This window comes from Meleagris gallopavo, chromosome 1 (assembly GCF_905368555.1).
Source record: "Meleagris gallopavo chromosome 1, MGAL_WU_HG_1.1, whole genome shotgun sequence".
NCBI lineage: Eukaryota > Metazoa > Chordata > Aves > Galliformes > Phasianidae > Meleagris > Meleagris gallopavo.
In genome coordinates this window covers 14074549-14136609 of record NC_139404.1, presented here as the reverse complement: position 1 = coordinate 14136609, position 62061 = coordinate 14074549, and the positions used below count along the sequence as shown (strand labels likewise).

The following is a 62061-nucleotide window of genomic DNA, read 5'->3' as shown; positions in this document are numbered from 1 at the left end:
GTCTTGTGGCTTGCTTTCTCTCTGTGGGAAAAGCCAGTATGGAGCACTTACTCAAAATGAAGTTCACAGCTATTTAGCACTGCTCAGCCTGAGAGAGATCTCCATAACCACACTAAGTCCTGAAGACAGGCCATGAACACACTCTACACTGCAGAAGGCTGCTCCTCCACTAGGCTCTGGGAATGCTGGTGGCCAGGAGCCCTGGTTTCAGCCAAGGCACAGTGCCAACATCACATCAGTGCTGTAGTTGCTGCAGTAGGAGCTTCCTGGGACCCTTTATGGGTGCCAGCAGGAGGTGAGCAGAGCCCAGACAGGTGACATAAATCAGGCTGAGGGTTATTCCATACCTATGTGATTGTAGGTCGTTGGCTTAGGGCTGACTGCTGCAAGATGGGATGGGATGGGATGGGATGGGATGGGATGGGATGGGATGGGATGGGATGGGATGGGATGGGATGGGATGGGATGGGATGGGATGGGATGGGATGGTCTTACACTGCTGGTGGGCTGCAGGCTTGCTGGCCAGCAAGCAGTTAAATTGTTAATTAGGCATTGATCAGCGAGTAATTGCATTGTGGAGATTACATATATATAGCTATCATCACATTTTTTATTATTATATTTCCTTTTATCAGTCTTAATATATAGTTTTCATCTCAGCCTACTGGCATGTCTCAATCATATCTGTCCCTACAAAGTACTGCCATCGTGCTATGTAGCCACATACATTGCTATCGCCAAGAATCATGTGCAGCAGGACGGCTGACACCTGTATGTTATGGACAGGTACATATCGTGGTCATTCCAAAAGGAGCTTTAGCTAGAAATGCCAAACTGGCTCATTTACAAGTCTAGAAGCTCAAAGCCCTCTAACAGTGAGCTCTCCTGTTCGTGATTGGGTTGAGAGAATGCGTCCCATTCTCCCAGACATCATTAGAGAGAGAGAAGATTCCTCCTTTGGGGACATCCTCAAGAGCCAGTCTTTGATGTTTGTAGGCAAAATTGGCATTGTTTGAATAAGAGGTTCCTAATTAGTGGCACTCTAAAGAATTACTCTAATTTTATATTTTTGAAACACCCTAAAATGTGTGCCTAGGAAGGCAACTTGAGATTTGATGTATCTCAAAGAATGGCAGTGAACTTTGCAGTTCAAGTAGATGTCTTCCCTTTTCCTTCCTGTTCCAAGGAACTTGACTTCAAATTGCTTTTAAATCCTTCTAAGGGGAATAGCTGTCCCAGAATGTGTTACACTCTACCAGAGGGAACTGTTAGGTAATGAGAGGATCAGTTCACACCTCTTTGATGAGTTTTATTCGTTTGTACTAATTTCCATGTGTCATTCAGCAGTAAGTGTCATCTTGACATGAAAGAAAATATAAAACTTCAAAAATCTTTCTGTATTGAAAAAGGACTGGGGACAACACTACCCTGACAACTACCAAGAAAATTAAGTAAGGACTCCTGTTATCTCCTTTCCTCCTTGCTGGTAGATGCCCTCCTCTTTACACTGCTTACCAGCTCTGCATGCCAATCTATTGCTTCATCTGGTTTGAGATGGTGCTAAAACTATGAGAATACAGGTAGCAACTAAAATTGCGAGTGCCACATCTCCTACATGACAGCTCTAACCAGCATATTTTGGAAACAGGTTGGGACTGCTGCTGTCAGAAATCAGAGGCAGTGCATTTCTGAGCACACAGAGGATACTGAATAGAGTGCAGAAGGGAGTGCAGAACTCTAAAGGCTTACTTTTACTAGGGTGAATGAAGACTTAGTAAGTTTGATAAACTTGAGCTAAATATGTCAATCCAACGGCCTTCTTCTTGCTAGCTTTCAACCATTTGCCTGATAGGAACATCTTTCTCCAGTGCTCCCAAAGATGTTCTCAACACCCATCTTCTTATTAACCCTGGCTGAGCTCTGCAATGCAATACACACAGAGGGGCAGAAGTATGCTTTTCTCTAAGTGGAAAGTAAGCACATTCCTTGAATACAGTACTTTTAAAAGCCTTTGTCACCTTCTTGGAGGTAAGAGAGACTGTTGTGACCAGCTGCACAGCTAGCCCTGAAATAAGAGACCCTGATCTCTTCATCCATAGTAGTATCTGTCCTACATCGGTAACCTGAGCTCCCAGCAGTGGTACTCTATGGAAAGAGTTTGTATTGTACTACAGAAGACTACAGCACAAAAACTGGCCCTAAACCTATTGCAGCATATAGGAGAAGACTGACATGTGGGACTATTTCCTGTTTGTTTGTTTGTTTATTAATTTTTTGCTTTGTGCTGACTTAAATCTTTTGTCTTGACTTCTGAAATTGTAAATTCAGACACACTTTGAATTTGGCATGATTAAAAGCTGCTGCTGACAAGCAACTTGAAAATGCCTTTGTGTTTTATGTGTATTTCAAAATCTCTTCAGCTGTATGCCTTTGCAGGCTCTTGATCTTCCAATAGCTGATTTGTACATTTTGAGCAACCAGTTAGTAAGAATCACACACAATTTCTGATCTTCCCAAATACCTTTAAGATGTCACATAAATCGATCTTTTTTTTCTTCTCAGTTTACAAGGCAGCTCATGCTGTCTTGCTTGGCAAATCTTATTTACTGAATTCTCTTGTTCACAGATTTCAGTGGTAGTCATTCAACCTTAGATTCTTTCAGCAATAACAAAACATGCAGCTGTGCAGGTTCATAGTTTCTTTTTTTTTTTTCCATCAGATTAGAATGATATATCACTATTATTATTGTGCCAAATCTTTTGCCAAAATATAACCTGTTTGTCAGAAGAATGTTCAGTTCTATCATCAACATAATAAACTAGTGCCTGTAATTCAAGGATCAAGTAAACGCATTCCTCATGACTCCCCCTCAACTTGGTTCTCCAGTTCTTCTCGTACCTTTTGTTCTGGCTGTTCTTACTGTTCTATTCTTGCTGTGGATTTGAAGCATCTAACTCTTCCTGTGTCTAACATATATCCAGAGGGAGCAAGTATCTACTTACATACTCAAGTAAAATTCTTACTTATGTCTCTTTGCTTTTCTGCTCAGCCTAGCTCTTCTCATCCCAAAATTGGGCATTCCAGAAAGTAATAGGTTCATGTCTTATTGTGAACACTACTTACAGTGGTCTATTCTGTGAATGAACAGTTGTAGATTTGCTTTGAAATCCATTGGTTTGTAGTCCTTAGTATTCAGAAACTGCTGGATACCCTCTTTTAGACAATCAGTCCACTTTATGTGCCTCGATTTGGGCACTGACAGGCAATCACTTGTAACTTCACAAAAAAAAAAAAAAAAAAAAGGAGTCAAATCTTTAAAGTCAGTGTAATGAATGCTGAATTTGCCACTAAAAGTAAAACTTTCTTCTCATTTTGATGTAATGAGATAAAATGACAGTGTAGCTGTAGTAGATGATGCATCTTATGCTCATACAGTGTCCTGTTCACAAAAAATGGCATTCTACACTGCCAACACAACATGTTAAATGGCTAACTCAAATAGCATCTCTCAAACTACCTGATAACAGAAAATGATCATCAAATGGAGGTGTTGTTCCCCAAGGACTGACAGTAGGCTGTTCCTGTTCAACATCTCCCACAGTCGCTTAGAAGTAAATATAAATGTTGCTGATGCAATATCCAGCTGACATAGAACCCAGTTACAATGGTGGAATCAGTGAGCTCAGCTAAGCACAAAGCGGTCTGGATAACTTGTCCATTTAAATGAAATCTTTCTTTACACACCTACATTTTAAGTGATTGACTTCAGAACAAAGAGTGCGAGATGTTTCTACAGAGTGGGAGGATTTTATCTTGGAAAGCAGTGCTTCTGAAAGAGTTTAGGAATGAAAATGGAGAGACAGCTCAACTTGAACTCCCAATATAAATTTGTAGCAAAATGGGCTAATGAGATTCTTGGGTGTTTCAGGAGGAAAAAGTAAATGGGAAAGGGGGATTTTCACTTTGTGAAGCGCTCTTGAGACCAGTACAGTGTACGGCCTATAATTTTGGTGTTCGTGTGTTCAAAAGAATATTGAAAAATAAGAGCTGTGTAGGAAAGATACAGGAATTATTCATAAGCTGAAGAAAATGCCTTATGGTGAAAAGACTGGGAGAGCTCAGTATTTTTATCAAAAAGAAGATTGAAATTTGACCAAATTATAAATGCTTCCAGAGGAGAAAAACACAAGGTAAAGAAGATTTTTTAAAGTAACCAAGGAATACGACAAGGAAACCATGGATGGAAACTGAAGTATAGCCTTCCAACCATAGTCAGTAATTAATATGTATTTAACAGCAAAGATTAAACAATTGGAATGCAAGGTTGAAGAGAAGTGGTACATTTCCTGCCCCTTGACGTCATCTCTGTATTCCTGCTTGGATAACAGCCTTTATCAAAAAAATAGTCATTATGCATAGTAAAAGAGGCTTATACCAAATGATCTGAATGTTTAAAGCTGTTTTGAATAGTCTAGATAGTTTATTATGAATATGAGTACAGTCTAGATAGTCTGGTAGTTCCTTGTAGTCCCTTTAAAGTAAAGAATAGAATAGGTCTTGTATATCGGAAATGGCTCAACATCTTCTCTTGGAATGTAAAACTCTTCAACATCTCTAGGTTCATACTCAAAGTAACCAATAATTTAATGAAGATTATGGTTGTGGTCTTAAAAAATTAGTGTAACAAACTTTTCCACTATTAATGCAAATAAAAATGGTGCAGTGATTGATATAAGTTATGACACAGAAACTGTTGTACCATACCTCGATTTATCGATATCTCTGAGATGAAATGAAACACAAATATCCTAAAATAGTACGGTATTTCTTAGCTTTCATGAAATATGAAGCAATACTGGGAAATTTATAGTAAAAAAAAATATGCTTTTAAAAACTTTCAGTCGCTACTGTGGTTGCTTGAGTATTATTTAAATGTAAAAGAGCTGTAATGAATGGATAGTTTTGCTTTTTACTTCCTGTAGATACCTGGAGAATCTAATGATTTGTGAAAAAAGAGAAATTTGATTGCTACAAAACCTTTTCTCCTTTTGCTTGTCCTGGGCTTGGCTCTAAAATCTTCAAATTATCTGCTGTGTAGAGAAACCAGGCTTCAGAGGAGTAGAAATGGCTGTTGGATTGGCAAAAAAAACCACCCTACAATTCCTTTCCTTGCATTGCTCATTACCTGCCAACTTTCCTCCCACAAAAAAATCTATTGTAAGTATTATTATACATTTCTTGGGACTTAACTTCAAAAAGGAGTGACTTATAGCTGCAGTCTGTGATTCTATATCCTGTCTTGTGGAAGAGGCAGCCTTTTCAGTGGGTATTAAATGCAATTGTTTTGTTTTGCTTTTCTGATGGATTTAATGGCTTTTTTTTTTTTTAATTTTTCTCTCAGAAATTACTATTTACTATCTGCAGAAAGATTAAAGCATCTACATAAGTGTTGGTTCAGAAGGACACATACACACCAACTGCAATGTTTTCCTGAGTTTGAACCTTAATCTAGTAGTAATATTCCTGCAAACATTCATCCTGTGAAAACTAAGAATAGTATTATTCTGACCCTAGTCAAGGATATGTTTCTTTCTATCTTTGAGTGTCTCTGCAGATCTACAGCCAACTTGAATTGAGTGGATGCACCAGGCTGTATGACCGGCAGCTTTGTGCATTAGTGGGCATCAGACCAGAGTTCAGGTACTGCCGAGTCTGTGAAGGAAGGTGTGTGAGTGGAGTTGGAAACACTAGATATGAGAGAATAACCTTAACTCAAACCAGTGGGCTTTAAAGGACAAATGTGGACACTTCAGAGCTGTGTGCTGGAGTGCCAAGTCTTCAGCTTTGTCTCAGAATGGTTTATTTATAAGAACTGGTAAATGTGCTTTTGATTAGAGAAAAACATCCAAATGCACTGACTTTTACAGATTCTGGAACAGAAGGCCTCTCACTCTCATTTATGTGTGCACACATGCATAAATATATGTCTATATCTGACAATACTATTCTTATTTTGGTAGAACCTAGGGACCCCATCACATTAATCATTCTACAAATGCAAACTAAGTATCTTAACTTAGTTGGTTTTCAGTAAGTTAAGACTTGCTATTTAGTGTAGACTTACGGATCTTATTGTCCCATCTTAAGGATGAGATTATTTTTTATATTTTTATCTTGAAAAAGAAATATTTACATTTTTAAGTAAAATTTGTAATCGTACCACCCTTTCAATACTCCAACTTTAGTCCCAGGAATACAACACAAACAGTGCCAGACATGCATTCCCTTGTGTTTTTTATCGTTGATTTTGGTATGCTCTATTTTTATTCAATTCTATGGGAAATGCACACACTTTGTGCAGCTGCCAGAATGTGATTCCCCAATGCCCCCTCTTTATTTCCAAGTGTTCTTTTTTCAGATTCAAGTCCTTTTGTGACAGCACTTTTTCTTGTTTGCTCAAGTAATCCTTCCTCATACTGAACCCATTTGCTGAGGACAACAGTTATGTATGCAGAGCTGAAAGGACAGACATGTGAGTTAAGGAAAGTCTCCCACCCTGACAGTAATGGTTGGTTTTACTTTCTTTTTCGGGGTCTGCCATTATTTGTGCTCACTCCACCTAAGCTCTGTATGTGCACAGCTCTATTGGCAGCCAACAGGGCAGAATCCTTGCTTTGTTCCAATTCAGCTGAGTGTAGCAGAGCTGGGCTGTTGTTGGGGTGATGGTCAAGTTCTGCTGAAATCCCTCTCTCTGGGCCTACCTTGCAGGGCTGTCTGGAGGCTGCCCAAGTTTTAGCAGATTAATCTGTAGGCACCATCCATGTTTTGGGGCTAGCCAGAACACATCAGGCTTCAGACTGATTTACAAGGTTGCAGTTGCATAAGGAGCTACAGAGGAGCTAGAGCTGATAATGCATTTGTAGAACAGGAGAGCAGATTGAGCTGTGTAACCCCAAAAGGACAACTTGCTGAAATAAGGACGTGGTCCTGAGTCAACATATCTACTCACTTTATCATGGTGCTTTTCAGGTCAGCATCGTTTTCTGCCCTAAGATCACTTCCATTCGGTGACTTTTTTCTCCTTTACATTATGGGTTTATTTGTTAAATATTGTGTTAATATTGTGTTTATTGTATTAAAATCAATCTGGCAGTGCCCTTACAGCTATAAAATCCACGCTGTTATATCATTACCATAAAGCCTACAGAAGGTCTCTTGTGTTTGAAAACACAGTTGCAGTCCCAACTCAGTCCTTCACCAAGTGCCCCAGGCGTGTACTGATAGCAAAGAAACAGAACACCACTGGAGATGATATCTCTGAAGTCCACCTGCACTATGCCTTGTAAAAGTACTGACTCACTTGCATCATGATATCCTGCATAAATATCCTTCTCTTTTCTCACAGAATTACCCAGCAGAGCCTTCAAGCAAATGGGAAAAGGAAATGTGGTCTCGAGGACAGATAGGTAGTCTGGTAGTCTTTTGTATTTCTTTGTCCTGCCTTGAGTTATATCTCATAGCTCAGGCGTGTGCTTGTTCCTAGAGGTTTGGTGTACATGGCTGCTTGAAGAGAGGGTTATACACATTTCCCCATAACATGCATAGCAAGGATCTAAGTCCAGGGTACTCCTCTTGCTCTGTGGATTTCTCCATCTGCTGTCTAAATAATGTAAGAGCATCTTTGTCCATTTGGGACTTGGACCAGAAACATCTGGGTTTGGCAGGAAGATAAATTCATGAAGAAAGGAGAAGAAATGTTTTGAAGACTGTCAGCATTGTGGAGATGGATCTCCATGAACTGAAACAGAAGTGGAGACTCAAACTGGCAACATCGAGAGGAATCTCCCAGGCCAGGACCTTCCACAGAATTCATGGTGCCAGAAGTACCTTTCTCTGAAAGCCAATTTTTCCCACCAAGGAAAGGTATGGTCCTATCCTTCCAGGTCAGACTCCAAAATAGATGTTTTCAGAAACGGTCTATTAGGTCTTTTGGCTGAGGGAAAAGGGAAACCTACGTCAGAGTTTCACTTCAGAGGGTTTCCTTCCTCCTAGAAGAGCAAAAAGAAAGAAAACATTCAATGTGTCCAAGAGCCTCAAGGGCCTGTAGGCTTGTCCGTGGTAACATCTCTGGCCTGTCAGATATTTCTAAGCTCTGGGCCCTGAATGCTTCAAATGTTGCTATCCATAAAAGACCTGGCTTTGAGAATAAGACTTTTCTCACAGGATTTATAGACCACAATGAGCAATCTGCTAATGCATCCTAGAATTTCTGAGTGGGAAATGGGTCTTGGCAGACAGCACAGCTTCCAAAGTCCTTATGACTTCTGAAAATCATGTCACTTGCTCCAGCTACGCACAGTTTTCTGGAAGATCCAAATCTCTTCTTGTAGCAACTCTCTGAAGGGTCCTAGGAGAGGCCACTGAGGTGGAAACACCCATAGAGATTGCAAAACATAGCCTGGTTCCCTGAATAGGAAGAAGATGAGGAAGTAAGTAGATACCCAGTTTTACCACTATTCGTCTGCCAGATAGTTCTGTGGGAGCTGGCAGCAAGGTCCAACTAGTCTCATTCTTATAATAGAAGGGGGATAATGACTGCTGAGAGGACAGAAGGATTCTCAGTGTGTGATCAGTGCCCATACTGCTGCCTTGGCCACCTTCCAGTATGATACTCACCAGGCTGAGACTTTTTTCCTTAATCCAGAAAGTGCTAGCCTAGTTCTGTGGGCCTCCCATGGGAGTCTGCATTGCATGGCTTGAGATATGGAAGGAACTAGGATCACACTGCTCTCCTCACCTGTCCTGGGTCCCAGTCAGACACATCTGCAGATCTGATGTGTGCTTCCAAAGGGAGACTGCTTTCTGTGAGTCTCTACTGTTTTTTCCCCTCTCTCTTACCCTTTCAAGATGCAGAGGAATATCTATTATCTTAAAATATTTATTACTTAGTAAAGATTAAACATTATTTCATTTTAAACATGATAACTATTTAATATTTTAACTTTTAAAACAAATAAACATTTGCAAATTATTCTATTGTATAAACAAATCCTTGTTTTGAAAAAGGCTTCTACAAAAAAAATTGACATATTTTAATTGATGGCTTTAATTTTCTATTTTGTGTCTCAACCATTGGCATACTTCAGTTTAGATGTTTTATGCCTGGAAGCTGGGGAATAAAAATAGTTACACTCTAAAAAGAGGCAGTTCTGAGGGTGAGAGGTCCTGATCTTGCAAGTTCTTGCTCAAATGGAAACTCAATGGGACTACTAGGGTGAAGAGGAATTACCCAGCAGACATTACAAAATGAGGCTGAGCTCCTCTACTAAAATGGTAATAGCTCAAACATGGAAAATCTTATTCACTCTGCTGAAATAGGGTGTAAAAATCTGTGCTTTTTGAAGAAGTGGTCACAGCTGAAAGGCAGTGGATATCTGTTTTGAAAGCAGATCAAAACCTCCTGCTAAGTGGTTAGGCTGTAATGTTGTCTTAACATTCACTGTGTGGTTTGATTTTTTTGTTTTTTGTTTTTTTGTTTTTTTTTAGTTTTTATATTTAATATAGATGAGCTGCAGTGATTGCAGGATGGTTTGGAAGCCAAGTATGTATTCGTGCGAATATTAACAAGGCCTTGGGCTAGTGAGAAAGCTTGAAAACTTTGTATTAACTTAAATAAAAATCAGTGCATGTTTGGAATTACTTAATTATGTGACCTTAAAAACAGTTTTCTTGGTACAAATAAGATGACCTTATCCTCGAAAAAATGTGCTACATGACAGAAATGTACTATATGGCAAAAATATCTTTATTTCCATCACAAAAGAGTCCTGAAACAGGACAGAAAACCTAACTTTATTCCAAGCAATCCAGCTGGTATATATGAAATTCAGAAAGAATGAACACATCACGACACCACCATACCAACTGTCTGACTCTCAAGATAAGGGTAAGTGCCTAATAGCTGCTTTCCAGAAAAAGACTACTCTGCTAAGAACCAGGGTACATGTCAAGGAGGTTTTAAAGTGGGAGCATTACTCACAGCTCAACAGTGATTAAAGAATATTAAAACAAGCCACAGAACCCTCTCTCTTCTTTTAGTATTCCAAGTGAATGGAAAAATATCCTCAAACGCTTTTCTCCACTGGCCCTTTCTTACCTGATGCTCTGTTTCTGAGTACCTCTATGCTGAAAGTCACCTTAGGTTTGCTAAGAGCAACCCCATTTTCAGGATTCAGTGTCTGTGCATATCCTGGGCTCCACCACACATGACCAGCTTCAAAGCCATTTGTAGCAAAATGAGTTTTACAACAGGAGGAGACCCATAGTTCTGATCCTTCAAAACACCACAGTTAATATATTAGCATCTTGTTCTCAGCCTGTGAAAGGCCACCTAACCTTTCCAATTGCTGGTCTTTTTGCTCCTTTTGTGACGTTGCTGAATTTCCTTCTGAAAGACGACGATTGCATGAATGATTAAGTGCTTTGTAATTTGCTTGTTGTCTGCAGTTTGTGGTAGTACTCCCTCGCTGTAAGTTAGAAATGAAAGATTTCCCCAGTATGAAACTTCTGACTCCCTACTTAGTGCATCTTGGTGGTTCCTTCATGGACAAGTTTATGGGCAATAGAAAACTCCTTTCCAGTGCAACTGATTCTCCTTCTCCTCAGCTGGAAAAAAAAAAAAAAAGGTTAATGCTGACTTTTTTCCTTCTTTCTGATTATGTTCAAACGTGTTTGTGTATTTGGAATTACAAAGCAATTACCTTCCCCAGATGTCAGTAGTTTCCTCTGTTGTTCTAGGTTTTGATATTGCAAGTAGATATGTGCGTATGGGTCTTTGTGTCTGGCCAGCTTGCACCGTTGGATCAAAGTCTAACATCTTATTTCTCAGAATTATTTTTGTAAACAATTCATTTCCAATGTACGACCACACAGCTTATTAGTTTTCTGGGGGAATGATCAGGGATGCTGGAAAAACATGGAAATTTCATATTTTTGTGTCAGTTTAAAGTTTGGTCTTGGAACATGTCCAAGTTATTAGTGGCTGGGACAGCTTGACTCAGTGCTGGGGGATATGATCTGTTAGAAGAAATTCGTGAAGAAGTTGATTCTTTTCCCATAATTAGCTCATTTCCTGAGCAAAGTTACCCCACATATAGCATTAAGTAGATCTTCTATAGTTTGTTAATTATTTGCAGGCCTGCTTTTTTGCAGGTTAAGTCAATTCCCTTTTAAATGCTGCTCATTTTCTTGTTGCCCACTGTGACAACTGCGACAATCTGTCATGGAGCTTAGTACATCTGAATTTGTATATAAAAGTAGCAGGAAGTGGAGCATCCTTACTTGTGGGTTTAGGACCTTAAAACACAGCGTGAAGATTTACCAGATCACTCCTTGCTTTTTAAAATGATGTGTTAAGAAGTTACTTCTTAACTTTGCGTTTTATGAATTCTCTTACAAGAGTGGCTCTACTTTGGAAATTCATGATTATTCTCCGTGTTATAGGTGTGATGACATGGCAGTATGGTAATACAGCAGGCCAAAGCAGGTAGCAGGCAGTTTGCCATCCTGGGGTGAATTGTTTCTGGCTTTGGTACCATACGCCTGATGATGGCATGTGTCTTCTCAGGAAGGACAAATTGCTCTCCTTCATGTTTGGCAAGCTCCTGCTGGAAGGCCAAAGAGGTTTATATTTAGTACTGATGCTGTTTAGCCAACAAGCTGGAAAAATTGTCATGATGATGCAACTAGAGATTTACTGAGGCTGTTTTTGAGAGCTGAGGGTGACATGGTGAAATGGGCTTTGAATTTCCAGACCTGAATCATGGTGTTCCTATTTTCTTGGGGTATGGTATATCTGGCTCCCACACCCAGCCTGAAGCCAGAACTAGAGATCATTCCAATACTGTATTGGTAGGATTCCTACAAAGCTGCCGTCATTTTGTACTTCCCTTCTGGTGACTCATGGCTCCCTGTCTGCCTAAGCATGTGGGCTCCCAGATGTGCTGAGAGCAGAGATCCACAAAGCATCAGCTATTTTCCTATCAAAACCCTCTTTGCCTCCTGTGGTGTGTCTCCTATGTACTACTCAAAATATTGGTGGGATCGAAAGCAATGCAAGCTTTGGCGCTCCCTGGGGAAATATCACCTCATCTGTTCTTTTCCTTTGTGAAACAGCAACATTGGGAACTTCCCAAAGACAGGGAGAGATGCTATGGACTTATCTTAAATCTTATTTATCTTATTTACACCTACAACTGGCCACAGGGATATAGAGCATCTGAGTTGCCTCCTCTCATACACCATTCCCACAGGAACGATCACCATACAGAGATGTATAGTGAAATTCATCCTCTTCTGAATGCTTGCTTCAATCTTGGATAGGTACTGTTTGTACTGAAGTTACATTTTCAATTGAAAATTTCAGCTATACTTAAGCTTTGCAAATATAGCAGTGTTAGCAAGCTTAAGAAAGAAATTATCTCTTGAAGAGAAAAAACAAATATCCCAATGTAAACATGATTTTATTGTCTTTGTTTAGGCTGTGTGAAGGAATGGAGAACCATTTGGGATGAACTAAACTAAACAGGCTTTTTATTAACACCACTTTTCAAACACAACTCTGCTCAGCCTCTTGGCTCAAGACCCATGAAATAAAAAAGATTAAGGAGTCTACTTTCTTCTTCTTTGCTTAAAAAATCCATACATCAGAATATTTGCTTGTGTTCTTCCATACATTCTCATAAGTAAAGGAATTCTGAAGGTATTCCTAAAAGCACTGTCAAGTTGCACCATAATCCTTCACTTAGGCATTTAAATCTTTTTTCATCTGAAGTAAGCACTGGTTTTGGTTCTTGTAGCTGTACCAAAACATAACAAGTCACCTGTGCTTGTGTTGGCACTATTGGGGTTTTCTCTTCTATAAGCTAAGCAGGAGGTACCTGTGATTTGCTAATATTGTATGTGTGTCTTCCACATTTGCTGTTTAAGTACTGCTAGCAGCATATCGCACATCTAAGAGTAAGGAGGCTACCATTTTCCTTGTTGTCCATTCCCTGTATATAAAAATTAGGTTGTTTTGATGATTTAATTCCTGGGAGGACAGATCATCTTCTCTGGCTTCTTGTCATGACACTGACATTGCTTGTGGAATTTTTCTTTCTATCAGAGTATAATTTCCATCTCTTCTTCCAGTGAACAAATGCTGATTAATAACTCTTGGCATCAGAAATAATTCACAGCTTTTGCTTATTTTCAGTAGATTAGTAAACTGAGGGAAGGTCTTGACAACCTTCATTTGCTTTGATTAGTAGCTGATCGACTATTTCTATGTCTTTCTCAGCTTTCTGTCCATTGGGCCAAGAAAAATATGGAGAGCTTGTTGTGCATGTCTGTACTATCCGTCCTATACAGATCTGTTAACTATCCCCTCAGATGTTTGTTGTTGACTATTACTTGAATAAATTAATTGCAAATCCTTTATCTAGCAAATACTGCCACATGATGACTCATGGATATGAACATTCTCCAACTCTAGTCCATTGATCTGTCAGTACGATATTTGCTTATAGTCTTTTTTTCTGTCAATAAAGTGGTGTAGGGAACTATGCAGGCCACAAACAGGTCCTGAAGGGCAGGTGCTCAAGTAATGCATGATCCTTCCTCTATAGGAAAGGTTTTACTGTTTTTCTTACAAGCTTCTTGATCAGCATTACAGAAAAGAATGATTTGGGCAAAACAGTTAAGAAACTAAGCTACAGCAAGGAACATTCAGCCCAGCTTTCAGAGCCTTGCTGTCATCTAGACTGAAAGCAGGTTCCATCAAGAGCTTGTCCTACTGCACTTCCTCTGCCAGCTGTCCCTCCTTTATAGGCCTTTTGAATCAAGAAAATCATTGAGCAGAGATGAATTTCCAGACTGGTGACAGATAGCACCTTCTTCTTATTTCTTGCACTTACTCACATTCAGTTCAGCAAGTCGCTATGTGTTAGTTTAGGTGTTGGAAAGAGTGCTAGAGAAGCATTTTGCAAGTTAGTTTCTCAATTGGGCAGCTTGAGTGATGGCAACACAGCACGTGTGTGGGCTGAATGCTTCCACTGGCCTCGCTACTGCCTCTTGGCTTCCCAATCTCACCCACTCTATGCCAGACACTCCCTTTAGCTTGGTAAAGACTTAAGGCTTTGTTAACCTTAGGCTTTAATAAAATGTACAGAGTCAGTTAACAAGGAATGCCTTGCTCAGAGCAAATCATAGAGACTAAAATGGGATACATCGATGTGAAAATGTATTTAGGATCGCAGGTTGTTGTGTTGTACACCTCCCTCCATCACAGCCTGGGAGCTTTGTGGGATTCTGTCACAGAATGATTTGCTATATTGCTGGCTCTCATGTTGGCTGACTGAGTCTGGAAAACTACTGTAATAATCAGCTATCAGTGGGTAATGGTTTCCTTTGGGTTAAGGAAGAGCAGCCACCACTCCTGCTATGCTCTGTTCTATTCTTCGGGCAGCATCACCAAGCTCCTCGGGCTCTAGTTCTGGTATACTGAATGAAGGAAATGGCCTCTGACTGTTTTTGATCGGTTTTGCTGGGGAAGCACATGGTCCATTTTTTCCTGACTCTCAGTTCAGGAAGACTCCTGAGTATTTTTTTCAGAGTATTGAGGAAATGCAGCTGTAATGACTATGTTCTCTGTTTCTGTTACCCATACTCTAGAGTCAGCTTTTTTCTTCTTTCCAAAAGTAGTTGGTAGCCGAGAAATCTTGCTTCTTCTGTTAAACAGTTAACAAAAAGTTAAACAGATCTCCTAAATTCTCCTGAAGAACTGATTGTCTTAAGGGATTTATTGCCTTACAGATCTTTTTTTTGTCTTTGTCTCTGATTGGCACTGAAAGGGGAATTATCTGTTGGTGTTTTTCCAGATGTCATTCTTTTTTTCAGCATTCTTAAATCATATTGTAGGTCTTCTTCTTCTGGAGTGTTATTTATTTCATTGCCATACTTTGCCTTTTAAACCTCTTTTCCCACTGGAGCAGAAATGTTGCTATATGGACATTTGTCGCTGGCTGCTCTCGTGGAGCTTCTCCCCATATCAGTGCTCTTCTAAGTGATGCTGGCAGCTTGTCTGCTTCTAGTGCTACTTACATGTCTTCAAGTGTTATGTTTCTGGAGGTTTTGCTGTGAACTATGTGTTTTTTGCTGTGAATTATTTGTTATTTGCTGTATTAAAGCAACTCCTGGCAGGCAGTTCCTATCCGAGCTATTGTCTCCACGTCTTTCTGAGAAAACTGTGCTTTTAATTGCTTTCTTATGATTCAGTTTCAGGCTGTATTCTCTTGATCGTGTAAGTAACACAGATACCTCGTGTGCTTTAGCTTTGATGCTGTTGTAAACGAGGATATTGCGATTATGGCAAAGCCTTTTCCTTGTATCCTTTTGTTGGCCTCTTTCTTGTGAGGACAACATACCACAGGGAGCTCTCTGAAGTCAATTTACCAGTGGGCAGAAAGCAGCCACCTTGCCTCTCTGCGGGTCCAGGCACTGACACCACTAGCTCTACTGGTGAGTTTTGGGTAGGATCCATTCACATTAGCATTACTACCCTGTGGTGGTCCCACATTATTACTCTCTTCAAGTCTTAATCATCCAAAAAAAGATCTTTTTTTGTTGTTTCCTGCTGAGCTCCTCTTGTTTGTCTGGTTTGTTTCTGTTAGAACTGCAGTGACAACGTGAAGATTTCTCCACTTTTCGAGTCAAATGTGTATTTACTATGGAGCTCACCTTGAGCCTGTTGATGCAGCACTCAGGAGGGTGAACACGGAGCACTACAGCAGGGAAAGCTTGGTCTCCTGGTGCTTTGCCCCTTGAAGACACACTGTCAGATTTTCCTGATTTGTTTTGCTGTCAGATTCCTTTTCTAAAGGGATTCAGAGACAGGAGAATTTATAGCAGGTATAGCACGTGCTACTGGTGCAGTTACCTGCACTTTTGGCACTCGGTTCTCCTGCTGCTGTTCTACTGGGCGTTAATGATTACTGCAGGCGGATGGGCTCTTCTGGCTTTAGTTTTAGAGCTCCAAGCAAAACCAACAAGAAATGGAGCTGAGAACAAAGAAGATTTGGAGCAGCAGAGGGAATAATTGTTACAGCTTTATATACTGAGAAAAAGCAAATGTAGTTTCATATTTTACAAACTGTATTTATTCTCATTGGATAGTCCTGATAATACCAGTACTTAAGGTTTGCTTTGTGAGAAAGTTCTTTTCTTTATCAAAGGAGAAAAGCTGAGACTGGTGCAGAGCATCATATAACTGGTCTGGTTCTCAGTGCTACAGGCAGAGACCCAGAGCACACAGCTCATCTGACACTTGGAGCCCATTGACTTAAACCTTGGCTTCTATGTGTACTTTCCCCCTGGTTTGCCTGGGGTTCTTGGTCTCCCACTGGCTGGAAAGGTGCAGCTGCGCCCAATGGCCACCCCATGAAGCTGCCTTCCATCTCCACAGGACCTTTGGGTCTCCTCACCATTACAATGCCATTACAGCGATGGATTCCCAGAGAAGTTCCTCTGAAAAATGAACATTTCACTAATTAACACCTCCCTAGGGCATAAGGCCTGCTGGTACCTGAAGAACAGTTGCATGCCTCTGTGTGACGAATCACTTTGAAAAGAAAGGTCTTTGCTTCAGTGTTTTGGTTTTGGATTCCTTTAAGTTCTTGAGATTTCCAAGTATTTTTCTCTTGAGGCAGTCAGAAACAGTGTTTAGTGTGGTTTAGAAAATATGTCATAATCTGTGGGAAAGGAAGAAGTTTGTAAAACAGAGATGTTGTCATGAACTTCATCAGAATGAAGGATCCCTTTGGCTGAAGGAGAGCACTGGGGATGGGGATCTGCTTATCTCAGGGAAATGCTTTGGTGCAGACACCGGACAGAAGCAGAGGAGCATTCTACACCCAGCATGCATTTCCATCCCAGTGGGAAATAACGTCCCCACGTGAAGGGCTTAATCTGATCCCAAACACCTGATGTTGATTGACACGGAAGCACAAGGCTGACAGTTTCTTCACTTATTTTTTTTTAATCTCAGGTAATTTAACAGGAAATATTCTTGGCAAAATTCACCCCTATCTCAAATTATTAATGATCTCTGTACCAAGAAACTGCGCTGTGGCACCAGATTTCCCATGTCACAAAACGTCTGGAGCCCTGGCAGCCTTCTGCAGGTGGTTAGAACAAAGGAGATATATTCAAAGGCAAAGAAGGATCAGAGTCTGAGCTATGGTTCTAAGACTATTTTGCTCTGTGGCCATTAACACATCTGTATGTTTTTCTCTCTCCTTTCAGAAGTCTTGCCTGATTATTCTCCATTACATCAGATTTTACCTTCTTTGTGTCTCTACTCAGTGTTTACCTTTCCAAGCAGTGCTGCTACATACAAGTTGTCTCTACCATGTTTCTTCACACATCTGAACAACAGAAAGCTCTGCCTGTAGGACTGCAGTATGGAGAGCATGACTGGCATTTTCAAACTGTGACTTGCAGCGCCAAATGCCAGGGAGCTTGCAGCGAGGTGTGGGATGTGCTCGTACTCGATATAGCACTCCCACCATACACAGGTTCCTTTTGTTATCTAAAATTAACCAGCATGTGCTTCTGGCACCGTGCTGCTGCAGTTTCCAAAGTGACAGCCTCTTCTTTCACATCCCCAGGAGATCACCTGAGAGGCGGCACATCTGTATCTCAGCACTGCCTCCTTCTCTTTCTCCAGCCCAAGGGGGGCTCTGGCAGTGTCAAAGCTGCAAGCTCTAAAGTGACAAAACCCATTCCCAGGAGTAGGAAGGGATGAGGTTTTCCTGTCAAGTGCCCACCTGCTCAGCATTAACGTGCAGGACATCACGTTTTCAAAATGTTCTGTTGTCAAAAGCTAGGAAAAGCTGCTTCTTTCTGACTGCTCCCTTCCTGCATTATGCTGGGACCAGTCATCAGTGCCTCTACCGCTGTAGTGATGCAAGAAGCCGATGTACTGACAGCCATTTGCATTTCTGCATCAGTCCATACTATTAATGGTGGAGCTGCAGACAAACCGTTTTCTCTAGTATCAATCTTACTTTCTTTAAACCTGCCACAAAATTTTAAAATACGTAAATACACTCACCCATTTACACAGATGGGTGAGTGTGGTGGGATGCTGGTGCCTGAGGACAGTTGACTTCTGGACCACTACATCCACCATACTGTGGAAGCGGCAGCCAAGAGGACACATGAACTACATCAATGTTTTCCAAGTACTTCAGTGTTACTGGGATGCTCAAAAGGCCTGTTGGGCCTTGACAACATTTTGGCGTCCGAGATCTTCTCTTTAGAAATTTCTTAATTTCAAGACTCAGTTTCAAAGAGTAAGAAACTCACTGGCACAGAGCTTGCAATTTACATGATCTCTGAGAGCACTCTTGTGGATTTGCAGAACGGTGTCAGCTGACAGTAAGGAAGGTTTATCGTGAAAAATGACCTACAACAGTAATAACTTCCATTCACATTTTACTTGAGTAAGTTGTTCTCATCTGTATTTCTGTATCATCAGAAACATTGTGCAGGAAGTTTTACATTAAATGAAGCTGAATATTCTGCTAATGATAAACACCACAAACAAGCGCAACCATTGTATTCAGTGTGACCTAAATATAAGACTGTACACCTTTGCTCCCTCCCAACTTCTTTTCATGTCCTGGAGCTTATGAAGACCAGAGCCTTGGAGAATCGTTCCTCACCAACCACCATCTTTATGATCGGGCTGGAGCCAAAGTGGTGGTGAAGTCACAGCTGAGTTCAAAGTACGGATGCTAAGAATAGATCCAAATTGCTACTGCTCGGCACAGTAATGACATGAACTTGGTCTGCTGAGAAAATATAATACATGTTGAAATAAAAAAAAAAAAAAAAAAAACCCTAGAACTTAAAAGTAACTTTAAAAATAATTTAAAAAGTCTTTGGGATCCCAGCAGAAAAGGATGATAATTGAGACCTACTCAGAAACATTAGCAATTTCATCTCCCTGCATGCTGAGTTAGAGCCTGTGAACTACGTGGTTAGTGACTAATTTCCATTTCTTGCTTTGTAGGCCATATGAAAAAGCTGTTTTGAAGGGTTGGTCTATTTTAGAGTGTGTTCCAGTATTGGAAGACTGTAGGCCTGAACTCTGCAAATGGTGCCCAACTCTCTGCGGTGGCAGTGGCAGCTGTCCTGAAGCTGCACCCTTCCAGGCCGGGGGTACCCCAGGCAGTGCCCAGCTCCACACTGACACAAAGCAGCTGACAGACAACCAGCAGTATGAGTGCACAGCTATTTATTAACAAAGTGTCGGCCAGCAGACAGCTTGTTCTGTAGCTAACAAGGGGATGCAGCAGCTGCTCATACTCCCTGAAGTCACAGAATCACAGAATTGTAGAGGTTGGAATGGATCTCAAGAGATCACTGAGTCCAACCCCCTGCTAAAGCAGGTTCTCTACAATAGATTGCACAGGTGGGCATCCAGCTGAATCCTGAATATCTCCATAGAAGGAGACTCTGCAACCTTCTCTGAGCCACATGTTCTTGTGCTCCGTTACCCTTACTGTAAAATTCTTCTGCGTGTCTGTATGCATGTTTGTATGGAACATACTTTGTTCAAGTTTCAGGCCATTGCTCCTGGTCCTATCACTACACAGCAGAGGGATGCCCAGCACTGCCCAGGCAGCCGGGCAGCAGGCACAGAGAGTTCTGGAGACATCTGCTAATGAGCTCAGCACAGAGCTGCTGCAGAAGTCCATAACAAACGTCGTATACAACTCAGTGCAGCACACTGTAAACTCCACAAAAATGACCTGTCTTGGCTTACTGTGGGACTGAGCAGTTTTCCTCTGGCTGTGGGTTCCTCACAGACGTCCATCTGCACAGGAAGGCTGCTTTAGGAATGCCATTCATTTCAATTTGTGATTAGCATTTCCCTATGCTGCATTCAAATATAGCAGTAGATTTACTTATGATTTCTTACTGAGGTTGCAGTCTTTAAAATATTGGGAAAAAGTGCTTATTCATGAAGGAAAAATCAAGCAAATAGAACATATCAATCAATTTATTTCAGATCTACAAAATACAAATCTAAAAATATCATTTTACAGACAGCATTCATCATTTACTTTATATTTTAGTACGGTTTTAAGCCTATCTTGCACAGAATGGTAATGTAACAGAACAACAAATTATTCTACGTTTTACCTTTTCAGATTTCCTTAAATCAGTCTATCGTACACATCAAAAACATCACTGTGCATGGGAATCAATTAAACATCTGTATTTCAAAAATAGATTGGCTCTATCTCATAACCGAGACACCAATTACAGTACATTTAGTACAAATCCTTCCAGGATAAGCTCAGTAGTAACAGTGGTAGCAGTAGTTAAAAACAGTTCTGTGAAACGATCAAAGCAAATGATAACAGAATTACAAAATTCAGTTCATCATTTAAATGTAAAGTAAAACCCATGTAAAATTACAATGGAAGAAGAAATTACATGGGCACGAGTGCAAAAAAGCAATACTGTAAGCCATCTTCTCTCTTTGGTAAGAATCAATCAGCAGGAAGGACACGGTAACAACTGGAGTCAAAGACTAATTCATGATATATAGTTAATCCTACCTTAGGCAGTCTAGGTGATTTGCAGGTATCCTACAGCAAAGAAGTTACAATTCTACTTAATGCTGATCATTTTTCCTCTTTTAGCTTTAAATATTGAAATTATTTCTTTTCTTTCATAAATAGCTTTTCAGTAGTATAGTCTCTTAAAGAATTTAAAAATAAATAGCAAAATATACACAATTTCAAAGATTAAATTTAATTCCTTATGGGTATCTCCCAAAAAATAAATAACTTTGGGTTTCTCAAATATTTGGTAAAACGTCAATTACTTTTACGTGAGGCGCTTTCTCTGAGGAATAAGGAAGTACCACTGATTTTTCTACAAAGCTTTTACCATACAGGTGGAATTTCAGTAAATTTACAATAAGAACATAATCTGTAATATAATACGGATCTTCCCATTTAAAAAACAAAACAAAACAAAAAGTAAAAAATCTGTCCAAAATTAAACCTTAAGAATTTCAGGTTCAAACCAGAGGAGCTTCCAGGGAACTATGAAGCTCTCTTACAGCAACAGTCAAGTTCAGCTGTGTATGTCAGGAGGCCACAATAATAATAAAGCAATTTCTTTTGGTAGTGGAGTCAAGGTCGTTTTCTACTGACACATATTAAAAATCAGAACAAGAATAAAGTGGGACAAAGGGAAGCGATGTGGGTGAAGAACACTTGAGTAAAAGCCATCCTGATAAAGAAATAAATTTCCTGCAGGAATTTCAATATTACCATCGATTTTAAACAGACTCTTTTTTTCCCCATTTGAAGCCTGGACTCTCATGAACAATTAAGGCAATGCCACTGCAAATTTCTATCTGAGATTGCAGGTTATAATCTGACCCAAACTCCTCCTTCATTATTACTAAAGGAAAGAAGAAAATTGCAGGCCACAACAGCAAAGCAGCTATTTGACAGTCCAGCAACTGGAAGCATCACTAGACATTAAAAATATATATGTCTTAACTGCAGGAAAGCTCTTCTGGAAAGGCAGACAAAAAAAAAAAAAGCCTTTTTAGAAGCTGCCAGTGAGGTAAAGGCAGTAGTGACTGCTCATGTATTTGGAATGCATAAATAACAACAAGTACATTCACTAACTTCCTATTCACACCTACAGATAGCTTACACCAAATGTTAAGCAGAATGCTTTTCTACTCCTTGCTTGATTCCAAGCACAAGATGTAAGAACCAGTTAAATTGCACAGTCCAGCCCTTATCTCTGCAAACCTCAATCTGATCAAGGAAATGCTTTTTAGCATCTTCTTCGCTTTTCCCTACCGTCAGCGCATCCCGGATATATTCAATATCCTCTTTGCTGGTTAACTGGGGCATTCCAGTCATTAGCATCATGGAGAACAGGATGATGAGCAGGTTGGTGTGATGTCGCAGAGCTAAATAAGCCTTCACACACACATCCTACAAAAGAGAAGGATTTTCTGTTAAATGATGAGGTGCACGGAAAGGGAGGGCTTAGTACTTCATGGGAACATGGGTATGAACTATTGCCACCGACCGACACCATTCAGACACCGGTGTATCAGGGAGAGGAGACCCCAGAGAGCCACTCATCCAAGCAGAAACATTACGCTCACATCTGCATCCATTGCCACGTCGTTGGTGAGCGCACCTCAGGGCAACAAGTCCTGCTTTGGTGCACAAACTAAAGGCTCTTTTAAATAATATGATATTAGTTGTTAAAGCTCAAAACGTCAGCTTCACCAGAATTTCAAATTAATTTCCCTGTCATGTAATCCCTTGCTGAGACTGCTAAAAAGGCAGCAGTAATTCATCGTCTTTCTTCACAATTGGTATGTTTCCATTTAAAGACCACGGGATAGCAAGCAAGACTGAATAAAGCAGCACCTCCAGGGCTCAATTCTTCATTTTATGTGGATGTCTTTAAAAGCTGCGGAGGTGACGGCTTGTTTAATGGAGATGGCTCTCCAGGCGTGGTGTTCTGTCACATCTCTCCAGCTGACAGCTCTGCTTCAAACACAGGTGTGCTGCCTCGCTTTAGGACTGCCACAGTTATGTACTGTCCTACCGGAATCAAGGGATTCTTGTTTGGTTTTTTTTTCACTTCCATATATAAGTAATTTGTGCTTAGCAGCATAAACTTCAGAAGAATTAAATTTCTGCAGCTTAGAAAAACATGAAATACCTTTGGAAAGAATGGTTAATGATAAGCGACTAATCCATAAATCAGAATGATTATTTCTTACATTGAATTCATTACTCATTTACTTTTTAAAATAACATTTTAAGGAAAAGCAATCAAATGTTAGAAATCAAAATGAGGAAGTTAAATTAGGCCTGCAACACGGTAATGGGAAGAGATGAGAAGTAATCCCAAGAAGGTTGTTGCTATTAAAACCTAAGCTGAAGCAACACTGATTTTTACCCAAAGAAAGATTCAATAAAGACCTTTCCATAAATTTATTGAACTAATTTTATAAGTTCTATGCAATTCAAGTATTTTCATATACCTTTCTCATTAATCTCATTAGCTCTGTAGAACTCTGGTTATTTCTGACACAGTGGGTGGTTTTATTCTTCCTTAGAAACAGTAAGAATGGCACAAATAACCTTAACATCTATCACTGCTCACACCAGCAATGTCAGACAAATGAGCAGACAGGTCAGGAAAACACAAGGGAAGAAAGATGATATTTTGAACATCTGTCCATAGGGTTTTTTTCTTTCTCATTTTTTCCCCTATTGCTTGGGCCCCTTACATTTCCTAATAAATCCTGTCCCGAAATAAGATGAGAACTTTAATGTCAGTTCAGCTCTGGCAAAGTAGAAGATGAATTGCAATGGCCAAAGCACAGTTTACAATAGAAAACACAATCAACTTTTCAGGGATTAGTTTCACTTCATGACACCAAGAAAAAAAATTCTACTTATGTATATCGACTTCAAACAGGGAAATCTTGTCACAAGAGTTAGTGTGGTTTTTGTTTCTCTTGAAAGAGATGAAAGCTCTGCTCTTTATAGTCGTATCAAAGGAGGTTTTGCATTTCTTTGTGGATGATACATCTCACTGCTGAAGGTGTCTGAGACAGAAAAACAATTATGCAGTCAAGAAACTGGCATCACTGTCCTCGAAAGAATTCAAAGGATTTAAAACATCTGCACCTCCTTGTTACAGTTATTTATGCAGACAGGAGCTGAATGGAGTTTGGAATTAACATCTCCCAGGAAAAGTCACTTCTGTACTTCTGAGAAAGGCAGAGGGAACCAAAAGTGACACGAGTGCGTATCAGGGCTATGTGCACACCGTGGGATTAGGAAGAAAGCTGTTAACTAATCAAAGCCACAGGCCAAATGAGAGGAGCCAAGGAGAAACCACCCCCATCTTGTCCATGCGACAACAGTGGGTTATTCTGGGAGCTTGAAATTGTCCTTAAGTATTAGTTTCCTAAGGGCCAAGTGTTTGTATAACATGGAGTGCCCAAGTCCTGTTATACAGGCCTTCTCTTTCCTGTACATCACTTTTCAGTAATAAAGCGTACATCCTTCTTCCTTCTGTCACCTTTGTCTGACAATCAAATACATGGGATTTTGTAAGCAAGTGGCACAACCAGAAGAAATGATTAGATCAGTACTAAAACCACAGATCCCTGTAACATCAAGTCTGCAGGGTAAAGTAACGAAAAATGAACAAATGAAATAAATGAGACAGAATGAATAAAAATTCACTCAATGGCAAAAGCAGTAAAGAGAAATTTAGGCTAACTACATGTAATAGTAGCTTGGTGGACAAAGCTCAGAAGTCTAGGGAGATCTACAATAAGGCTTTCTGAAGTGTTCCTACATGTAAGGCATGAAGAAGAACATACATAGGAGTAAGAGAGTGGCTCAGGCTTCAGCCAAAGCTGGAAAGGAAATGCCACCACATTTGACACTCACAGCAAGAGAAATCAGGACAGTACTGAGGCAGCTGAAAAATTCACAGATGGGACAGAGAAATAATTGTCTTCTCAGATTAAATCATGCTTATCAAATGATGTTTTCTACTAAACATTTCTGTCATTTCATTAGTAGCCTCTGGCATCTTTTTTTTAAGGCATTGTGAAAAGAGCAAAAAGGGAAGCAAAATATGGAGTAAGAGCTAAGAGAAGCAAGAATTCACACTACTGCCAGCTTTAACAGTGCAGCAGTACCAGCACAGCACTAACTGCTGTACCCTGCTGCAGGGGGCCTGAAAGTCAGCTGTGTAGTTACACCTGCAGTAGGAGCTGTGTCTGACACATCTGTAGGGACCAATAGGTGACAGGACATAAAGCCAGACAAACCCATGGGTATTTTAGAATATCAAGGAGACTGGAGCCTGTGAAAACAAAGCATTCTTCTAAAGTACAACATATTTAATGTAGCTGAAGCACAAATTAATGAGCATGCTCTTAAAAATTAATGATGGATAAATGCTGAGACTTTTCCATTACTGCTTGCATGAGTCAGCAGGCACATTGAATGAATCCCTTGCTATTTGGGAACATGACACAACCCGCTGGTTGGAAAGCAAGGCGTTCATTTTGTTTACATTTGTTATCTGAAAATATAATTAAAACATGCTTTTTTACAGCAAGATAGGAAATGTGCATCTTGCTCTGTGTCACCATTTTACTTATACAAAAGTATTTTGCTTTCAACTTTCTTTTTAAATCCTTTAAGGCATTACCAGTACAGTATAGCAGGTTGCATACAGTTCGTAACACAGCAGAACTGTACACAAACTTACATTTTTCAGCCCGTATTATTGTTTGTCTGTGCACACATCATCCCACATCAGATGAGCAGGTTATGTGTCATGGTCACTGCTCACAACAGTACAGCACGTTAAGCACTGTTCCTCTGGTTAATGACACTAATGGAACTGACACTGGCACTGTCGTGGCATTTCTGCACCAGTGGGATGGTAGCAGTATTTACTTTAGAAATTTGTACTGCAGTAGAAAAATAAACACATTCAGTTGGAGTCAGGATTGCTCTGTATGGTGAGGGCTTACTGAAAAGAAGCTTAGACCAAAATCACCTTCTGTTACTTAAGCATTTGAACTGCTGAAGTAAAGGTCATACATTCTCTGAGGAGCTGGAAGATCCATATACATGAACACAACTAAGAACTAGCCAGTCTTCCAGTTCTCCACCAGCATACTTTCATATTTTCAACTGTTTCCTCCTTCCAGAACTGAGGTGTTCTACAAACTGACGTAGCCTAGATGGGTGTCCCAGCCCCACACCTGCACGTGGCTGATGGCTAAGCAATGCCACCCTTCTTGTATGAAGTACAGCTGATGGACTTCTTTAAGAGCATGGGCTCAGCATTCCCCCACTTCCAAAGCTAGTCCTTGTGCCAAAGAAAGACTCAAAAATGGCACCTGGTGGTTTACAGTTATTTTCAGAAGTCTGGGCTCAGGAATGACACTTGCCTGGTTATTTGCTGAACAATCACATGTATGTTCACTGGGACCTGCTCACTACCCCACAAGTACTCAATGCTGAAAAGCAGGCTCTGTAGCAGGTAGGGCAGAGGGAATAGTCCATCCAAAGGGAATCCTGAGTACTGAAGTCAGACTGCTGCTCTGACTCGCACTCTGGAGGAGACTTTAGGTAACACAAAGAACCTCCTTTCTAGTCAGGCACGTATTTAAAGTTCCTAATGATGTATGCATGAATACCAGCCCAACATCTATTTACCTTTGTTCAGCTATTCTCTCAGACATTTCATTAAACATACTAAACAGCATTTTGCTTTGCTCTCTCCTTGTCACAAGATTACAAAATCACAACTTGTTTTGGAGGAGCTCACTTAAAATTGCACAAACTGCAATAGAATAGATTTTAACACTGTTTTCTTTCACAGAGTTCAGTCCACCCAATTTACAAAACCAGAATCGTACACAGTCTAAGATCACTGTAAAGCTCTGTTGAGATGCAGCAGGTCCAGCCCTAGGAAAAGAGGGCAGAATCAGGAGGGAGTAACAGTGGCACAGCCAGCTGAGGAATACTGACTTGTACCACACAGAATACTCTGCTTAACGCTGTCTCTCTGCAGCTAGATACTGGTGTCCCTTACAAAGTATTTTCAATCTAAACAAGAAACAAAGAAAAGATTGCCTGCCTGACTGCAGCTAGCTGAAGCTCTTCACTGTGGCTTCATGGCTGTTTGCATCCTAGTTCCCCTAATCCTACAGATAGTGTTCACTTTTAGAGCTAAAATAATCCAGAAATGTATTATGAGTCAGTAAATTATATTAATGCAATACCCAGGAGCACAGAGCTTGGAAGTCTAAGGCACTAATGCTCATTTCAGAGGGCAAAAAATGCCACTTAATTCATTTACAGTTAAATATTCACTTTACCTGAAATTTGTGGAAATGGAGACTTGTCTTCTTTCCGGAGGTCCCCATGACAAACAGAAAATCCGGAGTCAGCACAAAAGGAACTCTTTCCTTATTAATTCCAAGGAAGCTTTTATAATTCCCAAGAATATGGCCAAAATCAATATGAAAAAGGTTACCTTTGTAAAAAGAAGTCACAGTTAGGCTCAAATGCAATAAACTGCCAAGAACACTCAAATGCATTTACTGTATTTCCAAGTAGGCCTAAACTATGACTCTGAAATTCAGCAGAAAAAGACTATTTTTTTTCTCTCTCTCTTTTTTTTTTTTTAATACATAATTGTGTTCTTTTAGTGAAGTTATTTTTTGTCTTTGGCAGTTGTTAAAACCAGGTAGGCCCACTATGTTTTCTAAACATACACTCACAGCTTTTCAATCATGAAGTGAGGAAAGCTTGTGCCTCCAATCCATAACAATCAGATCCCAGCACATCACTACATGGGAAAAGGTTGGCCCTTTTTTTAGTATGGCACTAATTCTCAGCAACTCCGGAACTAGAACATGCTTCTTCCTCACATACCTGCATCACCAGTTTATATGTCCTCCTGCAGTGTACAGAATAAGTTTCCCACACTATGGATAACTTTGAGATTGCAGTATAGTATCAGATCTTCGGAAAGTGATGAAAAACTTCACTTTTAAGGAGTGCTACACCTATAGGACTGGATTGGCCCACTGCTCTTTAGATTGATTTATTAGTTTCATTGGCAAACAAGATGTAAGGATAAAAGAGTATGTTCACTTAAAAACATGCATTTGTAATAATGGCATATGCACACAAGAAGACAAAACATCGATTGACGTAGGATGTTACTTAATAGCAATCCTGAGGTGTACCATCCTTATATGTGCCAGCATTTCAGCCAGCTTTTGAGTCCTCCCAACCTACTCCAGTGCTGACGTATTCTGCAGAACTCTCAGTCACCTCCTTCCCCCTTCTGTTGTTCCAGACAGCTCCTGTTAAACTCTGGCTAATCTACTCCTGACTATAACCAAATAACATTTCCTTTACTGTCTCCCTTTCTACTGACCTATCATGCACTTTCTGCTAGGACGTAATATACATAGTACTGTTAATATCATTACTATTTATATTATACTATACTATAATACTATATAATACTATATATATACTATAATACTATATAATTAATGTTGAAATTAAAGCATTTCTTTGTCTTCTTTTCCACAAGGATTTCTGGTGAACTTTTTTTTTTTTCTCTTTAATTGTAGTCTTCAATTATCTCATTTCTGCCTTCAGGGTACTTCCTCTCTCCAGCCTTCAGCTGGTAAAACTTTACAATACAATATGATTAATATTAAATATATGGTCTTCTGACTAAAACCAAAAGTATTTTCTGTCTCTTTGCATTATGTAAAGACTAATTAGGAAGTAACAAGCTCACGGAACTGGAACTGGATTCCTTAGGCCAGATAGAATGCCTTCATATGTACAGCTCAATCTGGGGTCCTTCCTGGGATGTCCATAAAGAAGTAATCCCAAAGTTTGTAATACAAAAAAATTTAGGTTCTTTTAGGAGGCATGCAGCCATGTGGGGAGAAGTTAGTTTCCTCAGGCATGGCAAAAGGACAACAGCATGCTCATGTAACACATCTGCATAGCCAACTTCTACAAAGAAATTTGATTTATCACATATCGGTCCTTAAAGATTTCAATGGACTATTCACAGTCGACCCGGTTGTGCTGACCCATTAAGTCACTTGTGCACGTTCTAGACAATGTCCTCCTGAAGAACATGGATAGACCGTTCAGTAGACAATAGTCCATTACACAAAGACCAGCAACCTTCCAGAAACACATCTGGTGCTCTTGCATTAGCCAGTCAGTCAGGTAACCACACGCAGCCACCCTTACAGGGCAGCTAAGCAACTCAAGTTTGAGGTAGCTCTCATTGGCTGGCACAGAAGAGCCTCCCAGCAAAGTAGACAAACAGTGTTGTGACAGAGAACGCAAGAGGTTGGCAGCTTCTTCTGGCTCATCAGCAGGTGAGATTAATCATTGAAGGTGCAATCCCTTGACAATTTGACAAGTATGCTTAGCTCCATGCTATAATATGCTTTAATATCTCATGTTTAAATTGTTTACATTTCATTTAGTATGCTCATGAACTGTTGGCACTTTTGTTCCGTGACACACCATTCCACAGACTTCAGTAACAAAACACCACAGTCCATGTACACTTATTTTCTAGGATTTTCTACAAAGGTACATAAAACAGTTATGTTCCTTTGAAGCGATCACAGTCCAATGACATTTTAATTCTGATAGCACATACAATCCCACTCACAACCTCTTTCACCCTCCAGACAAGTGAGTATCTGTCTACTTTTAAAACCTTTTGGCTTTTAGATCTTAAATCTAGACATAAGCAAGGCCAGATTACTCAGTTTGTAACAAACTCATCCTTGGAAAAGAACAGCGTTATTAACATAGAATGGTTTAGGTCAGAGGAGACCTTAAAGCCCACCCATCCCCAACCCCTGCCGTGGGCTGGTTGCCCCTCCCCCCCCAGCTCAGGCTGCCCAGTGCCCCCATCCAACCCGGCCCTGAGCGCCTGCAGGGATGGGGCACCCACAGCTCTATGGGCAGCTGTGCCAGGGCCTCATCAACCTCTGAGTAAATAATTTCTTTCTAAATTCCCACTCTTAGTTTAAAGCCATTCCTCCTTGTCCTATTACTATCCAACTGTGTAAAAAGTCTGTTCCCCTCCTGTTTTTAAGCTGCATTTAAGTGCAGGAAGGCCACACAATGAGGTCTCACGGAGCCTTCTCTTCTCCAAGCTAAACAAGCCCAACTCCCTCAGCCTTTTTTCAAAGGAGAGGTGCTGCAGCCCTCTGATCTTCATGGTCCTCCTCTGGACCTGCTCCAACAGCTCCACATCCTTCTTGTGCTGGGAGCCCCAGGCCTGGACACAGTACTCCAGATGGGGCCCCATGAGGGCAAAGTAGAAGGGAACAAACATCTCCTGTGCCCTGCTGGCCACACCTCTTTTGATGCAGCTCAGAATACTGCTGGCCTTTCAAGCTGTGTATCTCTACAGTTTAGAGATAAAGGTGTAGTGCAGGGCCACATCAAAGGCCTTGCAGAAGTCAAGGCAAACAACATCAATTGTCCTTCCTTCGTCCACTGATGCTGTCACTCCATCAAATAAACATCTGATCTTATACGAAGGCCCAAAAAGGTTTCAATATCATAGAAGTATCTGAATTTGAAACTGGATTCTTTACCTTCATTCATTGTTAAACGCATTACTTATTAGGTTAAAACATAAACCTTGTGAGGTGTAGATAGTCCCCTCTTCTATGAAATTCTCCCCAAAAACCCAGACTCACCTGTTTCTGTGATCATAATGTTATCATTGTGTCTGTCTCCTATTCCAAGAACAAAGGTTGCCACACAGTAGCCAGCACAGGAATAAACAAACCTTTCCACAGCTGCCTGAAACTAAAAATAATTTTAGAGACATTAAATGCCTCAATGTTAGAAATGTTCCTTCAGTCATTCCCAAATTAATATGCCTGTCTGTTGATGTGTATCAAGCAAAAGTCAAACAAACTGTCTTATAAAGTACCCTGTTGCACTGCAGAGATAAAGACCATAGACCTGCACTGTACTCGCTATGCTGTGAGAACAGGCTGTACTTTCTAGGCCAAATAAAATTAGCACATAGTAGTCCACACTTTCTGAGAAAATAAAGCTCAAACAGATCACTGAACCTAAGCAAAGGAGTTACGAGTACCTAAATCTGTACTTCAGTCCTCTAAAACCAAAGTGCCTCTCAGTGTTCCTACATGTCCTTTCAATCTGCTCCTCATGTACCACTTCTATACACCACTGACAAAGGAATCATTTCCAAAGCATTTTGTAACTCAGAAGCCCAGCTGCCAGCTGGATGCAGAAGGCTCTTCCACAGACATTCCCAGCTGAGTGCAGGGAAATGCACTTGTGAGTAACACAACTCTAAACACAACTAGGGACACTATGCTTCTCAATTACTAAAGCACATTCTAAAACTGTGCCCTGGTTTTAGCTAGGGTAGATTTATCTACTTCGTAGTAGTTGGTATGGTGTTGTTTTGGATTTAGGATGAGAATAATGTTGATAACACATGGATGTTTTAGTTGTTGCTGAGCAGTGCTTATAGTAAGTCAAGGATTTTCTGTCCTGTCACGCTGCTCTATCAGTGAGAAGCCCAACAAGAAGTTGAGTGGGGACAGAAGCAGGACAGGTGATCCAGACTGGCCAGAGAAATGTCCCATACCATATGGCATCATGCTTAACCATAAAACCCGGGGAGTTAGCTGGGGAGGGCTTTTATTACTTGGAGACTGGGACTGGCTGGGCATCACTCAGCTGGTGGTGAGCAATAGTCTTTTTACGCTTTTTTTCTTTTTCTTTTTTCTCCTTTTCTTTCCTATTAAACTGTGTTTATTTCAACCAATGAGTTTTACATTTCTCTCCTCCTTCTGATCCAACACCCCATCTCACTTTTAGGGGAGGAGAACTCAAAGAACTCACCTTCTCCTCAATGACACATCTGTCCTTGAGCCACTGGTTCAGTATTTCATCCTTAAATGCACCAGTGTTTCCAACTGTACTCTGCTGAATTTTGGCAATTGTTGTAGCATCTTTCACAATTTCAATCATTCCTAACAGGAAACAAAGAAAAAAATAGAATTTATATTAAATTTATATCAAAGCATATAAAATACACTAACTAATATTTTAAACTGTGCTTTTTAAATCTTCTGCATAATTTCAATCGCTTGTGAGCATCCACTTATTTTACAAGCAACAATGGCTCTTGCCCACTCCCAGCTGAAGCCAGCCAGAGCCCATAACAACACTATTGTAGAAATACAACCTCTGAAAACCACCACCAAATTGAATAGCATTGTCCTTAGGTTTGTGTTTGTTGGGCTGTTGTTTGTCTCTCAGGAGTGAGCTCCAGATCACATTCCAGCTGTTGGAAAGGTTTCTCCTCCCTGTGCTCACAAATCTCCCTCTGCTGGTGAACAGCTTGATTCCAGAGGAGCAGAGCTGTTACAGGAGACATCTTTTGCTTCTCTTTGCATTTTCAAGTTCTCCCAGAATAGCTGTGTAGTTTAGCAGTGTGAAAAGTCTACAGATTTTAGAGCGGATGCTAATGACAACCATTTACTGATCATTCTCTGCTGTAGAGCTAAAACAGCAGTACAAAACCTAGACAGAATGTTGGTACAGCTTATTCTGCCTAAGCAAATATTCCAGCTATGTGCTGGAATAGTGTATCTCTCCCAGCAGATCCTTCTAAATAGATATGCCTCTCAGTAGGTCTGGTTATTCCTAGAGAAGGCTTCAGTAACTGGGACAGATCTCAACTAAGTTGCATTCATCTGAGCAGAAAGCAGCAAAAGCACAGTGCTGCCTGTTACCGGGGATCTGTGATACTGAGACAGGTGACTTTTACATTACGTGCCAACTTGAGCTTTTTAAATTTGGCAGTGACCCAGCACAGTAAGTAGTGAAAACTGCCTCACAAAACCACGAACATATGGCCATGCCAATGGGAGAGATAGGAACGTACGACTGTTCACCCATGATACATGGCAGAAAAAGTTCCTCCTCCTGAGATCTATTTGGCAGCAGCAGTGGACGTTTCGACGTTTCCAGAACTGCAAACTGTGTTGCAAACAGATGCCTTCAACAGACTGAGAAAGATCTACACAGGAGGGGATACCATCCAGGTGTTAGGAAATCTGTAGGACATCTGTCTGTTTCTCTATTTTCATGGTAAAATGGGGTATTGTCCTTGTGTTAAATACGTATAAACTGTCCTAAGTTCCTTGAAAATATGAAGAGGAAGGGAAGAAGCAGTTTGGAAGAAAACCATCAAAAATATTGTGAAAGAAAATTTGCATGTCAGCACTCTGGTTTTGTTCCAAACAAGCATAAGCTGTGTTTCAAGGTGTCCCACGTTGGGTATTACTAATTTAGGCTACAGGTATTTTCAGCAAGCCACACAGAAGTGAAGTGTGGATGTGATTAACCATGGCCCTACCATGGTGCTGGGGAGATGCTGAATTCTTACATCTCCCTCTCTATTGCATGTACAAAAATAAACAATTATTTCCTTGAGATCACAGAATGGGGAACCCATTAAGAATTTAAGAAAGAGTACTGAAATCTATAAGTTGAATATAAGAACATCATGGCCACTGGCAGAATTCCTACACCTTCCTCCATTAATTTAAAATATTACATTGCCTTAAGATGATTTGAAACAAGAAAAAAAATGAAAGCATTACATTTGTTATAACATGAGGTTAAAAAAATGACCTTGTATTTACAGTTTAAGCGTAGTTTGTATTTTGGTATATCATGACCATTTCCTTTAACTTTATTAGAATTCTATCAATACGATTTCTTTAGTTTTAAAAACACTTATATGAGGAGAAAAGAAACAGCTATGTGTTGCACTTCCAAGTACTGCTGGGCTTTCTGCACTCCTGAGAAATCTTGGAGCCAAAAGAAAGAATGATAAAAATGTTACGTGGCAATTTTGGAGAGGAAGTACACTGCAGATACTTATTTAAAACAGTTCTTAATTTTACCGGGACTCAGTTTAACATTCTTTGATCTGTAAAGCAAAATATACTGCAAAAAAATAAAACAACTAAAAAGCTGGAGATCATGGGAAATAAGCGGCAGCATTTATACTGTAATGATTTTATCAATCCATGCAGTTCCTATCATACTGCCAGCTATACAGATGACAGGTGTTAACAATGCTAATTTTTACAGATGTTCAAGATCTGAGTAAATGGCAGAGCACTACTTGCTAATCTGTCTCACTGATTAATGGTTTATATCAGCCAAATCATTCTTTTCAGCACGAAAGCTTAATTTGGGCATGGCCAATTTTTCTTCAGTGAGGAGGCTTTCCTCCAGCCAGCTGTGTGACAACTGGTCAACAGAATTAACTGTGACAGTCAATTCCGTGTTATCTGAAACTGTGCAATGTGGATGTGCTAGGGTGCATAATACATGCAAATCCAACACAGTGAGTCATGGAGCTGTCAGGACGTATACATTATGTATCAGTTTGGTATTTCAGGATGTAAGTGGACTTCTCCCAAGCTGATCAGGTTGCTCTACGTACCATGACACAGTTCTCCAGGAAATTTCATAAGGACCCCCCTGACTTCTCCCATTATGAACTCTACAAAATAGAAGATCTCCACTGCATGAACTTATGCTTATTGACAAATACTGCCTGAACGTTCCATCAAGTGATGCTGCTGCTTCTAGGAAGCATAGGGTATGGAGTTTCAGGTCAGGAAAAAACATAAATGTTTTTCTATTTTAACTCTTTTCTCTATTTCATCTTTATTAGCACATTAAAACACATATTGAAGAAGTCACTCGCTTTCACCACTTTTCCATATCAAACATTGTTATTAAAGAGAAACGTACAGCTGGATTCAACAGTTGGATTAGCAAAGGAAGCACAATCATTAAGCTAGTCTAGCATTATAAGGATATCCATCAGAAGGGCAGAAACCACAGCTAAGAGACAAATGAAGGCTGCTCACAGAAAGGTAAAGAAACTGATGTTGATTTCTGGACTGCAGTGTATACTGAATACTTCTCCTGTACACAACTTCTGTAACTATAATCTTTTGAATCTCTAGTTACATTAAGTGTGATCTCATACCTATTTTGTTCCCTGTAGAAATACAGCCATATGGTAGCAAACAGAGGTCCAAGGATTCTGCTTCCCAAATGGATTCCATAATTCGAAGAATCTAGTAAAAACAAAAAGGAATGCACGAAGTTATTACAAGTTCACAGAAAACAAAGAATCACAGAATGGGTTGGGTTGGGAGGGACCTTAAAGATTATCGAGTTTCAATCCTCTGCCATGAGCAGAGACACCTTTCACTAGATCAGGCTGCCCAGAGCCCTGCCAAACCTGGCCTTCTCTGTAGAGAAAGCACATCCACAAGCTTCTCTGGCACCTGAGGGTGCCTTCATCATCTTAAGCATAAAGATTTCTTTCCAGTATCTAAACTACATTGTTCAGACATTATTTATTACTTAGACAAATGACACTGCACAAACTTCTGACATGAGACTAAACCTTACTTGTCTATTTTGTGGCTTAAGAGAAGAACACAGAAAGTGTGCAGCCATTCAAGATTATCAGTTACAGAATCAGGGTGGTTTTTTTTTTCCTAAGCTGTCCTATGACTGGGCAATCTCTACTGTTCACAAGGTATTAATAAGTGTTTTCTATGATTTCTACATGATCTGAGATTGAACACATTAGCAAGTACACCCATTTTCCACCATAAATATCCCTGCAAATGCTAACAACCCCATTTGTCAGAGCAATCACTGAAATACTACTACAGCAATGCTATCACTTTTTTTCCATTTGTAATTTCACCTATCACATAGATCAATGAAAAAAATTCTTCATCAGAAAAACAAGCCATCTTGCACTAAATAACAGATTTCTTCTCTAGAACACCAGAATACCAAGTCTGCGTGGAATATGGCAGGAAAAAAGGCAACAGTAACTTAAAACACAGTAGTACAAAAAAGATCCTGTTTTTGCTATCAGCTTGCCATACAGCTTACAGAATGAAAGCCTCCTATTTTAACTGGACAGCACATCCTCCTCTGAAAAGTAAACCAATTAAAAAAAATTTACATATTCAATTTATTCCTAGAATACAGCACTTAAGCTATCTTACCTGTAAAATAAGCATGTCCTGACGGAGGTCATCTCCGTGTTTAAAGATGATGCCTATGGTTTCATTTGATAGAGCAGTTGGATCTGCACATTTAAACTCAAGCCAGAGGGGCTTCTTCTTGGATGCCATTACTTTACATTTTTCTATCTGTGAAAGAGAAGTTTATCATTAGGCACTGTGCTCCAACATCAGCACACCAACCTTCTTATACATCAGCTAGAGAGTAGTTCACCAACTTCCAATCAGTTAAACCACAAGAAACACACTGAAAATACATGTAAAGGATGGTTTTCCATTGCCAGAGAAAACCTCACCGAACCTGCAAAGCTTTGAACACTGCCCATGATGAAGGGAAACATAAGCCTTGACTCTCTGCAACTGATTTTAACTTGTAAATCTGCTTCAGACAGAAAGAATTTTTAAACCAGGAGTAAGTGCTTCTGAAATAACTGGAAAACTTAGAACCTCCCCAGAGTGTTCTGAGATGCTTTGCAAAACAGGAAAGTCGTCCAATGCAATCTGCCATATTGTCTACCCTTGTGACTTTTAGAGACCTCAGTTATTACAGACTACTTGATTTTACTCAATTTCCTTAGAAAATTGTGCAGCCAGATTCATGTGGAAAATGGCATTCGTGAAAGTAATTTAACACAGTAATTCATAAAATAACAGAATTAACACTCATTTAATTTTACTAATTTTTCAGTCTTGAGAAGTTCAGCAATGAAATTACTCAAATTGTATTATTTCAAATGTTTTCTCAACTGATTATGTCTCATACAAATGTGGTACGAAATACTTCCTATTCTGGAATAATTATGTACAGTAAAACCACATAAAATAATAAAAGCATTTACACACCAGTGTTTGAGAGCTGACAGAAGTGATGATGTCAGGAAAGATTATTTCAGAATATTCACGTTTCATAGACTGAGGTTCTGAACTTTGAGTTTAAAAGAAAACAGCTTTTATCACTATTTCTATTAAAAGGGGAAAAAAACTATTACAGCTTAGAGCTTACTTGAAACATTGGTTTTGCTACTAATATCTGGTTTAGACTATTCGAATTTCAGGCTGTGAGGATTTTAAGCTTATGGACAAGTAACACTTGTTAGAATGAAGACAAAATTAAAGCTTGCAAATATCAAATGTTGTATCAAACATTTCTGTTTATAGAAAAAAAACAAAACAGCTGCGTCTATTTTGGACATAACTTCTTTTCTTTGTAAACCAGTTACTTCATGTACCTAGGAAGGCCTTGGAAGGGCTGCCCACTTTCTAAGTAAAGGAAAACTAGAAAACCCTTAAAGATATTTTATTTTGAAGATCATTTTTTTGTCAAAAACTTAACAAAACAAATTTTAAAAGTTAAATATATATAAACCTACAAAAATTATAATCATTTAAATTAAGTTTCTGAAGTTATCAGAAATGTTGTATTTCTGAGTAAATATTGTTTCAATTGCCTTCTGTACAGACAGTACCTCCGTGGTCCTCAGCTGGGAGGTGTTCAGCTCTTTCAGTTTGACAGGCCTACAGGCTGTCTACCAGGGCATGAGCTTATTTAACAGAAACATGGATGGATTTGGAAAACAGTTATCAGTCACCTAGACGAGAACCCTACTGACTGGCAGTTCCTTAAGGTGGATGGTTCATCTTTTCTTAGCTAAAAGAAAAACCAAAGGATTCCTTTCTTGTAGGCTGCACATCAGGTGCATCCAAACAGCTTTCATTGTTTGTCTTTACCCAAATTTCACATAGCACAGTAGCTTCAAGAGCAAATGCACTGTCACAATACACTTGCTGATTTATTCATCATGTTTTTAACTGCAAAACATAGGAATTGGCACAGACCTCAACAATCACACGACAGCACTGAAGGAAACTCGTGTTTCTTAACGTATTTCTAGCAAAATGTTAATGTATTTTTTAATAAAAGCAACACAGTCAGCAGAGATACTGAAAAAATCAGAAATAGGTAAACGTTTGTATTAGTAAGACCAAAGTCTCAAATAAACCTTAAGGACATGTGAAGATCAGACACATCTTTCAGGCAAAACAAGAAAAGCAAGAAGAAAAACTGAATATCCCAGAATCTGTGAAGTCTGCTAAAACAGTTTTATACAGACAGGCATTTGATATAAATAGAATTCAGCCACCTGTTAAATCTTCAATTTCATTGACATTTAATGATTAGAATTTTTTAAGAGGAGTTGTTTTTGTGGTTTTTTTGTTTGCTTGTTTTTTGATTTTTTTACTGCATGGTAGCATGCCATCTCACTTAGAAAAATGCCATTAGCATTAGGAAGAATACTTTTTTGAAGCCATGAAATGTCATCACATTCACAGTGAAATAAGGTCTTTAGATGTTTTTACCAAATGAAGCATATTTGCACATAGGATAATTTTTTTTAAAAAGGATTTGGAGAAACTCAAAATGTACTTACCACTAGGGCTCCTGCTCTTAGCCCAGGGTCATACGGGACTCTAAAACTTTCTGGAAGTTTGCTGCCTTGTAGTTTTTCAAGTTTTTGTCTAAGTTGTGCAATAACTGCAATTGCAAACAAGAAAACACACTAAAATCAAAAGTTAGAGGTAAAAGCGTTATAGCTAATAGAACTTATTAACTGATGATTTAGCTAAAAACAAATCCTCTGTTTAGCTACTTTTTAAAGTGCATTCCTTGAAGACATTCTATTTTGAGGAATGGAGGAAAACTCTTTTAACTTCCGTGGTTAATGGGCTGTTTCAGAAGTCTTGAAGCACCTCACAATTCGTGGTCCCTCTACGCAGTGTCAAAACCACACAGTGCTTGATATTCCTCAGAAGACTCCATCTCCACGGTTGAAGAGATTACATTAAAAACTCAACTTTCATTTAAAAAAAACAAAATGACACAACACAAAATGTATATATACATTTCTGTATTTCCCTTATTACTGCCAAAGAAATGCTCAAATATCTCCCTCAAAGGCTCAGAAGAAAGGGGAACTTGGAAGTACCTTGCATTTACCAGTATTATCCTTCACTTTTCTCACTGCTCCTATATCCAGATTCGTGGCTTTTGAATTCATGCAGCACTGTACAGTATAGTCATAAGGAATTCAAAGACAGATATGCTGAATTTCTTATTTAAGTTTTCTTGTTGCAGCCCTGTATATTTCATATTACAGTAAGAAGAAAATTTGGTGACTGATGTGATATCTAATCTGGTAAAAATAAAAAATTAATTAAGATCTGCCAGCGAGGTAGAGAAGCTAATCAGTGAACAATATAATTAGAATCACAGAATCACAGAATGGCCTGGGTTGAAAAGGACCACAATGATCATCTAGTTTCAATCCCCCTGCTATGTGCAGGGTTGCCAACCACCAGACCAGGCTGCCCAGAGCCACATCCAGCCTGGCCTTGAATGCCTCCAGGGATGGGGTATCCACAACCACAACCTCCTTGGGCAACCTGTTCCAGTGCCTCACCACCCTCTGTGTGAAAAACTTCCTCCTAATGTCTTACCTAAACCTTCCCTGTCTCAGTTTAAAGCCATTCCCCATTAGATTAAAACTAGTCCCTCCTTAGATAACTTTCCTAGGAATAAACTAGGTTGTGGTAACGCAGGTCATCATGTAAAAGCTTTCTAAAATTTAACTACTGATCCCTTACACAAGTCTAGTTCGATTTCAGTAAGTCTTCTCACAATGTCAAACGATGTAATTTGAAAACTGTATACTGACCAACTGAAATGTGTAAAAATTAGGTGTTAGCTGACACAGGTCAAAGCACTTCCTAAACCAATTTTCTCGTTGAGCTTAAGAACAAAGTACTACATATTTTAAGAGAAACGTTTCTTCTTTAAGAGAAGAAAGAGCTGCACATACACACCTAGGGATGACAAATCATCAAACAGCACAGTGATGAAAGCAGACAATCCAATACAAGCTGGTACTGCTGTATTCTTAAGGATTTATTTACTATCATTACTTGCTATGTTTTTAATATAAAGAAAGAGATTACAACTAAGGTGAATGTAAGTTTGATGACATGACTGTTACTGGAATATAGGCCTTAAAGTAGTTTATTACAAAATAAAAAAAAAAAAACACAAGCACTGAAGGAAGAAAAAATATATATATAAAAATTAGATGAGACTGCATGAGAGAATGAAATGAAACAGTTTAAAGCATTCAGGCTTAAAATATAAAAAATAAAAGAATAGAAATGATATGGAAGAAAAAGAAGCAATAAACTAAAAAAGAAAGTCTAGGAAATAAATTTTTAAAAATTCAAGAAGCTTAGAAGGATGCCTATAGAAAAAGTTGCATCCCCAGCAATCTGAGAATGAATTAAACTAGTATCATTAGGACAGTCTACATGGAAGCCTTATTCAGTGGAAATTTCAATTACATAAAACCTCTTTAACTGTTCTGCTGTAGATTCAATACAGAGTTTCTTTAATTTCAAAATCCTGTGGGTGCTAAAGTGATTGCTTTCTCTTGAAACTTTTCTTCTTGTCCACAGATTTTTCAAAGATAATATGTTAAGGAAACCACTGCTGTTACACACATGTACATCTGCAAGGCTCTAAGTTCCTTTCAGAAACATGGGATCTGACCAGATTTGTTTAGGTTATACAGCACTTTTATATACATTTAAAATGCTGTTTAGAAAGAATACTGTATAAGCACTCAGTGAGTCTCAAAATTCACACTAAGTGGTAGTGTAACTGATAGCATATTATATATCAAAGAATAAATGCATATTCCCTTTACACTTTATGCAAACACAAATAAATTTGTTTTTCAACTGATACAAACAATTTTAATAAAAAGGCAATACTGAATGCTCTGCATTTATACTATGTTTTTAATATGGAAACCTCCAGCCCTGAAGAATAGCTCCTGAGAGCCATCAGCTCCTCAGTGGATTCCTTACTTTCCAAGACAAGGTCTGTAAAAACATCTGCATCTCAAATACCACCCGACACTTCCCAGTAACCAGAACAGGAATGTCTTTTGAACCAAGGACTTTGTGGCCTAGAACACACTGGTCTGAACACGTAGGAAGAACTAGTATGTCTCTCTCCCAAATTTTACAGCTTTTAGAATTTATTATTGCCATGTCTCTTGCACTTAGCCCAAATCTGAGCAACTAACAGGAATCTTAATAAAAATGCTTTTAAGGAAGTCACTTGAGGGAAAAAAAAAAAAAAAAAAAGGCAGGAAAATACAGAGGTAAACAGGCATTGCATAACCCTAGTGTGAGGCCAAAACAGTGCTTACAGGAACTGAAAATAACAATGTCACATCTGTGTCTCACAGGACTCCTATTCATTGCGCTGCAGAGCACCAAAGATGTGCTCTGTATATTCAGGACTGATCCATCAGCTACTTGTGGTCTAGCAGAGGCTGCTCTGAACTCATCCCCACTGCCCTTGCCAAGGGTGTTCCAGGCCCTGCTTGGAGTAAGGCTGTGTTTCTTGGCAAGTGCCATTTTTTGCTCTGTACTTCCAGTTAATATTTGTGTCCTGGGTTGCTTCTATTTTTCAGTGCTGGTATTCAGCTAAGAATTAAGTGCAAAATTCTAACTTTCCAGTTGCGTGGCATGAGGCTCAAGAAGATAAGTCAACGAATGGAAATATTACGTCTGTAATCTTCCATGATTTTTAAATAACCTAGACAATCTGATGCCTAGATTTCACAACTAAACAGAAAAGAACAATACTATTACAAACAAAGAAATGTCTGTTAATAAATACCTTGAGAAGTGACATCGTATTTTTCCGCAGAAACCGATTTTGTCTCCATTGTGACTTTATGCAACAATTCAATGACTTGAACCTGTTTCATGAAATCATGCAGCATTGCTTTTCCACAGCCCCTAAGATAGGCTTCTAGGATCACAGCGAACCTCTGCTGGTAGTGCATAGATTGGGCAATCTCACTTCTTAAAAACCAAAACAAGAAGTGACCGATTCTTTTGTTCTAGTGGTGAAGAAAGACATTACAATTAGCACACATGACAATTCCTTGCGATAATGCGAGTAACTTAGCATGAATTAGCTGCATTTGAAATACTTACTCTTAAACCCCGTTTCAGCAGAAATCTGGCTAATGCGCTGTCATGATAGGGCTCAAATTTCACAGCCTGGAAAATACAGAGAAGACGTGTTAGTAGCATGTAAGGGCCTCTTACACTTTACAGATCACATGTACTTAACACAGTGCTGTAAGAAAGAGCATAACAAAACATTTTTTTTGAGGAAACAAAGTTGAAAAAAAAAAAAAATACTTCTCTGCAGGATTCAGCAAGCAACTTTTATTTGCAACAGTTTCTTTTCAGATTAATGCAACAAGCAATTTGTAGCCAGCAGGGCAAGGGAGGTGATTGTTCTCCTCTGCTCTGCCTTCATGAGGCCCCATCTGGAGTACTGCATCCAGGCCTGGGGCCCCCAGCACAGGAAGGATGAGAAGCTGTTGGAGTGGGTCCAGAGGAGGACCATGAAGATCAGAGGGCTGTAGCACCTTTCCTATGAAAAAAGGCTGAGGGAGTTGGGTTTGTTCAGCCTGTTGAAGAGAAGGCTCAGGGGAGAGATCACTCAGGCCTTCCAGTACATGAAGGAGGCTTAAAAGCAGGAGAGGGTCAACTTTTTACACAGTCGGATAGTGATAGGACAAGGGGGAACAACTTTAAATTAAAAGACAGGAGATTTAGGTTAGATGTTAGGAGAAAATTCTTTACTCAAAGGGCGGTGAGGCCCTGGCACAGCTGCCCATAGAGCTGTGGGTGCCCCATCCCTGCAGGCGCTCAGGGCCGGGTTGGATGGGGCACTGGGCAGCCTGAGCTGGAGGGGGGGCAGCCAGCCCACGGCAGGGTTGGGGATGGGTGAGCTTTAAGGTCCCTTCCAACCCAAACCATTCTGTAATTCTATGACAAGCAAGGCAGGGCTGAGCTAACTGGTGAGACTGAGTTCTGGACTGCCAGTGAAACAACACAGCAGTCTGTAGGAAAACCTAGCAAAATGAGAAAACAGCCTGCAGTCTGACCGACACAGAGAATGCTTGAAAAGATTATTGCCAAATGAAATAATGTATCTGTAACTATTCTTTAAATAAAACATTCGGTAAGAGTGCACCATTTCTGCTAACAGGCAGCACCTCAGGATGGGAAGCAGGGCTCCTTGCTGGGTGCCCCAGCTCCCACAGCAGTCAAGGAGCAGCTTATCAGTACCCATCATCCGAGGCACTCTGACTCTCAGTCCCAGTGAACCACAAAAAAGAAGAAAAGCTCCAATACAAATACCATTCTATAGGATAGAGCACAGCTAAAAAGACTTAAGCAGAGCTGTTTTTTTCAATGGCTCAGTGAGAACAGAGATACTTTCTCTTCTAGCAGCCACTCCCCTGCACCAAGCCCACAGATATTGCCAAGACACTGCCAAAATGGGGTGGAAACAAAGTCAACAACTTTTTTAAGACTCAGGAATTTTCTTCTGTTATTCTCACCCTCACCACAATAACCAAGTGAGTCCGTCTCTAAAACAAAATCTAACCCATGTTCTGGGTTGGGCCCTGAGCTGTGAGGGGTAGCCTGGTGACTCCTCCAAGTGCTTTCTCCATCTGCTTTTCTGTTGACTGAAGGACTCAAACTTACAAGAGGATCATACTGAGGCTAAAGAGGATGAAAGGTAGGCATGTAGACACGGAAAGAGAAAGTAGCAGCAAACAAGCCCTGGAAGAGAGTCACAAAATCCCTTGTGTGGTGTGGACAGAGGGGTTGATGAATGGTTTTAGGTTCTGGAAACAGTCAGGACGTAGCAGTGGGTAGATTAAGGGCAAACAAAAGGGATGTGCAGAGCCTGGTGCATGCAGCATGCTCAGCTTTCAGAAGCATCACAGTACACAAACCTCCAGGGATAGCTATGCAGTGTAGCATAACAGCTCTTTCAAGATCGCTTGAAAGTGTTCTGCAGCTTGCAAGGAAGCAACCAAGCCATGAGCACAGCTACGCTGAATTCATTAAATATTTCCTAAACATACTGCAGCACACAGTTCCACCTTTATTCATAAAAATCAACACTAACTCTCCAATAGTTTAATTCACCCAAACAACAGCATCTTACTTAGGAAAGATAATAAGAATTCACAATCTTAAATTGATTGTAAAATATGTAGACCTTTTACTTCACATGTGAGATGACGAGGTATTATGTTTTTTTAATAAAAATTTATTTTCAATGCCATAAGGAACCCAAAAGCAATGACTATTGCATACATTCAAACGGATTTGCTTACAAGGAAGACTATTAAAGACCTTATTTTGGTATACATCCTGCTGAGTGTTCTCCATCCACATAACTGAAAAACAACTTCAGAATGAAACAGAGCCAAAAGCCTGGACACTGTTTCAAAACAAAACTTCCTTACCTTAAAGTTGTAAATGTAAATTTCAACATAAGAAGTACTAAAAAAAAAAGTTTTATGACTGTCCTTATTATGCTTGTGTCTTGGAAATAATTATTTTTTAAAAAATCAATCCTTTTTTTTTTTGCATAGAGACAATTACAAGTATTTGAATATGAATAATAAAAGCCAGCCATGAGAAAAAGCCTGACAGTATTTCCCTTCCTGGACCTTTGCTGGGTCAGCTCACCAACAGGAGGCACTGACATAATGCCACATAAAAGTACTGTGATTTTCTTCACTGGCATTTGTTTTTCAATGGATTTTGCTGTGATTTAACCGTCCTTGCCATGTTTTACCACAGAGAGCCACAGACCTTTATCAGACGTTCTGATATCAGATTTATTCATCGCATATCTACTTCTGTTTGGGATAGACCAAGTGGGAAATAACACGATTCCCACCTGCACTGGGATGTAGGATGGGAACACCCTATGCATATGGAAAGAAGCTGTAAAACTTTCACAAAGGCACACATGTGAGAAGTCATGACTGTTTTCAAGATAGACATCCATGATGTCCTCCTAGAGCAGAACACTGCCAAGCATCCATTCATTCTCAGAAAACATGCGGTGTCAATACTTGGCTGCATGTTGCCAAAGTTTGTGCCCTGCAATTAACCATGGAAGAGAATCCAAGGAAGCAGCTAGGAGGTATAAGCTGGGACTCTTAGTATTTTTTCCCTTTTGAGGATGACAGTTTTTTAATATCTGGATAAGTTTCTTATTAAAAATGACATGGTGAAATTAAACTACTATGAAATTACACTATGCTCATTTAATTTACCTTTAGAGTGATTTTTCTCTTTAAAACTCTCTCCTGAAAGCAAATAATATCAAAAAGAAATTTTAAAAAGAGTATTTTCCCCCTTCTGTTAGGCACTTTGATGTGGACCAATCGCCATCCCACGCCCTAATTTAGATACAGAGGAGAATGAAATTGCTGAGCTGCGTGCAGACTGCAGAGCCGCAGCCAAGCAGATCCAGCCCATCAATGTGGGAGGTCTGGGGAAGCAACCACGGCGGTTCCTTTGGCTAATGCTAAGCACACCAATTCTGCCTGGGGAGCCTCATCTTCAGACAAGTGAAGACAAGACTAATGAGGTTTCCTTAAAGCACTACCAGTGTGCACCTAAATCTGAAAAATGAACTTTATTTTTGCAGCAACCAGGGCCCTCTGAACATATGGAAATCCAAAGCCCCATCCTGCCAGTTCCCAGGTTTCTTTTTTTTGGGGGGAGGGGGTGGATGGGTGGCGTTGTTTTTTGTTTTTTAGTGCCAATTCTGTTCTCTGATTCTTTGAAAAAAGCATTTCCTGCTGTGCGGCTGGCAGCCCTGCACGCGACCCAGAGACCTGCCAGGCCCAGGAAGCCTCAGCGCCGCCCAGCTTCACTGGGGGACACGCTGCCCTTGCAGGACCGCAGGTCCCACCTCTCAGAAGCCATAGAACTTTGCCACCGACAGCCAGCCCAGCTCCAGCCCCACTTTGTGAAAAACAAACCAACCGATCTGCTTGTGCAACCGATGCCAACTTTCCAGACGTTTCATCTAGCAGACTGCACACAAAGCACTTCAAATAAATACAGTGGTGATTCATTTCCATTAAAAACACTTTTTCTTTTTTATTCAACTTCCCAGAATGAATTAATTTATCTATGAATAACAAACTTTTATTTGCTTTTTAATTATTTTAGAACCTTCTAGATAAATTTGGTCCCCTTAGCAGTCCACAACTGACTGTACTGCCACATGTTATATAACAGCACTGTCATTCCAGATCCTGAAATCCAACTCCAGATTTTTATTTGGGCCTTTGCTGTGTTAACATCTGCCTTTACTTTCTTTCTCTACGTTGGTAAAGGTAACCAACAGCGTCATCCAGACGTGACAAGAACAGGATTAGAGATAGCACAGTAAGGATTGGCTCCCACCGCAGCCACGTTAAGCGTTGACAACATAACATATCGTTGTAGACACAAGATGCAAACTAAAAGACACAAGGCAATGCCAATACCAAAATAATGATACAGACAGAAGGTGAAAGTTGAAAATGAATTTTGGGTTAGTTTGGTCACTACCACTGCTTTGATTAAAATCTGAAGGCCTCAAAAACAGGGTTGTTTGCTGACATGGGAATGGTTATATGGTGATGTAAATATTCTCAGAAGCCAGAGATCAAAAATACAAATACAAATACACCTTACCTGCACAAGCTGCAAAAGATAATGAAGAACATCATCATCTTCTAAACTTTCCAGTTTTTGAACTGCCATTGCTCGTACATTTTCATCAGAAAAGTTACAGTCCAGAAGCTGCATTGTGAGTCCAACATCTAAAGTGCTTTGATCCCACGCCTCCTTTTTAGCTAGCAACTGGTATGTTTTGGCCACTATTTCTTGTTGTCCCCATTTGACAGAACTAAGCAGCTTAGGGTATGCCTTGGGATGCTTTATGCTTTCGTATCTAAAGTGCCACAACAGTTCTTTGTCCTCAGGAGAAAGTGGATTAAGTGGGTCAGTTGCTATGATCTCTTCAAGTTGCTTGCGAAGCTGGTTGGGCATTTCAGCTCGTGTCCTGTCCCCCTGAGAGTCAGATGTTATCCTGTGCTTGGGCAAGGCAATTGGGTGACAATATTTGTCCAGCACAATAGAGATAGCCATGGAGTTTTCTTTATCCGGATTAGTTGCCGAGGTGAGTTTGTCTGCATTGATACTTCCTTGTTCTTCCCCTTTGCCTGGGATTTTCCACATGTGGAGAACATACTCCCCACTTCGTAGCAGGAAACGGTGATCTATCAATAAAAGATTCACATAATAGAGAAGTTGAGTTTTGCATTTTGAATCAGAGTTGGGGGATTCGTGTGACTGAAGGTTTGTCTTTGTGGACAATCCCTGTGCTTTACCACAATATATCTGAAGATTCAAGAGTGCTCCTTTAGGCAAATCCTTGATTTTGATATCAAATTCCAACCAAATATTCCACAGAACCTCTTCAGTAAAAGGCTTTGAGGAAGTCCTCCTTTGTGAAAGGAGCTGTTGCCCATGTTGAATGTTAGCCTCTACAAATACAGTAAGATCAGTATTTCTTGGTAAAACTGGGATATCAATACCAATTATTTTCACCCTGAATTTCCTGTTACAATCCCACAAAGAGATAGTGAAGACTCTCTCATGATCTTTTCCATCTATAGTCAATTGTTCGTGATATCCTGTAACTCCTGTACAGTCATCTACCAAGGGCCACTCTTCCTTCTGCACCTCATCCTCACTTGGGTCAGGGGGGTTGTCTAACACAAGGTGGATTTCTTCCCCATTCTTAAGGCACTGTCTTATCCAGTGAAAATCCTTGATGGGTGTGTCTCCAGTAATGTACTCATCTCTGCCACAAATCCTAAGAACAAAATCCAGTTCGCTATGATCTTCAGGAATATCCATTAAAGATTTTTTCTTTGCCATTTTTGTGAAAAAGCTATGGAGAATCATATCTGGAGTGTCATCTATCGACACTTTAATTTTTTGGCTCGTCGTTCCTCTATGTATGATTATAAAAATGTTATTATTAGTTATCTTTTTGAACAAATATTCTGGGAGTGGCTTAGATGTAGTCCATGGGTGCATTGCATACAATTTAGGATCTCTACAAGCTACTTCTATCATTCGTGGAGTGACTAATCTGCGTCGGGTAAATTCTAGTTCATCATCGTGCACGTTGCTTACATCAGTAACATCATAACCAATTAAATCATTAAGCTGCCGCTGAAATTCCTGAACTTCTTCTGATGGTTTTTGTTTCTGGACTACATATATCTTGCCTACTTTCTTCTGTAACACTTTCCAGTACAGTATGCAGTCTAATGTCTGTAATAGTTGATGCTTATCATAAATTTCATACCATTGCCCCTTCTTCTGATACTGAAGTACGAACTGATCCGGGGTGAATGCATGGTAGAAGTCTGTGGTTTGACTCATCTCTATTGCACGCATCCAAATTTGTGCTTTCATTTGCTCAACAGTACAGTTTCCAGCTATTTCGAGTAACATCATTTCCGGTACTTTAGTATGCTTATTGCTTGTAGGTAAAATGAACTCAATGGATATCAGTTCCATTGAAGACAAATTACTCGATGTACAATGAGGTTTCATTCTTCTTCTCCTTCGTTTGTTTTCTTCTCTCATAACAACAGGCTGTTCATAGTCACCCAACTCCATGCCAGAAGAAATCTAACAAAATATAAATACATATGATTGCATTCTCATCTACATTTTCCTTACAGTTATTTTTTACTTATTGGTGATTAAAATCACAAACCAGTCACAATCCTGCTACATGTTTTTTAGATTTCCTCTTCCCCTTAATTTCTGGTCTTAAATTCTTGCTTTATATAAACCGCTCCAGATGTAATCTTTTCAATTCAAAACCAAATATAAGGAGAAAAACCAAACCCAATGATTAAATAATTAAAATAGAGCTTTTAAACAGCCTTCCCAGATTTCACTGAGGATAAGCAGTCTGACAGTGTATTTCTGCTCCAGTGACTTGCTCTTTAATCAAACGCCGATTCCTCTTTTTTGATGTTGTTGGTACTAACAGAAGTGGATTTTCATAGAGATCAAAAGATACCGTAAAGTGTATGAACAGAATACTATCCTACCAAGTTCTAGGAATGACAGAATATGAAAAAACAAATGATTATTTTTCAGACTGGACTCATTTTCCTCTAACTCTCTTTTTCATGATGAGGAATAAGGACTTACACCAAAAGCATTCCTTAAAATTCAAAAGCCAGCTTCTTAAGACAGACGTTTAACATGCATCTGAATTCAAGCCCAGTTTCTTTAGATGTGATTGATTTTTTAAAATCAAGCCACTCACCAGACTTATAACATACAACAATTTTAAAAGCAAGCACTTCCGATATAAACTATTACTATGTCACAGAAGAAAAAACTCCCAAGCTGAGGACATAAAAAGAACTCGTACGCTGGGGGCTGGATCTAGATGATGTTTAAAGTCCCTTCCAACCCAAATAATTCTATGATTCTATGACATTTTATTACCCTGTACCTTATTGGTATTTTGTTCACAACTTAACATTGTTCAGTGAAAATGAATTTAAGTGGAAATTATTCACCAAGAGGTTGGAAGACACTGGACGCGCTTGCACAAGCTGCCCGCTGAGTTTTCTTTCACTGACTTACAGCAGCATATGAAACATCTTTCTTTTTACAAAAAAAATATTTCTCTAACTACTAGAAAAACTAAAACACACTGAAATAATGATGCTTCAGCAGACAACAGAGCAAGAAGATAAAAACATTTTAAGCTAAAACAATCTAACGTGCTAACTACAACTCTTTTTTCAAGTCCCGGAAAGCAAACAGTGGACATCACTTCCGTAATGGACAAAACACAAGGAATTATTACCTGCTTATCAAGTAAAGGCTGAATTGCTGAAGACGACTCATTTGTTTAATTTCTGAAGTTCCTATTTTTCAAAGGAAGATCATTCATACAAAAAATACTTTGTTAAACTCTTCTGCTTTTCTTGCTCGCCCTCCTATCCAGATGCAAAGGAAGTGCTGCACTTAGCAGGAAGGAAGTTTTAACCGAGTTGATTATTCGTATGATTGCTCATTTTAAAAAAAGGCAGAGCGCTTTTCCTGTCATAACAGTAAAAATACATTTACAATGGAGCAATGTAATTTTAACACACATGCATAGGAGACACGCTTAAGCCTGTCTTTAGCACAGACTAAAACAGCTAAAAATAATTTGGGCAATAACACTAATGAATCTAACTAAAACATTTTTAATATCAGCATGAAGATGGAGTATATTTTAAAGAGTTTAGCTACTTTTTAGGGGTTGAATAAAAATACTAGACAAAAGAAAACTAATCTGCAATGCTTCCTTATTTTTATTTGCATGGTGGTAGCACTTTGAGGACCCCCAGCTTACATTAATTACAGGTTTTTTAAGCCAACCTCTCTATAAACATCACACGGAGATGGTATATTCCAAGGATCTTGCATGGTAACCTCAACAACAGAATCATTGGGCAATCTTCCTCCTCATCCTTTTAACTCGTGCAGTTACAGTCACAAACACATGGTGAAACCCACTAGAAATGACAATTTAAGATTTGGGAAGAATTTTAACTACAGATTTCATCCTTAAATTTTGAGGGCTTGACTTTGCAGCATCCTTCCAAAGTCTGTATTTTAAAGTGTAATTTCTAAAAGATATAATATAGTCAGGAGTTTAATGTATTTTTCTTTATTTAAAGGTAAGCTATTAGCAGGGAGGCTTCTCATGCCCAAAGGATGCATATGTTTCTTGCAAGTATCTCTCATCCTAAAAGTCTTTGTGATGATCCTACTAAGTAAACTTGGACTCATTACATTTTCACTGTTTTTTGCCTGCTAAAGACATCCTATTTTGCCACTGTGCAATACGTACTTAAGGACAATTTTTCCAAACAAGTATATGCATATGTTCCTCCTCCTGATAAGTTATTCCAGCACTAGTCAACTGATCAGCACCATCAAGGCATCCAAGTGAAGCATCTCTAGCTCATGCTGCAGGGAATTACCCCATACACTGCACAACTACAGCGACTGACAGCTTCACCCCTTTTAGGACCTACCAGTAGAGCAGCAGTATGAAAGAATCAGATATTCCCCAGCAAACTGCATCAGATACAGTGCCAAGTGTGTGACACCTGTGCAGCTGCCCATATAAGACTCTTCTCCACATTCATTTGGGTTGCTACCTACCAAGTGTACTCCAGTGCAAAGATCCAACTCCATCTCTGACCCAGCTCCAACAGCTTCAGAAGTCAGTTCTTGGAACAACGACCATCTCTAGCCTGTGTTTGTACAGTGACAAACACATAAGTGACCCCATCTTACTTAAGGTGACATCAAAATTGTAACTATTTCCTTCTAATCCATGCGTGGCCATGGCACAGATTTATGTTTAGAACTGAAAATCTTTTAAAATCACTTCCTAAAACCTTTGTCATGCCTAAGCATTACTTCCAGTATGGATGTTTCTATATGCCTGTTCCAACACCAAAAAAATAATTTAAATTAACTTTTTTTTTTTTTTTTTTTTAATTCTTATGAGCCCTCATCAAGTCTCAATATCCTTGTAATAACTGAAGCATCCTACAACTGGCCCACGAATCCTCAATGGTACACCAGAACACAGGAGGAGGGCCTTCAGGGTAACTACAAGAAGCAAACTCCCATCTCCCATCAAGTTCCCACCTCTTTGCTCAGGTCAGCAAACTGACTGCAACAACAACAGAAAAGACTGGTTAATTTTCAGCTGGATCAGTTCCTTGATCTGACTCACCAGTTGCAGGGATGGTAGGGCAGTGAAGGGAATGGAACCACTGCTGTTCACAGTAACAGAGACCGAAACATAACAAATAGTAATACTAAATCAGTGCACCTGTCAAACTTCACTGCTTGGTTAAGACTGTTAGAGTTTTACTATTGCTTATTCTTTACCATATATACTTATGTTTCTACTAGTTTCTGCTTTTAGTTAATCCACCATATGAAAAACACTTTAAATCACTCTTTTCACATTACTGTGAATCTACAGGAAAATAGGCACTATCCAAGCAAGAATTATATGTTATGCAAATACAATAATGATTCACTTACACTGACGCTCTGAGATAAAGCTAACTGTAAAGATAAATGAAGAAAAAGTCCACATATATGACACAGCCCAAAGGTTTCTAAGCAGCACTCTACATCTACATGCCAGTATTGCTTTGTAGCTGGAGACTGCTTTGCATTTGATGGATAAGCAAAATTTATCTTCCTACTATATGCATTGCAATGCAGTTGTGAGCTATGCAGGGAAGATGCAGCACTAACATGTTAAGCATGAACACAGCTAAAAAAGAACTGCCTTGACTAGTTCTTCTGTCAGACCCACTAGCAACTACCAACTCTCACCAGGATTAAATCAACACAAGTTCCTTCCATTAGCAAGTAAACATTACAGATAATGTTGCAGACTTCTACATCAAAAAGTATACTCATCAGCAGATACAGCTTAACAGAAGGTTGTAGACTATAATTTGGTGAGGACTGCAATATTTTCAGGGCCCAAGTCTTTCCTAAAGACTTCTGCATATTTTGGTTTCTACTCTAGTTCTCTATCTGGCATAGATACCTAAAACTGGAAGAAACAGTAACTTCTAGCTGGTTCTAAAAATAAAGATAGGAAGTTTGGAAGAATCTTGGCTAACCAGTTAATGTCAGTAATGGGTAATCTACTTGTAAATCGATGCAGGGTCTGAAAACACAAGGATGACATCTCCGACTGCTGCAGTAACATTTCAATTTGCACCGTCTTCCAAATATTGACCTCAAACTGTAACATAGGATCATAGAATCGTAGAATGGCTTGGGTTGGAAGAGACCTTAAAGATCATCTAGGTTGAACTCCCTGCCACTGGCAGGATCTACAGAGAATGCCAGCTCCAGAATGTCTTAAGCTTTATTTCGGACTTTTTTTTTTTTTTTTTTTTTGGTCAGGGAAAGTTTATGACTTACACATACTGGGTCACACAAGAGATTATTATTTGCTTGATGAGGAAATACAGTCATTTATTGTTTAAACTCTATGCGCAGCACAGCTAACTCGCAGTCCTTAAGGGCACAGGCAGGCTGATCACCCACTTGGCACAGTTTGATCAGCGCTCCAATAATTTCACACGGAGGGTTTCTCATCAATCCTGCAATTCTTCGTCGGGCCAAGCCCCAACTCGGCACTGAGGCCACGCAGAGCGAAGCATCAGCCGGGCTCGGACGCACTCAGCCCCGCCTTGCGGGCCGCGGTGCCGACTAACAACTCAGTAGAGCCCCTCGAATTGCTCTCAGGGCCGAGCGCAGCCGGGAGCGCGAAGCCGGGGCCGGGCCGGGCCGAGAGCGCCCCGCGGCCGTGCCCACCGAGATGGCGGCCGAAGCCGAGAGCCCGCGGGAGGAGCGGAGCCGCAGAGCCCACCGCAGCCCGGCAAGGAGACCGAGCCCGCTCGCCTCCGCCCGCCGCGGGGACCAGGCCGGGCCGCGGAGCCGCACCGCGGGATCCCCCGTCCGAGCCGCCCGCCCCCGGCCAGCCACGGGGCTTCGGTGTAGGGCGGCGCCGACATGGGGAAGGTTCCGGCGGCGAGCCCGGAACGGTGCTACTCACCGCTGTGCGCGGCCGCGGCCCCGCTCCGGACAGGTGTTCTCCTCAGCAGGAAGCGGAGCGGGTCGGGGGCCGGAGGGGAGGCTCCATGGCCGGCAGTAGGCAGCTCCGGAGCCGCCGCCAATCACGCGCCGGGCACAGGGGGAACCGGCGGCGGGGCCTCCCCGCCCCGCTCGGCCGGCACGGCGCGGCCCGGCCCCGGGCGCTGCGCTTGGCCCCGCCGCGGAGCGGGCCTCAAGGCCGGGCCCCTTCCCCCGAGTCGAGCGGGGGCCTGGGGAAGGGGCCGGCGCCGGGCCTGGCCGCCGCGCGTATCTGTCGGGCGCCGGACCCCGCCTGGCCGCCGGGAGGTGGCGGGCGGCCGCGCCGGACGGGGGACGCGCGGCTGCGGTGCGGCCGCATCGATCGGGGCGGAGAGCGACGGGGATCGCGCTCCGGAAACCACCGTCCGGCTTTTAGTCAACCCGGTGACCCGCGCGACGTGGCCGTGGTTGGGGGGCTTCGCCGGGTCCCTGTCCCGTCCGCGCAGAGGCGAGGAGCGGCTGGTTTGCGCTGGGCTGGGCTGTCCTCAGGAAGCCCTGTGATGGTCATTGCTGCCCTGCTCGTTGGCTTTCTCCTTTGGAAAGATTTTCATGTTGGCTTATTACATGCCCACTTCTACAGGATCTACCTCTTAGTTGTCTTATTCCCCTTATTTTTCCTGCCACTTGTTACGTCATGGTCCCGGATTCTTGTTTTCCAGTTGTCTTTGCATCTTCAGACCAGGCAGTTCCTCAGCCCTGTGGGGCTCCCTGCAGCCCGCCTATGGGCTCAGGCCAAATGGGCCGTGTAGTTTTGGAAAGCACTTCTCTGAACTGGACAGAGGACTAGTCCAGCTAAAGTCCTGCCAAAGCTGCCCGCAGCAGGATTAATTCATCCGCCTCACAGTGCCAGGACTCAACATGCAGCACAGGCGAAACCATTCACTTCCAACCCAAACAAACAGCTTGCCTTTACAACTCACTCCCCGCCCTGGCTGCTGCCTGACTCTGAAAGGATCTGAGCATTTGTGTCTCCTCAGCTCTATTTTGAAATGGTTAGCAAAATTATTTCAGCACTTGTACTGAGACCTTTTTGGCCTTGATTTTGATATGCAATTCACAGGAGAACCCTGAGCAGCAGGGAGCCCAAACACTTGCCCTGAAAGTGTGCTGACACAAGGTTACATCTCCAGAGAGTGCTTGGTAAGATCATAGGTTTTCACAAAGACATCTTTCTAGGTACACTGCATTAACTTCATATACAGAAAAACGTCAGGAAGGAATAGCTAGTATGTTACTTGCACAGATGCTACGACGAAAGGTTGGGTAATTGTCATTATAACAGTGGAATTCTCTTGACTTAAAAAATCATCTGCATGACAACATTAAGAACCGTAATACCAGGTTGAAGCAGAAAGCAATTCAGAAACCATAGTGTGAACATGGAGTTTTAGAATGAATATACATTACACTGAACAGGGGCTAAATGGAAGTGTAACCCTGTACTGGCCTGAAGTTCCCCTTTTTCTGAACATGAAAGCAAAATAAAAACCTTTATCAGCTTCCACGTGATGTGCTTGCAGCACAGGGGAAACTCGTTGCAGATTCACTGACTGTGCTTGGTTTTGCCTTATATAATTGGTAATATTGGTCAAAGAAGTTCACCTTTGCACAGCACAGTGCTGAATTAGAAGAGATTACAAAACCTTATCAGAATTGGAAGCCTTTGTTGTTGTTGGCTGGATCCCCAGCCGGATCATTCCAGGAATGCCAGGATAGTAAGTCTGCCTACTAATCTTGTTGAAATCTGTGGACTTATTTGGGAATGCACAAACATGGAGATTGGAGCAGCTAAACCAAAGCCTTTCATTCGTCAGAAGACAAATTCAAAAGGAATAGTTTACAACCTGAGCAACGTGTTTCATGTTGTCTTCTGCCAGAATTGTATAAAATACCTTAAATAACTATAAATCAACATAATGCTACTTGCAATGAAAGAATAAACTATTTTCTTTATACTTTAAGAATAAAGTACTTTCCATTCAAGAAAATGAGGTAAAATATTTTGTGAGATGTTACAGAATTTTTTTCCCTAATTTAGTGGGATTTAGCAGGGTAATAAAATATTAATTTTTTGCAGTTAATTTCCATTTTTACATACACAGCACATGCATTTATTACTGTTTGTGGCAAATGAAGTAGCGCAGAATTTCCTGTTACCAAGATTCTCTCCTTATAGTTCACATATTCTTCAGAAATACATATTTTAAAATTATTTTAGTCCTATTGATTTCTAAATGTGACTTTAACCCTTTCCCATAAATTAGCTGTCAGTTGTATCTCTTTTTCAGTCAATAACAGCCTGTACAAAACACAGAAAGGCTATTTTACCATATAAAAATGGAGCTCCAAATGTTCAGGAATGCCATAGCTTAGTGAAGGAAGGCGAAGAACACAATTTGGTATTTAAATGAAGCTGATTTAATCAAAATTAGTCATGCAAAGAAGCAATCACTTTGCTAATAAAATCTTGTGGAGTTCAGTCACAATGCAATTATTTCCTTTATCTTTCAGCTGTAATAAAAATATGACACAAAATTGCTGTCACGATCTTTAATGGGAACTTTGGAGGTTGGAAAAACGTAAGACGGTATTATTGTGTCCTCCATACAGTCAAATATCGGTTTTTATGTTGCTTCATGGAGAACTGAGATAAAGAATAACAACCACATTAAATGCTCAGCAACAACTTTATGTACCAACATATGCTGAAACTTGATGTAGATGTTCTATTGTCATTGACAGACTGGGTTGATTGCAGTTTTGGGAGTAATACCTAGTAGCTTGTGTTTTTTTCTGTATCACTATCAGAGTAAAAACTTAAGTGCAGAAATGTTGTAGGTCTGATACCAACAAAGCCAGAGTCTGCTTGCCTCAACTCGGCAAGAGGAACATTCACTTTTGTAAATGCTTCCTCATGTAAAGGACATTGAAAAAAATATTGAGGGATACATGGTATTTTCTGATGGAGGGTAAGCAGCTTTCCCCTTTCCTACAAAATTTATGAGCTAGAATTTTCTGAATGAGTCGTAAGCACTTTGTGATGTGTTCAGTTCAGGATTAAAAATAATTTGACAAAATACCTTTATTTTACAGCTTTGCTCTGAAAACCAACCATGTAAACATGCAATCAGCTGTGTTAACTTCATTGTATGTGAGATTATGTTAACTTTGGTGTCAGAAATAAGTTTTTGTTCTTGCTATAATTTTCTAACAAGTTGAAGAGTAAGATGGGCTTTCTTTGGCTTTTGCATCATGTTCTGGGTACGGTGGCTGCTCATGTAGTGGGAAGGGAAAGGCAGTCCATCTGTTTTTATGCCAGTTTTGGGTCACTGCTCAGGGAAACAGTAGAAGACCCCACGTGAGAGAGGTGGGATCCAGAAGAAGAGCAAATAGAAGAGCTTTTGCTGCAGAGCCCCTCTCTGGAGGGGTGCCAGTGGCAGCTGCATCCTCTGTAAGATGTCTTCTACATGAGTGACTGGCTTGAGTTCCCAGGGAGAATTGACTCCAGGAATCTTTCAGGATCTCTTGGCCATGGAAGTATACCCCGTGACCTGATTCAGAACGTCTTTTGTGAACTTCTCTTCAGAAGAAAGCTCAAACAAGGAAAAGAGGAGCCTCATCTGTCTCAAGCCCATTCACCTCCAAAAAATACCTGCTCTTTCTTTTTTTCATGGTAGGTCTGTACTCCTAGCATAGATCCTGCCTAAAATGCCTCATTTCAGACATCTCGGGCTTTAAAACAGGAAGCAGCAGGTGTTCAGAAGCCTTCTGAGATACATCTGCTGAAGGCTTTGTCTCCCACTCAACTGACTTGGGCTCTTGCCCTTCAGAGAAGTTATTTAAAGCACAGAGGTGGGAGTACAAGCTGTTTCCTCCATACACCTCTGAAAGTTGCATACTTGCATAAGCAGAGATGTAAAACTCATGTAATGTCTCTTACCGGCTTCAATATATAGCTTATCTATTTATATGTGTGTGGCTGTGCTTGTCAGACAGCGATGTTATTCCTCATGACACCACAGTGTGTGTAAGCAGATCTGTTAAGACCACTGTTTATTCATAAGGAGTGGGTGAGCCCATGAGTTGTGGCTACTGTCAGAGGTCTCAGTATTAGGTGGTGAAGCAATATTGCATCATCTGGTGGTGCAGGGGCTTGGCAAAGGAAGTGAAACAAGACAGAAATAGAAATGTAAAGAAAAGGAGAGCACACTTCTAAGGCCTCTAGTCTAGCAGACACTAACAAATTAGTATCCCTAAATATATGGTACAGACAATTTTCTCAGTCTCTGAAATGTACTCTCACCAAAAATAACGAGTCTAACTGTCTGCCCATAAGCTTCTCTACGTCAGCTGTTCTCATTGGACATTATCCTACTGCCTAAACATTTATTTTTCTTAATATCTGAAAACTGGCTCTGCTGTAGGCTTGCTTGTTGGCGCATTCTCCTGATCTTTTCTGAAAATATACCCTTACCCTTCTCCAAAAGCCTTAACAAATGGCTGTTGCAAACTGCCTAGAAGATCACCACATTTGCATTATTCTGGACCAGAGCAGAAGATTTAGTTCCAAAGCGCTGGACCCATGTGGGAAGATCTGTTTTTCTCATGAGGAGGATGGGAATCCCAGTCAGGTGCCAGGGTTGCATCTGTGACAGCATTTCATCTGCAGGAGACAATATTTCGCCACAGTGAGGTACTTTGCTAAATAAATAGCTATCCTCGTACTGGAATACACAGCTTCTTTCTTTACAGGCAAATCAAAATCTTGACAGACAGGCAGCACAAGTAAAATAAATTAAAAATCAGATTCAGACCTGGCACTTTATATACCTGCTTCACAGAAATGAAAAGGTAAGAAAAGCAGGGAAACAGTAGGATGGGAAAGGTCGGCCTATATGCAGAAAATGAGGGCAGCATATGGATATTCATGCTTCATCACATGGCAGTCTGTTCTGTATAGATGGTCCTCCATAAAGTATGTCTATAAGAGTCACGGAGAGACAAACATGGGAGCATCAGCCAAGTAAAACAGTTGGTGCTGCCAGACAGCATGTTTATTTTAGAATTCCTTGAGTTATCATCACAAGTACTACTCTACCTGTAAAATGTACATCTCCATACATTCCTACCTGCAGTTGAAAGACAGCAAACTTTCATGAATCTTCTTTAGCCTCTTCCCTCTTGCAACATGAACCCTGAGCTCAGTTTAGGTGGGACTGTCCTCATCCATCTTGGAAGACGGCAGCCAAAGTGCTGGTCAGAGCCTGCTGCTTTTCACACTGCGTGCTTTCTTGTGCCTCAGCTCCCCAGAAAAGCCAACTGGTCTTTGAACTGCAGTTCTGTACCCCAAAACACATGAGGAATGCAGCAGTACCTGTCTCTGCTCCAGCTAGATAAGTGTGTGAGACAAATTTTTAATGGCTCTTATTTTTGCCTGTAAAATTTGGCAGATGGAGAGATCGTGCTTTTTAGAGCATGCAGGATACAGTGATCCCAAGTACACTGGTCAGACTAATGTACCTCCAGGCTTTGTTAAGTCTGCTTGCTTGCTGAAAACAGGCAGAGCATGGAGCTGGATCTCTTCATAGTTGTTCATCTGGTTGTCTACCAGCTACTAGAGAGACATAGCCCACAATACTCATCTCCTGAACAACATTCAGAGTCTCTGATGCATTTCAGAAGCTAGAGGAAGTCTTCCACATAAATTCACATAATGAAGCAGACATAGAGGAGCTTTCTGTTTCATCCCAGCAGCAAGCAATTACTCTTCCTTGTGAAGCCGATGTGTCTTCCCAGTACTTTTCCCATGTATTTCCAGTAATAAAATGCGTTAGCTGAGATGGAATAATTGTCCTTCCTTGAAGAGGATCACTTAGTTCTGGATAAACCAGATGCTGCAGTGTTTCCAGAGTACATCAGTATCCCAAAAGTACCTCGTAAGGGAATGGGAATAAGGATACAAACATGCACTTAGGAAGATGCTAGAAGAGTGTTTCCTTTTCCGGTCTCACATGATCTAAAATACTCCAGATAGTCCTTGGACACTTCCAGGACTCCACAGAAGAAAGCAGTCCATTCCATCAGGAATGCCTTTCCTTCATGGAGGAGTGATTGATATTAGGAATGCTTAATGAACCTGAATAAACTAGTAACTTTGAGAGTAGTGTTTTAAAAATCTCTCAAAGAGAGGTGATTGTCTGATGGGCTACAGAAGGTCATTTTGCAGAGGTGCCTTTAGGCACAGAAGTTGCTTGTACTGGGATAGCACTGTAGATGTGTAGGAAGCACATCCTTAAGAATGACAATGGTGAGGACATGGGTCAGTGCCATGGAGCTGGACCTGAGGAAGGGCACTATGCTGGTACAGTGATGCACAGTGCCTTGGGCATCAGCACATGCACAGAGAATGCTGCCTCACAGACTTATAGCCCCTTCAGAAAGTAAACCCTGGAAGTCTAATGATCTGTATTTCAACAGACTGAGCACTGGAGATGGAAATCACACTTTTGTTCATTCTTTCCCTTATTTTTGCCTCCATTTTGAGTCATTGGCCCCAAAGTGTTTGTAGATGAATGAGATCTTTGCAAAGTTATTGCTGGGAGTTCAGGAGTTGAGGGTGAGGATCCAGACGTGTGCTAGTGAGGGAAAGCAGCCCATAAGACCACAGCTTGGCTGTGGTGTACTCAGTTCATGAGACCCTCTGTTAATAGCTCAGTAAAGAACAGGGTTGGCTGAGCTTGTTTAACTTTGAGTCCACTTAGATAAACAACAAGATACTCATCGTTGTGTTCATCTGCTGTGAATGAAGGCATATCAAAAGCTCATTGATCTAAAATCCCAAATTTATCTTGCAAAATGTTTCCACTTCTCCAGTGTGAGTAATATGAATTAGCCTGACCAAAACAGAAGATAAAATGTATGCAGGCTAATCAACTACACAAGCTATCCTTGACTAACTACAACAGTCTTCAAGTAATGCATGGCTGACGCACAGGAAAAAAAAAAATGGATTTGATGCAGTGTATGTCTGCAAGAGTGACAGTGCTTGTGCTGGCAGTCATTTCAAAGGAACTCAGCATTACTCCATCATCTGGCTTTAATTCCATGAAAAAAGGAACACAAAAATCAAAGATTATCTTCACTGGTGACTGGGAGAAAAAAGCTGTTTGAGTTAGCCTGCTGTATGGGGCTGCTGAATCACGACCTGAACCTTTGATTGATCACCTGAGGCGAGCAATGAGTCAGCCATGGGAGCACAGGTGAAGGCAATTCACCTGTGCTGCAGGAAGGGGTGGAGCCTGGCTCCACCTCTCCTAGACCCATTTAAGAGCTGACTGCCAGTGGGGAAGGATCTCTCTGGAGATCCGCTCCATCAGGAGTTCATCTTGCAAGCCCAGGACAGGGTGAGTGACTTTCTCTCATTTCCTCTAATATAAATTATATTAGCCAAGTTCCTGGAGAGATATATATATATATACACACACATACGTATGTACGTACGTACATACATACACACATACCATCTGTATATCCATTGATTAAACAATTGGCGAGCCAGGCAGGCCAAATCCACTTTACGTCATGTCTATCTTATGGAGTTTCTATAAATGGGTCAAGGGGGAGAACACCATTCCCCTTGACAAAATGATCCCCGGGCAGATCCCAGGGTTTCTGGGATCTCCTTATTATCAAAACTCTCAACTATAATTGAGAAATGGGGTCCCCTGCGTACTTTGGGGACTATTTCCCCAGTACGCTTAACAGAATGCTTTCAGGGACTGGGCAAAGATATCTTAACTACGAAAGAAAGGCAATTAGCTGCATCCACAGTGGCATGGCCACTGTTGAATGCTTTAAATCAAGCAGAAACAAGATCAGATAACTTAGAAAATGAAAATCAGCTACTAAAAGCTCGGATTGACAAATTGGAGCAAGAACTTAATGTACTGACAGGGAAAAACAACAATTTTACAGTCTCTAGGTCAGGTCCATAGTATTTCAATAGATGATAGTCATACCTCTGAAGTAGCGGACCTGGTTCAAGAGGAAAGCAGGAGTTCCAAGTCAGACCTAGAGGTTCCACTTATGGCGGATACCCTGGAACTCCGTCCTATTATAACTCAAAAAAACAAAAAAGGTACAAGATAGACCAGCAGGGGTGCCCCCTGCTGAAACGCATTTGCATGTGACAGCCAGACCATACACTCCTACTGAATTAATGGATCTGGTGCAGCGATTTCGGCAGAGGCTGAGAGAGAGTATACCTGCATGGCTGCTCAGGTTATGGGATTCAGGAGCAGAAAGTGTTATGGTTAATGGGCCAGAAATGGCAAAGCTGGCCACCATAACATTACATCCTGCTGTCAGGCAGAGACTATACGCTGCTGTCCAGTATACCAATGAGAACCACTCAATAATAGATTGGTTAATGGCAGCATGCCGGATGATCTGGCCAAATAAAACAGATATTCCCTTAAAC

The 62061-nt window shown here is 40.5% G+C and overlaps 1 protein-coding gene and 1 pseudogene across 2 annotated transcripts; one reads left to right on the top strand and one right to left on the bottom strand.

The window, feature by feature from the left end:
• Nucleotides 1-20090: 20090 nt before the first annotated feature.
• Nucleotides 20091-53644, bottom strand: PIK3CG (phosphatidylinositol-4,5-bisphosphate 3-kinase catalytic subunit gamma). Of its 2 annotated transcripts, none has more exons than XM_085217211.1 (11): nucleotides 53506-53644; nucleotides 46494-48509; nucleotides 41910-41975; nucleotides 41587-41812; nucleotides 38282-38385; nucleotides 35835-35981; nucleotides 34790-34880; nucleotides 31612-31742; nucleotides 30426-30537; nucleotides 27033-27190; nucleotides 20091-22080 (listed from the first exon to the last, which is right to left on the bottom strand). In XM_085217211.1, the coding sequence occupies exons 2-11, from the start codon at nucleotides 48495-48497 to the stop codon at nucleotides 21799-21801; spliced, it is 3321 nt and encodes a 1106-aa protein (XP_085073337.1). In that variant the 5' UTR covers nucleotides 48498-48509; nucleotides 53506-53644; the 3' UTR covers nucleotides 20091-21798. The 2 variants fall into 2 exon arrangements, with proteins under 2 accessions (XP_085073337.1, XP_085073344.1); XM_085217218.1 differs by lacking the exon at nucleotides 53506-53644 and adding an exon at nucleotides 49714-49867.
• Nucleotides 53645-61114: 7470 nt separating this feature from the next.
• Nucleotides 61115-62061, top strand: part of LOC146545206 (uncharacterized) — a 1316-nt pseudogene continuing 369 nt past the window's right edge.

Coding starts and splice junctions, on each gene's coding strand:
- PIK3CG (XM_085217211.1), bottom strand. CDS start 48,497: ATGGAGTTGGGTGACTATGAACAGCCTGTTGTTATGAGAGAAGAAAAC. Junction 41,976..46,493: donor ATCTTTTGCAGCTTGTGCAG/GTAAGGTGTATT, acceptor TGTATTTTCCAG/GCTGTGAAATTTGAGCCCTA. Junction 27,191..30,425: donor CATTATGATCACAGAAACAG/GTGAGTCTGGGT, acceptor CTTTTTACAAAG/GTAACCTTTTTCATATTGAT.